Below are 63,191 nucleotides of genomic sequence, written 5' to 3' on the forward strand. Positions count from 1 at the left end.
TAAAAATAATCTTGAGCTAGTTTCTTTAATATAATAGGAAAAGCTCGTATTAGTACTTCTTATAGAAGCTTTATATATTAGTAGATATTAAGGAAAATAGTAAGTTTATAATTAAAATTACTATTAGATTTATTATATTTTTGCTTTTTAGTATAGATTTTAGTAACTTTCCTAATAAGTCTTATAATTAAAGGAAATTAGGAATTATTCGAATATAGTTATAATAATAGTAGTAATAGGAGTATATTATTTATTTCTAGAGCTTCTATACTAGTATATAAATCTGGTAAAGATATAGAATATAATAGTAAAAGAAGTAGTAAAAGAGATAATAGTAATATAGGAATATTAAAAATAATAGGTTTTAGGTATTTATTTTTTATAAGAATAATAAAGCCTAATAGGATTAGTTCCTAAATAAGATCTAATCTAGCTACTAATATATCCTTATTTAATTATATATATTATTTATTTTCCTTTATAATAATATATAGGATATTTATAATAATATTAGTATTATTATTCTATTATATAAATATACTATTATATTAAAGGATCTTATATAGGTATAGTATTTCCGGGAGTTCGAATTTATTAAAGTTCCCTTAATAAATAAAGTTCTTAAAATTATATCTAAATAGCTTCTAAAGATTATTATTAACTATTTTATAGAGAATATATTAAAATAGCTTAATCGTGCGTCGAGACTAGTACTAAAGCCCCTGCGTCCCTGCAGGTTTAGTGCGTATTAGCGATACGGTCAAAAATCAGTAATACGGTCATTTTTTTAGAATACCAATTTTCCTAATTTTAGTGAAAATCAGAGAAAAATATTTTACAGTTTATATGGAGTTCATACTATATTTAATAAATCAAATTCTCTTACTTTCACATTACATATGCATATAGTAAAAAATGGTGGAAATATTATACACTTCACCTCACCGGCGACCCCCCCCAAAATACTACTAACTTAGAAATCAATTAATTACAGAACAACCACATCCTAAATCGTATACCCAATAATAGTCTCCTCTCCACTAGCTTCCAATCTGACTATATGACCAAAGCCATCATTATAAAATGAAGGGGGAGGGGGTAGTGGTCTGACAAAACCAAGCTCCCTAGCTAGCATTTCCACCCGCATATTACCAAACTCACCAACCCATTCCTCCTGGTATCCGGGAGAAGCTAGCCTAAAATCCATCTTATTCGTATGAAAGAGCTCTATCTTGCGATCGATTTGCCTCTATTCCGCCCATTTTGCTATTAATTTTTGGTAGTAAGCCTTTAGACCAGTTTCACCATATTCAACAAATGGTGGTTTATCCCCATAGCCAAAGGGCTCCCCTAAATCGTACGGAGCTGTTTCCCCCCGAGTACGTCTCCTGTATAGAAGCTTACCAGTAATATGCTTTGTAATATAGGTATTAGTCTCCCTGATTCGGCGATTTAGGTAGGCATTGGTATCTATCTCTTCAGGAGTAAAGAGAGACTCTCTGCAATATACGATTTGATATATAGCCGAACCCTTGGATATAACTCCATACTTTTGCACATACTTCCTGCCCTCCTTATCTAGCTTATTATACTGTTCCTGGAGTACTGCCTTCTCCCTTGCAAGCTCTCTTTCCATAATTAGCCCAGCCTTAATTAGCTTAGGCTCAGTCGACTTCTGGTATACCCTCCAAGATCTCCAAAAACTTGGTATGAGAGCATATTCCTCGTCATCCTTTATAAGGATAAAATAATCGTCCAAACATTGACATATATAGGTATTATATACCGTACGATTTGCAGAGGTAGGGGGGTTTTGGAAGGGTTTTGACGATGGAGGGGTTCGCAGGAATAGAGGCTCGATTTGCTTGTCTACTATAAAATTAGCCTATATTACTATATAAATCACTAATTAACAAACCTTCTTTTGGTTCGAATTGAGCTAGCTTCTCGTATGCATGCCATATCGTATTAGGTCCTAATAGGCCCGCTTTGGTAAAGGCACTAATAATAGTCCTACGCTTGAATGTCCTCCTACGAACCGTCTGGTATGCCCCTAGAAAATCAAGCTTGGTATAAATAATATTACCATACTGAATCTTATCGTAAATACTGATTTGATGCTAGTACTTGAGAGGTTGAAAGAGGCCAATATCGAGCGGTTAAAGGAGATATATACTATGTGGTGGTAGTTAAAAGGGGACGATCTTGTGGGACTAGTAATAATATAAGAACTCGTCTGAAGTGTGGGAGCCATGCCCGTCAAAAATCAATATCCTCCATTTGCCTTACGTACGTTAATATATCTGATTATGGAAGTACTTGATATATTTCAGGCTTAGAGCATCGTTTGTATACCTAGTAGAGCTCGTGGCGAAGACTGATTCGGTATCCAGATCATTATTAAAGTATGCCTCCACCAGGATCTCCCCCTTTAAAATAAGGAATAGTGCAATTGCTTCGCCCCCAGCGGATATAGTTTCGATCGCAGTAAGTGATTCTCGATTATCGGGATCTGCCAAGTAGACAGCTTTCGTATTAAGGTATATAATAATGATCTTTCTATTCAAAACGCCAATGCGAAAGCCCGTTTCGTCCATATTCCATACGTTTTCAAAGCAGATCCCATACTTCTCCAACGCCCTATAATACTCCGTAAAATGCTCTTCCAGATCCTCCTTTCAATATACCGCCTTCCGCTCTTGTACTAGTATCTTTGCGCGAAGGGTTTTAAACCATGATTTGTTTTCCGTTTGAACCATCGTTGTGCCCAGAGGCGGTTCACTTGGTAGGTGGAAGCGCTGTCCCCAAGGATCTTATTAGCCGCCGCCCGCACTGTCTTGAGATCAGCTCTATGGCCTAAATAGATCATAAAATCGATAAATTGCTTTAGGGCCTCCTCCTGATCAGGATTAAGGACCTTGTTGAGGCCCCCTTTGGTGTTTTGTAGTATACGGCCAGCCAAACGCGCTTTCCAGAGGCGTAATTTGACCCTGAATTGATACGCAATCGTAGATTTTTTGACGTATGGGTTCCTGGTATAGAAATCGGAGGCCTGGGCCATCCTTTTCTCTTCTTCTGGGTCGAATTTGGCCATGGTATTGATATTTAATCAATTAAAATCGATATAATAGTAAAAAAAATGACCGTATCGCTGATTTTTGACCGTATCGCTAATATGCACTAAACCCGCAGGGACGCAGGGGCTTTAGTGCTAGTCTCGACGCACGATTAGTATTTAAGAATTTAGTTATCTTATTTACCTTAGTAAAGTTTAGGTTAATCTTATATCTCTACTTTCTTATTAATTTCTTAAAATTATTATTATTTATAAAGTAATTAAATTAGATAAATCTAATAAAGGAATTATTTACTATAATATATTTCGCTATTATATGTTCTATAGGCTTATACCTAGTTTGAGATATAATAATTCATAAGAAAAATAAGTTTATAAGATAAGTAATTTATAATAAATATTATATTTAAAGTAAAAATTTCGTCTATAATAAGAAATTTAGGAAATGAAATTTAAGGAGTAAAATATTAAGATTTTGAGAGAACTTAATAGTTCTAAAGCTTAAGAGCTCCAGAAGTTTAAAAGAAAGTAGTTTTTAAAAGAGTTTTATAAGAATTAAATAGAAATAAAATAGGATAATTAAATAACTAACCGTTTTAGTACTTAGTAAGATTAAATACCCTTTCTATCTATATAACCAAATTATAAGTAATAGAACTAATAGATATTTCTTCCTTTAATATAGTATAATTAGGCCTTAGTAAGATTAAGTATTTTTCCTATTTATATAACTAAATTATAAGTAATAGGATTAATAATTATTTCCTCTTTAACTAGAATAATAGTTTTACTTCTAAATAATTAAATCTTAGGTAAGTATAGCTTAATTCTTCCTAATCTATAAGTACTAATTAATTAGTATTAGTTTACTAGAAATATATAATATTATTATATAGTTATAAAATACTAATTATATAAGATTAGTAAAATTATTATTTAGAAATAGGAATTATAGTATTATAATATTAATATATGATTCCTAAATTTATTAAGCCTAAAGAAGTCTAGTTTACTAGTCAAGTTACTAATAAAATATAAGATTATATAACTATATCCCATATCTTATATCTTATTACCTATATCTTATTACTTATTACTTATATCCCATATCTCGTATCCCGTAATTATATATATAACTCTTAGAGAAATAGCTATACTAATAGTAAACTAGCTATAGGTATCTTAAATAAATAAACTCTAATTCTTATAAATTCCTAATTCCTAAAATAAGAATACTAAATACTAGCCCTATTTAGAATTTAGTAAAGAATTAGCTAATACTTTCCGGAATTTACTTATTTTTTAATAAGATATAGTTATATTATAATAATATTAGTATTAAGGATATTAAGAAAAGTAAATAAAAAACTTATAATAGCTATATATACTTTATAAAAGGCCCGAACTTCTAAAATTAGGTTCTAAATAGCTATAAGTATTATATTATTAGTATTTAAAATACTAGTAATAAACTATTTAGTAATCTCGGTAATAAGCTTAGTAATAAGGTTAATACTTTAAAGATAAATATTATAGTATTTCTTTAAAGAATTAATAAATATCTAAATATATTAGAAAAAACTTATTTTTAGGATACTAACTTAAGTAATATTATTATTTGCCTTATTAAGATAAGAAAAAGAATTCTAAAGCTTATTAGTATTTTTCTAGTTTTTAAAAACCTAATTAATAGTATTATTCTCATTAATATAATATTATTTAGAATATATTTTAAGAAATTTCTTAAAGATTATAATAGTATCTTTTTAGAACTAGTAAGCTTCTAATAAATAATAAGAAATCTGAAATTATATTAGCTTTAATAGATATTAAAGCTAAAGAATTTACTAATATATAAGACTTAGAATTCTTATTATAATAATTATAATTCTTTTTACTAGATATTATAATATATAAAATAAAAAGATTAATAAGTAAATACTTGAAATATTTTAAGTATTTACTAGTAATAGAAAAAAAGGCTATAAGATTACCTTTATATTTATTATTATATAAATAAATAATAAAGCTAGAAGAAGATATTATAAAATTAATTAAAAATAATTAAAGAAAACTTAGAGAAAAATAAAAAAAAAGGCTAAAAAGTAATAATAGAAAAAGTTATTATATATATAGTTATTAGAAAAAAAGAAAGTATATAGTAATATAAAGAGGTTCTTTTATAAAAATAAAGAATTACCTGAATTAATTACTAGTTTTTATACTAGTTCTAATTAGAAACTAGTATAACTAATTAATATATATTCCCAGAAGCCCGTAAATAATCTCTAGGACCTCAGAAATATTTATATAAGTTTCTTATATAAATATTTATTAAATTCTTTTTATATAGCTATTTAAATTATTCTAATACGAGATCTAATAAATAGTATTAATTTTATAGAATTATAAGGTATTTATTAATAAGTAATAAGATAATAGAATAAACTAGTAAGTTATAAAACTATAATATTAAATTCAGTATAGAACTAATCTCTATTTCTCTTATAAGGTCTAGGGAAGCCCCCTCTAAATAGGAGGCCCTAATAATATATATATAATTAGTAATTTATAAGCCTAATACTTATAATATAAATAGTAATTAATTATAAAGTTAAAGGGCCTCTAATCTCCCTAATTAATACCTATAATATTCGAGGTTTATTATATGCCTTTAAGTTATATATAATCCTATATATATTATAAGAATAGTACCTTAGTACTTTGAATTAAGCTAATTAGAATATTTAAATCCTAAATAAAATCGCAATTACTAGCTAGCTCCTATATCTGAAATATAATTATTTTTCTTTCTTACTTATTTAGCCCTAATCTAATTAGATGATTTTTATATCTATTATCTAGATTATATTAGTAAAACTACTTCCTAAGATACTAGAAGTTTACCTTAATTAAATAATTAATTAATTAAATATTTACTAGAATAAATTAATAGATCTTGGAAATAAGATCCTAGGAAAGGGATATAATTATAATATATATAGAGTTATATATAACTTAAGGGCATATAATAAACCTCGGATATTACGGGTATTAATTAGGGAGATTAGAGGTCTTCTGACTTTATAACTAACTATTATTTATATTATAAATATTAGGCTTATAAATTACTAATTATATATATATTATTGGGGCCTCCTATTTAGAAAGGGCTTCCCTGAATCTTATAGGAGAAATAGAGATTAGTTCTATACTAAATTTAATATTATAGTTTTATAACTCACTAATTCATTCTATTATCTTATTACCTACTAATAAATACCTTATACTTAGCTTGGAATCTAAGCTTAATATTTTCCGAGTTTAACCTTATAAACTTATATATTATAGGGCATTTCACATTTAAATAAAAATCCAAAATTTTCTAAACTAGAAGTTTTAATTTTCTAAAATATAATTTAGCCATTTTTATACCTTTTCCTATAATTATAGATTATTATAACTAATAAAGGTTATAAGCTCTTAAAGTAATAATTATAACTTCTGGGTTTTAATACCTAAAGGCGTTTTTATAAAGCCTGAAAACTCCGAAAAAAAGCCCTATATATATAGACCTATTATAATGTATATAGGGTCGCACGTGACTTAAAGGCATATAACGAACCTCGGATATCGCGGGTATTAATTAGGGAGTTTGGTAGCCCTTTAATATCCCAACTAACTACTATTTATATTATATATATTAGGCTTATAAATCACTAATTATATATATGCCATTAGGGCCTCCTATTTAGAGAGGGCTTCCCTGGACCTTATAGGAGGGACAGAGATTAGTTCTATACTAAATTTAATACTATGGTTTTATAATATACTAATTTATTCTATTATCTTATTACTTACTAATAAATACCTTATAAGCTAATCTCTCTACCCTTAAAGGAGGTAATTTAATAAGTAATCATGTCTCGAAATCTGCGAAATATACGATCTCTTGCCAAAGCTATTCCTATAGAGGAAGTTGACTAGATTAACCCTAATATGGGTAATAGTAAAGGCTCGTCTAATACTTTTAATAGGGCCTCTTAGGAGCCTCCGAGAGCCAGTAATAATAACGGAAATAATCCCGGTAATAATTAAGATACCGAGATTAATGCCCGAATTACTGCCGCCCAAGCTACGGAATAGGGCTTATGTACTAAAGTCAAAGCGCTCTAACGAAAGCAAGAATTAGTAGATATAATTAACTAGTATATCCTATAGTTAGAGTAATATAAGGGTATTCTCAGGGATACCTTATGGTTTACTATATCTCGTAGAAACTTTATTTATAAGTCTATTCCCTTTTCCTTAGTAATTCCTACTAGGGAACTTCCTGAAATGGGGTTAGAACCTATTCTCTTTCCTAATATAATAAGCTTTGAGAATAATCTCAATACTATTTATTAGGAGCTACTATATAATGTTCTAAAGATATATTTGGACCGAGAGAAGCTTCTTAAGGTCCGGATACCTGACTTATATTATGGAAAGTCCTTTAAGAAATAGAGAATATTTATATTTTCCTGGAAAGTAGTCTTTAGGACCTAGCCTTGAACTTATAATAGATATTCTTCTAAAATTAACTCTATTATAAGTGCCCTTAGGGACAAACCTTATAATACTTGAGAGGCTATAATAAAGTAAAGCCTATTATTATATAAGGTCTATTAGGAGTAATTTAAGGCCTACTTGGCTAATATATTCCAAGTACCTCAAACCTATTAATAAGATACCTTTGAGGAACTCTGAGATCTTTATTAGAAGAATAGTAAAATAGTTACCGAGTTATATACTCGGATAATTAGTCTCGAAGTTAACTAGGACCTATGCCCTAAGAGGAACCGGGTCCGGATTCTTAATACTACTTTATCTGACTATAAGACTCATTAGATACTTATATCTATTTTCTTAGAAGATAAGGCGGTATCTATTTCTAAGTAGCTTGAGAAAGCTCAGAAAGTAGAATATACTACTTATCCCAAATTAAGGAAAGTAAAGGCAGGGAAATCTAGTAAGGGTAATTCTGCCCTTAAAAACTCTGACTTAGCGAATTCTGATTCGCAAGGCTATTGAAAAAGGAAGAATAAGTTCTGAAAATTATATAAGAAATCCTTAGGTAATACTTTGGCTCCTTTAAGGCCTTAATAAAGTACTAGTTTTACTTTAGGTATGGTTTATTAGACTTATAGATAGAAAGAATACTTTTCAGGAAATATAAAATATTCCAAGTATACTAAATAGGCTCGGTAGAACCCTAATAAGGCCAAAACTATAGAAGAGTTAAGGCGTCTATAGAAGCAGGTTAATGCTATTACTATAGAGGAGTACTTTAGAGGAGACCTTCCTAAGGAATAGGGAAAAGGAAAGGCCAAATCTTAAATATTAATAATTTTGGCTATAATAAAAAAGGCATATTACTTTATATAACTATTTAAGCAAGATTAATATAGCCAGAAGTAGGTGCCTTAGAAGTATATAGTAGACTTAGTAATACCAGGTTAGATTATAACTTCCTTAATAATAATTGGGCTCAAAGCCGGGGCTTTATTGCCTTAGCTAAGTATAATTAAGAGTTTATAACCTTTTATAGGAATAGATTTAAGGTTTATTAAGCCTATAATCTTGAGGTATTTATTATAGATAATTATAGTAAGATGTATTCTTTTAAGCTCCGGTTCTATAGGTATAAGAATATTGGCTCTTATAGCCTTATCTTTAGTATAGAATTTTATAAAGTAATTCTTGCATAATATATAGACTATATTAAGAAATAATAGGCATATATACCTATATAGCCTAATAATATTGAGATCCTAATACCGAAAGAATTCGGTAAGGAGCTTAACTAGTACCTTAAGCTAGTACCTCAAGTCTTATTCTTAACTAAAGGCAAATATAACTGTCCTAGATAATAGGCTTTATATATTTATAATAGTTACTAGGTCTCTGCTTTATTATATAATTCTAGTAATACTAAATAGGAGTTTTTAATATAGTAAATTAATACTTTCCGGAAAGGGGCCTTAGAAATGCCTGTCTATCTCCGGGATAATAAATACAAAGACTTCTTAGAGGTTTTTAACCCTAATAAAGCTTTAGAACTTCCTAATCTTAGCGGTATTAAATACTCTATTAATATAGATAGTATGGTCTCATATAGGCCTTTATATAATCTGTCGGAAACCTAACTAGAAGTATTATATCTATATTTATAGGATATGCTTTATAAATATTAGATAAGGCTTAGTAAAAGCCTAGTAGGAGCGCCTATTCTTTTTATTCCTAAGAAAGATAAAGAACTATACCTTTATATTAATTATTATAGACTTAACTAAGTTATAATTAAGAATCGGCATTTGCTTTCTCTTATTAATAAGACCCTTAACTGGCTCCGAGAAGCCAAGATCTTTATAAAGCTAGATCTCAAAGATATATATTATTAGGTAAGAATTCGTAAAGAATATGAGTAGAAGACGGCTTTTAGGACCTGCTATAGCTATTTTAAATATCTTATAATATCTTTTAGGCTAGCTAATATACTAGCCACATTTCAAGTATATATTAATACTATACTTATAGGGCTCCTGGATTATTTCGTAATTATTTATTTAGATAATATCCTTATTTATTCCCGAAATAAGAATAAATATTATAATTATATTTACTAGATACTTACTAGGCTATATAAAAATAACCTGTTTTATAAACTTAGTAAATATAAGTTTAATATTAAGGAAGTTAAATTTTTGGGCTTCCTTATTAGAATAGAAGATATTTATATAGATCCTAAATAGGTCTATAGTATTATTAAATAGCCAGAACCAGAATTATTTTATAATATTCAAATATTTCTTGGATTTACTAATTTCTACTATAGGTTTATTTATTATTACTTTCAGGTAACTATAAGCTTAATAAATTTTTTAAAAGAAATAGAAAAGAGTCGGAAATCCGGTTTCTTTATATAAATAGATAAAGCGGCTAAAAGCTTTAAGACTTTAAAAAAAGCTTTTATTATAATACCTATTTTAGTCTATTTTAACTTTTCTAAGAAGATTTATATTAAAACTAATATATTAAAATTCGTAATTACTAGTACTATTTTATAATAAGTTAATTCTAGTAATAGCCCAAAAAAATACTAGTATCTAGTAGTATTCTAGTCCCGGAAACTTTCCAGAGCCAAATATAACTATAGTATCTATAATAGGAAGCTACTTGCGATTATTAAAGCCTTTAAGTATTAGTACTATTACTTTAAAAAGTTCAGGTTTATAATTAAGGTTATTATAGACTATAATAACCTCTAATACTTTATGGAAATAAAGTATCTAGAGAGCTATTAAGTATATTAGGTAATATATCTTATAATATATAATTTTAATATTATTTACTATAAAGGCGCCTTAAACCCAGTAGACGGACCTAGTAAAAGACCTAATTATAAAGAAGGTTCTATTAATATAACTTGGCTTCTAACCTTTTAGAATAAGTTAAAGAAAGCTTTTATAATTATAATTTAGAGATTCTTATAAATATCTAAAGAGTCTCCTTTTTAGAATAGGTATTATTTAATACTTGCCATATCCGTAGTAGCTAAGGAGAAATGTTTACTATAAGACAAGCAAATAGATTATCTTATAAATCCCTTAACTATAAAATTAGTTAAAAAGCAAGGTATAGGGAAATGCCTTAAAGGCTTTACTACTATAGCTAAGATAATAAGGGTATTTATAACCATATTACTTAATAGAACTAAAGACTTCTCGGTTCCCCGAGTTTTTAAATTAGATAGTTATAAATACCTAATTCCTTATATATAGATATATATAGCTACTAAAAGAGCTATAGTACTAGCCCCTTTATCTAAATTCTTTCTAGATATTATCCAGGTAGCTTAGAGAAATAATTCTTAATATTAGAATATTATAAAATAGAGGCTTAGTAAGAAAGATACTAAGAGAAAAGAAATCTGGAAAAATAATTCGGGCCTACTCAGGTACTATTCAAGAATTATTATATCTAATAATCCTGCTTTATATTAAGAAGTTATAAAGCTTTATTATAATAACCTAATAACTAGATACTATAGAGTAAAGAAGACTCTCGAGCTTCTTAGAAGGTCCTAGTATTAGGAGAATATGGAAAGAGATATTTATAATTATTATTAAGAATATAATATTTACTAGAAAGTTAAGGCAAAGAGGTATTTACTATATAATCTGCTTAGTAGTTTACTATAGCCTGAGAGATCCTGGGGTAAGATCTCTATAGATTTTATTATAGATCTACTACTATATAAGAATCCGGTAGGAGGTCCCGATTTTAATATAATTCTTATAGTTATTAACTAGTACTCTAAAATAGCAAGGTATATTATATACTATAAGACTATTAACTTTCCGGAGCTTACTAAGATTATATGGGAATATATTTTCTTAATCTTTAGCTCCCCTAATAGAATTATTTCTGACCGAGAAACGGTATTTACTAGCTAGTTCTAGTCTGCTTTTTACTTTTACTTAATATATAAATAGTATTTAAATATAGCTTACTATCCTTAAATAAATAATTAGATAGAAAGGCAGAACCAGGCCCTAGAATACTACCTGAGATATTATTATAATACCTAAAAGAATAACTAGTTTAAGAAGTTATTTTTTACGGAATTTATATATAATAACTCAAAATATTAGGTTTTATAGGATATATCTTTTTATATATATTACGGATACTATTCTTAACTTCTATAGAATCCTGAGGACAGGATTATGGGAGAGGTACTAGCTATATATAGGAGGCTAGAAACCCTTAAAGCAGAATAAAGAAAGCTTAAGAATTTATAGTATTATATATAAAATAACTAGGAAACCTACTATAATAGGTACCGGTTAGCTAAATACTACTCTAAAGAAGCCTGGGTAATACTATTAATGAGAAATATTAAACTTAAGGCAGGAAAGCTTAAGCTAAAATTTATAGATCTATTTAGGATTCTTAAATATATTAGTAATTTAGTATATAAGTTAGAACTACTAAGTATATATAATTATTTATATCTAACTTTCTATATTTTTTTCCTTAAAAAATATATAGTAAAAAAGAATTAGAAGCTATACCTATATCTCTCTAGAGAACTTCCGGAATTAGTAAATAATAATAAAGAATAAGAATAGGAAATAGAAGCTATTATTAATTACTAATAAGATAGTAGAAGTAAAAAGTAATAGTATTTAATTAAATAAAAAGCCTGGCCTAAAGATTATAATACCTGGTTATCTATTTTCCCTAACCTTAAAAATTTCAAGGAACTTCTGAAATTATATAATTAAAACTATAGCTTAGAATCCGAAACTACCTTTTAATAACTTCTTAAGGTCAAAAAGAATTCTAGACTACTAAGAAAAAGGCTACTTAAAAGAAAGAGAGAACCTAAATAGCTAAGAAAAGGCCCGGAATAATAATAGAGATATTCTTTCCCTAGGCTTTTTACCTATAAAGGTTTTCTAGGGTTTTATTAAGGCTTATAAGAATTACGTTTAAATTATTAGAAAAAGGGTTCAGGATTAAGAAAGATTTATTATAGATAGACTAGCTATAGGTATCTCAAATAAATAAACTCTAATTTCTATAAATTCCCAATTTCTAAAGCAAGAATACTAAATACTAGCCCTATTTAGGACTTAATAAAGAATTAGCTAATACTCTCCGGAATCTGCTTATTTCTTAATAAGATATAGTTATACTATAATAATATTAGTATTAAGGATATTAAGAGAAGCAAGTAAGGAACTTATAACTGCCATATATGCCTTATAGAAGGCCCGAACTTCTGAAGTCAGGTCCCGAATAGCCATAAGTATTATATTATTAGCACTTAAAGTACTAGTAATAGATTACTTAGTAATTTCGGTAATAAGCTCGGTAATAAAGTTAATGCCTTAAAGATAGATATTATGGTATTTCTTTAAGAAATTAGTAAGTACCTAAATATATTAGAAAAAACTTATTTTTGGGATACTAACCTAAATAGTATTATTATCTGCCTTATTAAAACGGGAAGAAGAATTCCGAAGCTTATTAGTATCCTTCTAGTCTTCGAAAACCCAATTAATAGTATTATTCTTATTAGTATAATACTATTTAGGATATGCTTTAAGAAATTTCTTAAAAGTTATAATAGTATTTTCCCAGAACTAGTAAGCCTCTAATAAGTAGTAAGAAATCTGAAATCGCATTAGCTTTAATAGATATTAAAGCTAAAGAACTTACTAATATATAAGACTTAGAACCCTTATTATAACGGTTATAATTCTTCTTGCCAGGTACTATGGTATATAAGGTAAAGAGATTAATAAGCAAATACTTAAAATATTTCAAGTATCTGCTAGTAACGGGAAAGGAGGCTATAAGGTTATCTTTGCGCTTATTATTACGGGAATGGATAATAAAGCCAGAAGAAGATATTATGGAATTAATTAAAAATAATTAAAGAAGACTTAGAGAAGAGTAGAAGAAAAGGCTAGAAAGTAATAATAGAAAAAGTTATATATATAGTTATTAGAAAGAAAGAAAGTATATAGTAATATAAAGAGGTCCTTTTATAGAGATAGAGAACTACCTGGATTAACTACTAGTTTTCGCACTAGTCCTAATCAGAAACTAGTATAACCGATTAATATATGCTCCCAGGAGCCCGTAAATAATCTCCAGGACCTTAGAAATATTCATATAGGTTTCTTATACGAATATTTATTAAATACTTTCTATATAGTTATTTAGATTATTCTAATACGAGATCTAATAAGTAGTATTAATTTTATAGGATAGCGCCTTAGTACTTTAGATCGAGCTAATCAGAATACTCAGATCCCAAACGAAATCGTAATTACTAGCTAGCCCCTATACCTGGAATATAATTACCCTTCCTTCTCGCTTACTTAGCCCCGATCTAATTAGACGATTTTTATGTCTATTATCCAGATTATATTAGCAAAACCATTTCCCAAGATACTAGAAGTTTATATTAATTAAATGAATAATCGATTAAATATTTACCAGGATAGATTAATGGATCTTGGGGACAAGATTCTAGGAGGGGGGCATAGTTGTAATATATACAGGGTCGCACGTGACTTAAGGGCATATAATAAACCTCGGATATTGCGGGTATTAATCAGGGAGTTTGGTAGCCCTTTAATATCCCAACTAACTACTATTTATATCATATGTATTAGGCTTATAAATTACTAATTATATATATGCCATTAGGGCCTCCTATTTAGAGGGGGCTTCCCTGGACCTTATAGGAGAAATAGAGATTAGTTCTATACTGAATTTAATACTGTGGTTTCATAATACACTAATTCATTCTATTGTCTTATTGCCTACTAACAAACACCTCACACCTATAAGGCTAGGCTCGTTAGCTAAAACCTTAGTTAAAACTTTAGTTAAAACCAAGTTTATATTAATTATATAATACTAGCTATTATAAATTATATATAAGAAATTTACGAAATTAACTCTTATATAAGCTAATATATTATATAATATATACTTATATTCTAGTTTTTCTTTTTAGCTTTAAATTATTTTTATAAGAAATCTATTATTTTATTTTTTAAGTTTAAAATATTATATTTAATAGTTTTTTTTCTAAAATTTTAAATAATATATAAGTCATAATAAAGCCCCCGGAATATAAACTTATTTATTTAATTAGTTAGAGCCTCTCTTTATATATTAGTAAAGAGTTTATAATATATAAAGGTTATTTTAAATTTAAAGAATTTTAAATTTTTAAATTTTTATATAAGTATTATTTGTTCTAATTTGGACTCCTTAGTAACCTTAGCGTAATTAGGTATTAATTGCCTATCGAACGCATCTAGCGCCTTTTATATATCTTATTTATTAATTATGTTATTAAATTTTAAAGATGGCAGGGTAATTTTCGGTGAAGCATGAATTGACTATACGAAGGCGACAGGCGAAAAAAACCGTCCAAATCCCTCAAGCGAGAATTTGCGTAATCTTAGCCTTGCGATAAAAAATTTGTCGTAATTATAACTTGAATTTAATTCCAGCAAAATTATTATAAAAGATAGATCTGCTTCTTCTCTATTACACAAATTAAAAAGTAAAGAGTTTAGACGTTATATTGAACCTTAGTGTGATTTTCCACAGGTAGCGATTTTGGTGTTCCTCGCGATTTGGCAGGTGGCCGGTTTTTTTCGCCCGTCGCCTTCGTAGGCATATATTGACCTAGGATCTCGGTTACCCCGCCAAAATCCCTCCCGAAAGTCTTCAAGATCAAGTGGCTGCGAGATGCTGGAACAGCGGTATAGAGAGCCGCAATGAAGGAGCACATTGACACGTACTTGAAGGAGAACAGTCTAGACGCTCCCCTGGACGAATCCACACCAAACACAGATCCAAGATGCTGTATAAGCGAGGGTTGTTTTTTGCTTGAGTAATTTAACATGTTGGAGCTACTTCTGGATATTGATGTTCTCTGCCTTGTTAACGATAAGAACTAAGAGAAGCGCATCTACGGGAGGAGAAAGGTCTTAAATTGGCCTGATTCCATGCATGCGTTTCTGAACGAGGGTGTATACGTCACGATGAAGCTCCGTGTGCTCCCCGAGGGAAGCGAGGAGGATAGTGAGGGGCTGGGTCTGCCACCCACTCTGGGCGACTACATCGTGAAGGGGACGGACAATCTTCTGAGGCAGGCTGTTCGGAGAGGCCTAGAGAAGGCCGAACTAGTCCAAACACAGCCGAGTGAGGAGCCCGAACGGAACGATGTCTTGCATGATATGATCGAGGAGTGCTTCGCACCCATGATATAATTCACAATTCCCTCCCAAGAACTCCAAAACCTCTCCCGCGCTCCTCCCAACCTGATCGCTCCCACCCTCCGCAAATACTACATGTAAATAAAATCAACGCTCAAATTCCACAACCTTTTGAGTATCGGTGCTCGCCTGACTGATGCTCCTTGCACGATGAGCATCGGATCCCTTGGGGCTCAATGTCCCTTGCTTGACCTCACTGACTCCGTCTAGGCTGCCTTTAATACTCCCTGCTTCAGCATCCGCACCCTCTAGTAAGTCTCGATCTTCCGACCGTACACTCCTACGTTCTGCATCGCCGCCGTATCCGCCAGCAGCTCCCTTGCCATCATAACCTTCGTCTTCATCTTCGTCGTCCTCTGGTCTCTGCACCGCGTTCTTCTCCAGTTCCTTCTGCGCTTCATCCATTCGTCGCCTGACCTCTGCCGCGACGCGCATCCCGTCAGTGACAATGTTGTCGAGAACACCGCGGAGGCCTTTGCCGGGAGGTACGAGACCAGCTGACCCTGTACCACCTATGCCGGCTTGCGATCCGGCAGTTGATCGTCCGAATCCGATGTTGGAGAAGGTAGTGAGACTGGATGAAGAAGATGCGGGCCCAGTTGAAGCAAGCTTCTCCGAGATTCGGAAGGATGCAGGGAAAGAAGATTCAAAAAATTGCTCCAGTAGCTCGTCTGCGAGAACAACCATACGGAATGTAGGCAAGGTGATATGGAGCGGTTTTGAGGGATCGAGAGCGGCGTTGGCACGCTCTGACATAGCTTTAGAGACGTTGCGTTGGTTTCCATTCGACTTCGGGCTGTCTGATGGAGGAGGTACTGATGACAAACCTGTGGATTTCTTTGCCCGTTTTGGGCTTGCATCAGTACCGAGATCTAGAAGGTCTTCCTCTGGTTCATCGTCACTATCTTCGCCAATACCAAATGCATTGCTTTCAGCGTTCCCATTCGTCTTGAAGTCTTCGCTTGTTTGATTCTGGGGATGATCCGGATCTGCATATTCAAAGCACCTTCTGATGAAGGCACTCACAGAGCTCAAGAAACGTTCTTGTGTACTCCCATGAGGGCCATCGATTACACCGCCGTTTCCGGCTTCATATTCGCTGAGTCCTGTCATCGAAGTCGAAGGGGTCAATGAACCATCCAGACCACGGCGCGAAAGGAAAAGCAGTGCCTCAGATATTCGCAAGATCCCTTCACGGTCGACCTTTCCATCCCCATCATCATCGTAGAGCTCGAAGAAATACGTGATGCTTCCCATGATATCACCTTTACCTTTAATGTGAGCTACTCCTGTAACGACGTTCTGTAATGTCAGAGCAGAGTTCATATCCACGTCCCATCGTCTGAATAATCGTCGCATAAATTCGTGATCTGCTGGTTCGGGGTTTCCATAACCCCACGGAGACAGGGAATTTTCCCTTCGTCGAACGCTGTTGCCAAAATAAGAATGCTTTTCGCGTTCGGCAGGGTTGTCTTTCTCTGGTGGTGTTGGAAAATCCGAGATCGCCCATCTCGCCATGCCAGCCAGGAATTCCCTAAATCCATCATAATCCATGAGTGTTGGGCTAGGTCCTAAGCCTACCCGACCTTTCTCGATGCTCTGTCGCTCTGCAAGTCCCGCAACAACCTCAGCAGCCCTAGCTCTGCTAGCCTTTGCCCGCCTTTCTGTCTCTTCTTGAATGATCTGGCTTCTCTGTTGGCGCTCGTATAATATCCCATAAAACCTATCGTACAATGCACCCAACTCATCGACGCTTAATCGCTTGCTATCCGGTCCAAGATTGCGAATTGACGTCCGCTTTGCAAAACTCTCGATGTTATTTAAAACAGCATCCTTGTGCTTGTTCCGCTGATCCGTAATACTGGCTTGGGTGATTCCAGAGAACTCCTTAAAGGCCACCACCATCAGTTCTTGAAAACGTGTCACAGCTCGAAGCTTGGCATTTTCTGACTTGGGATGTGCAGATTCGTCAAGCTTGGAGAAATATGACTTCAGCACCGAAATAAATGCTCCGTCGTCCGTGGCGTCCAGGAGTTCCTCTCCGTTAATCCGTAAGATGGCCAGTCCAACTTGGAATAGAACCTTCGGACCTTCCAAGAAGAATACGTCCAAAACACGAAATGCAAAAACCAAAGGCATCGAGTTGATATATAGTGAAAGGAACCAGGGGAGAGATACAACTGAGAGTTGGACGTCAGATTTGACGAGGTGATCCCAGAGAATTGGCATCGTCTTCTCCACCAAGGATTCGAAGACGCGTTGGTCCAGTAATGTGCCGTACATTGTCGTTGAGTAATATCCGGGTAGAAGTCTGTCACACAATGTCGAAAGCAGGAAGAACGCTTGAGATTCCGACATGTATATGAGTAACGCCGCAACGACAATGTTCATAGCCTGGCAGTATCCGACTTCCTCATTCGTCCAACTGTACGCCGTGAGAACTCTCCTCAGCCGCCCGATCCCTTCCTCGCTCTGGAAGCCGGGGTATTCTGGAAGACTTCGATTCAAGTCCTTTTCGATTTCGTCAATTGCAAGGGAATCTCGTCCTTCGAATTTTGCAAGAGTGTCTACGAATAGCGTGGGATTCTCCAATCGTAAGAACAAGGACCCAGAAGTCAACTCCCAAATCTCCCCGCGGAGCCGGTTGGGTAAGCCAACACGGATCAGCTTGTGAAAGGTAGGTTGTCGAATCAAAGTAACATTGCGTCCGTTTTCTCGCAGGTATTCTCCCCAAAGCCTCATCTTGCTCCTGTCTCGTAATTTCCGCACGTCGCCAGGGTATCGAAACACCATCCCGAGTCCCGCATCGGGTGGATCTCCGAATTTCTTCCCATCGCCTTGTAGTAGGTATTCTGAATAGCATTCTGATACCACTCTCTTCAGTTTTCCAACCTCTCCAACGCCTGACTTGAGACCCCTTTTTAGCCCATCACAGAAACTTTCACAAGCTTGGCGGCTGCCCGCCAGTTGTATCGTAATTTTCTGTTGGTAAACAGGGGTCTTGGAAGCATCGTTCGAAGCATTGTTGCTGATTCCGTTCCATGTCGTTATAGACAAAGCAAACTAAGTCCTAATCAGCTTTTATGTAGAAGGGCAGAACCGTAGAGCAGACCTGATAGCTTTGACTATGCAGCCGTTCAACTCGCCGGATAGCACACAAAGGAAGCGTAAACCCATTCCCTCCAGGCCCAGCTCCGTGAGTTTGTCCTGTATATCCAGATGATATGCTGGTGCTTGCAGTAGGGAGGAAGCTCGTCGGTTGCGTTGAGAAGCAGAGGTAGGACTCGCTCAAATGCAGCTTCCCGGCATAGTGGTATCCCCTCTCTCGGTCCCTATCTTTCTCTCCTTGTGTTGCATTCGGAGCGTAGGTGATCGGTGGGGATATGGTAAGCTCTGCAGTGATCTCCTGGAGAGGTGTCTGGGACTCCGGCAGTCGAAACTGATGGCGGAAGAGGAGGGATTTCGCAGGATTTCGGTCGGATGCAGATATGTTCAGCGCTTGCATAGGATCAATGAACGACTGCGCCTTTTGCACAAGGCTGGAGAGGTTGAACATGGCTCATGGTATCTGCTGCGTTGAGCAGCGTGTCGTTTGGGTGCTGAAGGGCTGAGGTTTCGATGTCATCCCGCCGCATGCCCTCTCGCGGTACTTGGCGCCTGCTGCTTTAAGGTTACGCGATGGTTGAAACACCAATCAAGAAGTTTGCCCCTGAATAGACACAATTCGAGGCTCTGGGCGGATTAGGTCCTCCGTTTATGATATTATCGAAATGGTGAGTTAGGAAAGAATTTCCGAAAAGGTTTCGATCATCAGGGACTCGAGTCCAGAAAGACCTTCTCCTCGTGCAGGAAACCCCCCCCCGGGCCAGAGACCAGGTCACGTGCAAAAAAGAGGGTTCCAGGTTTTGAAGAGGCTATTTTGATGCTCATAAATTTTAAAGGGCAAAATTGGGATCCGAGCAGCATCTTGAAAACCTATCTGAGATGATAAGAGCATATAGTTCAGTGTATCATTCAAATAAAGTAAAATAGTTCTACCGTTGCCCATCTCCCGTCGCGGACGGTTTCACTCTTTCACAGCAGACAGGATACGTGGCTCGGTGTAAAAACCCAATCACTCCCTGCTAGTTTAATGACCGATGAACTGTTAGAATTGTGGGAGGGTATGTCCCATAGCTTCTTCATGTTCTCTAACTCCCCAGCCTCGCTTGTAGAATGTTTAGTTGTCTTGAGACATATCATACTGCAGCAAATTTGCACCGCTGATAAGGATTCTTGAGACAAGAACTCCCACCTTGGTCTATGAGGCATCGGAGTCTTCCCAACCTTCTTCACTCCTCATCTCTTTCCACTCCTTCGCCGGACCAGTGTTCGTCAGCTCAGTGTTCCCTTTCAAAAGCTCCGGCTTCGACATGAAGAGCCGTGACAAAAGTAAGACGGAGTCATAGGACTTCCCGCTGGATTTGACTGCCAGCTCGTCGTTGCACGCCGCAGACTTAGATGATTTTCGCTCACATTGACCCTACGGCACGGTCTTTATTTAGCGCCCACCTCGCCCCTGAACCACCATCAGCCCTCAATCCTCACCCTCAACAAACAACAACATGAGTACAGAACCAGTTGGATGGCATTCATTTAGCAGACAAAGCAAAACTAGCTTGCCTGGACATGCCGCCGGAGAGGAAGAAGATCTCTTGCTCTGAGAGGAATCGGGCTTCGAACTGGAGTGTGGAAGTATGCAAATAGGCAGGAGATAGGAGATCGCGAACTTAGTACCCCCCCCCCCCCCCCTCCCCCCCCTTTTTTTTATAAAAAAAACCATGGCAAGAACAAGCGTTTTAGGAAGAGGATTACCACGCAAATGTTATGACTGAGGGATTTAGGAATAGGGATATACCAGAGGAACGCGAAGAGGCGCATTCGGTCTGACCTCGGTAGAAGGAGGGCGTGATATAAACCGAACGTATCTTCACCGTACTCTCAGTTGAAACTTGAATTCCGCAGCAAGTGGCTGTCTAAGACTAGGCTTTATACTCTGACTATGCGTAGCTGCAATGTCCATTGAGTCTTGAGGAGGAGACTAGGAAGAGAGAATGCTGTCAAATGCCAAGTTCTTTAGGGCCCCCGTCTACCACACTGGCCAGTTCTCAGTACTTGCACGTCGAGAAGAATAAGTGATTCGGAACCACTCAAAAGAGGGCTGGATGAACAACCCCGTGTCTTGTATTCGTATTCGGAACCTCCTCCGTCCCCCTTAATAATATCTATACACTCGTCACCTCCCGCATTCATCATTCATCCTATCTCATCCCATCCCTCATCCCCTCCCGTCTCCGCATAAAACACACATTATAATCAACAAAAAAAACAAGGCAAGCATCGTATACCCTTGCCAACGCTCCGCCAACGCCGGGAGATACCCACCCTCTAAACGCCAGCTACCGAATAGCATGTGTACGTATCGTATATAACTTTTGCTGAATGAAAAGCCATCAGGGACCCATTCCCTCATCATTCCTTCTCTCCTCTCATTACAAATCTCATCCCCCATTACGATGCCTGCCGAATGGCCGACAGCTTATACTTTTACGCAGCAATAGCACCCCCTTCCTCCCTAATGCCCGCGACATTAGCCCTGCTACTACTCGCCGGATTCGCACTCCCCAAACTCGCGCGATTCTTCTTCTTCTTCTTTTCAAGCGCCGATTTACCCTTTCCTTCTTTCTCGGAATCATGCGCGGAGTTGGTTGTCGATTGCGAGAAGTCCTTCCATTTGCGCCAGCCGTCGAAGTCGATTAGTGCTTGCATGCAGCCCCATTCCATGACCTTCCGTTCGAGCCAGACGAAGTTGACAGGCTGTTTGGTTGTTAGCTCTATCTTCTTTGAATTTTGACAAAGGGGGTGGGGGAAGATACGAACCTTGGTAAGGAAGTCATTACATCCCGCAGCCAACGCTTCATGTCTGTCCGATTGCAGCGACGAGGCAGTAAGAGCGACGATAATGACGGGCGATTTGAACATAGCCGTGCTGGGCAATCTATCATCGTCCTCCACTTCTCCATTGCCTTCCTCGCCAACCTCAGGCGCACTGCTACTGGCACTACTGCCAAAAATACCAATACAATTCACTCTCTCCAGTCTCCGGATCTCCTTCGTAGCTTCCAATCCACTCATGATAGGGAGCTGGATGTCCATGAGGACTAAATGGAAACCGCCGGCTCGCCATTTGGTTACTGCTTCCCGACCGTTCATGGCTGTTTGCCAACGCACTTTTAGACGCTTCATGAAGGCTTCGAGGAGCTTGAGGTTGATAATGTTGTCTTCAACGATGAGGACGTTGATTGGGGGGACGGCACCGTTGAGCATTCCTGCGGGCAGGGAGGGGTGCTCTGCGTTTGTTTTCTTGGCTTTCTTTGCTCGTGCTACAGGCCTGGGAGACGAGACTCGCGGAGGAGGGGTAGCGACGCGTTGGACTTGAAGATTGTCGGAAGGTTGAGGCGCTGGTGGAGTCGGTAAGGGGGGAGCGATAGGCGGGGCGTTGGAAGTTTCTGAGGCACTCGAGTGAGTGCGTGAGCGCGGGGCTCGGAGGAAGGGTAGCGTACCATTGTTCACTATCGGGGCCTGGGCGCTGTTGCCGATTACCGTGGGGGACGAGGTGTGTGTACGGCCTATTCTGGGTCTGTCTCTGTGGTGTCTCCTATTGCTTCCAGGAGAAGGGAGAGCCGGGACGTGACCTGTTGTGAGGACTGACATTGAATGGGTGGTCAGTGAAGGGTGATGAGGGTTTGCCTGGCCATTGACTACTGGTGCGGTGTTCGAAAGTTGTGGCAATGGAGCCGTAGGAACCGGCATGGGAGGAAAGTAATCTGAGCCTCCCTCTGCAGGTCGATTTTCATCATAGTAACCCCGTTGTGGTTGGGGGGAAGGCTTCGGTGTCCTTCTCAACGGGACATCGATAATCAACGCCTCATCCACAGTCTGTCCTCCCGGATAGTATGCATCCAATGTCCTGGTCATCGGCTCCTCTGGTCCCAAAGTCCTCTCCTGTCTCTGTTCTCGAGGGGCAATCCTCAACGTGACATCCGGAGCATCAAAATTCCTGCCCAGCGAATTTGCATACTTCCGCAAAATCATATCCCGCACATCATCAACCAAATCATCCTCATGAATTTGCACCAGCGTCGCCGACTGCTGCGGCCGCTTGACCCATATCTTCCTGCTCACCATATTGGGACTGATAGTCGAGGGCCCGTTTGCCGTAAAATAATCAAGATTTGCAGCTCTGGATTGCGGAGGCAATTCCGTCTCCAGTAACGTCTTGATCAACCTCGTCTGCTGATGCGGCAACAGGCTCTGTCTCCTCGAAAGGCCCGACGGTCTCTGCGTGCTAGAAGTATTGTCGCTGCCAGTGCCCGGGGCCGGAAAGTTTATCTCTATATTCCTCTCCTCGGCACGGCCCTCATTCTCCTCGTCCTCCTCTCGCACAGCAGGGATATCGGTATTCGGGGTCGGGAAGTCGGCGGTCGCGGACGAGGAATCGTGTTTCTGGTCGTCGAGATTGGCTTCGAGGGGGTTTGCGAAAGTTGTTGATGGAGATGCAGATTGCAGATGCAGATCGCTGCTCGTCTCAGCTAACTTGACGCTGGTGGCCTCGTCCCGCTCATCAACCTCATTCTTAGGTCCAATAGCCTCGTCTTCAATCACTCCACGCAGAGGGGATTCCTTCTCGTCGATTGTCGCGCCGTCGAATGTCGAAGCGGGTCGCTGGCTATGCCGGGAGCGTAGAGAGCGGGGGGTCTTGCGCGTGGGTGTAGGAGTTGTTGGCGTTTGTTCGCCGTCTGCTGAGGACTGAGAAAGCGACGAAGCAGTAGAATGCCTCCTACTGAACTTGGCTCGCAGTCTCGTCTTGAGCTCCCCAATTGCCATGGAAGGCTTATCACAGGCGATGGCCTGCCCGCACTTCGGATGCGCGGTGCAAAATTTTCGAGGAAAACGTTGGGTTCCCTCTAATTTTCGGTAGGGAGATGGAAATGCGATGCGTTGTCGTACGGGATTTGTGATTTGGCAATGCGCTTCACACCATCGAGGATAACAGAAACAAATCTGATTACGTTGAAGACGTACCGAAGACTTCCAAAGAAGTCATTGATGGCAAGGCAAGGCGTATTTCATTATCTACTACTCAGATTTAATTCCATTCTATAAAAGACATCCTGCACTTCTATCCGGGGCACATTTTGCCCTCAACCGCGCCTCGCTTTCATCCCATTCGCGAGTTGCCCCTGTCACCGCGTAGAACCGAGGATTGGAGGATGCAAGCTTCCTTGTCATCGAAGTCTTGAATCGCGCTGAAAATGGTAACCATTGGTGAGGCACACCTCCATGTATTCGCCACCACAATGCGGGAAAGCCCATATCGAGTGAGATATCGCCACAGAGAGGGGGTCATAGCCTGTAATGTATCCTGGGGAGGCAGTGGAGCTGTTATTTTCGGTGGCGGAAACGGCTTGGTGTAGCTCGGGGGGAAGAGACGTCGATACTTTGTTCATTTTGGAGCTCGGGAGAGATCGAGATATTGGAGGATATGCTGCTCTGGCCATGGTTGAGAGATGGGTGAAAGATGTTGTAGCTGGGAATAGGCAAAATAAAGTGGGTCACACTGATATGCCTCATGAAACAGATTCGGACCACGAGTTCTGGATTATGTATAATTTCATGCGCCCACTATCAGCGAAAGGGGCGCCAGTAATCTCTATGCAGCAGTATGCAGATACTTCTGAGCCTATCTTCCATCTCGACTCGACGAAGTAACGCAGACCAGGAGGTGAAATGAATACCTGCTTATGCCGTGTACACAGGCCGAAGAACCTCTCAGACACCAAGATTGCCAACTTCCAACCTATTTTGCCTATCCAAAGACATGAGGAGCCTTGCCCCTGAGGCAGGCCAAGCCTCTCGCATTAACAGGTCCAATTACTCCCGCTAAGACCAGCCATGCAGAAATGCAGAAATGCAGAAATGCAGAAATACAGAAATACAGAGGGCCCAGAACCATTCACATATCCGTACTGCCAGGAAGCCGAACGAGTCTATGTCCCAAGTGCATTTTCGGAGGGAGATGGTCGTGCGTAACCACTTTCCCCAATGGCTTCATAGAAGTCCGAGACTTCGATGCATCGATTGTTACGGCGGGGTCATCATACGTATCGACCTGACAACAGTCGACGTTCTTGAACCATCTATCTTTTGCAACCTTCGCCATTGTGATCCGCTTCGACGGATCCGGGTTCAACATAGTGAGGAGCATACGCCTCAAAGCCGGAGGGTTGATATGCATATCGAAAAACGCCACGTAGGGATAGTCATTGGTGTTAATCTCTGGCGACTCTTGACCAGCGTGCTTTGCATACCACTTCGCCCACCCCTTGACAAGATCGTCGTACAAGGGCGAACTGCCAGGAGTTGCCTCCTGCCATAGATTACCATTCGCCGTCATGCAAAGCATCACAATGGCGGCTCCCCATACATCCAAGGGACGAGGGTCGTACTCGCCTATTTGCTACATTAGATTTTCTCAGTTGAGATTTTTCTTGAGTTGCTTACCCTTCTTCGCGATGACTTCAGGGGCCACATAAGGAGGGCTACCACACATACCAGGAGCGCAAAGTCTAACCTCGCCCATCTCCTTTCCGCACTGTCCTCCAGCTGCTCTTAATCCAGGATGAATGCCAGCAAAAACTTCAGAAACCCCAAAGTCCGTTATCTTGAGTTTGCTCTCTTTCGTGATCAACAGATTCTCCAATTTGACGTCACGATGAGCAATGCCGTTGTTGTGGAGGTAGTTGAGACCTTGGACCAACTGCTTGAACAAACATAGTCGATCATTAAGGTGGTCTTCCTTGCCAAGATATTTCAGGGTGACAAGACTGAAAAGGTCGCCCTGGTCACAGAACTCCATCACGTGGTTCCACCGTCCATTGTGCTTACATAAACGGAACGTTTCGACGATATTGGGATGGTGGACGCTCTTCGCGATTGAGTATTCTGATTTGACTTTCTGTTCGTAATCTTCGGCCTTTTCGTTTGTTGACTTTCCACGGAACTCCTTAACCGCATAGACCTCTCCAGCGCAGCCCTTCCGGTGCATAAGTCTCACATTGGCTGTAGCACCCTTCCCGACATGCTTCCCTCGTCGACCAACTATCTTGCTCTGATCCGTATATTCAGAGTAGAGTTCGACAACGTCCACGGTGAAGTCATCAGGAAGGTTCAAGCTCATCCGTCGTGATTTCAGGCCGGTTCCAGCATCAGCTGCCATGCCCCATATCTGCCTAGTAGGAAGTTTCACTCGCAGGTCATCGGCAGGATCAGGTATATGACTCTCAAGGTCTACGCTTGTAGCGCGATGCCGTCGCTTGTCATTCTTAGGTTCCTTGTCGGTGGGTGCAAAGGAGATCTTGGACTTTGTATTTGAAATCTTGTCCCGAAGACTGAAGCCCGTGGACGAACGGATCTTTCTCCTGTAGGCGAAGAATTCGTCGGTCGAGGGATCTCGTTGAATCGGCTTTTGTTCGCTCTCTACAGCAGGTGACCCGGGTGAAGGCGGGGTGTTCGATCGAGTGGTGTATGCAGAATTTGTGGCTGACATCCTCCTCGTTGGCCTTCTGCGCTGCCCCTTCCCGAGTACTGGATCCGATCCATGGGCTTGGGTCAGAGGTTGGATATTGAGGTTCGCCTGTTGAGAATTTGATCTCTTGAAGAGTCCCGACAATCCTCGCTTTATGGCTCCGTCTTTTGATACGACAGTGGAAGCGGTCGGCCTTTTCTGCAGTGGGGTGATTGGAGTCTTTGGTGTCTGCTGGGGGAGAGACTTTGTGTCCTTCCCAGCTGAAGGTGGTGGTGTCGCAGGAGTATTCACAATGAGAGGAGGCCTTGGCTGGATTGGCCCGAAGGCATGGGCATTGTCCGAATTGCCCTTGCCATTCATTTGTAAGGTATGTGGATTGTGGCTGTCGGTTGGTGTGACGGGTTCCGCAGCCTCACTGCTTGTCTCCTCTTCTTCTTCCTCCTCCTCCTCCTCCTCCTCCTCCTCTTCAGCGATAGGGTTTCTGAGGTCGACGGGTCGTAATTCGGGCGAGGAAGGGTGACTCGAGCTTGACAGTTGCGGATCGGTCTGCAGTTTGAGGTTGGCTGGGTCATGGTGCGAGACCAGCGTCGACTGAGGCGTCATTGTAGAAGTCGACATTTTGTGTGAGGAATGCAATCAATTGCTGGCAATACAAAGAGCGTATTTGTAGGGGAATTGCCCTCGAACAAACCCCTCGGAGGTCGCCGAGTCTGCTGGTGTTCTGATCACCCCTTTCCTGACTGGAGTGGTGAAGCTGGAGCTGGCCTCGATTGAGTCGGTCTCAATCCTGAGATGATGAGAAAATCCGACAAAGGCACATATTGTTCGTCGAAACTAGTCAATAATAAGGATTGCCAAGGTCAATCTGGAGTTCGAGTAGTACCCACAAGCTCGCACAATAGCTTGGTAAGGCTGTAGGATCTTGGCCGCGGGAAACGAGGTGGATTATGAGGGCTCGGGCGGCGGCTCTTGCTCTTGCTTTTACTAGGAGGCTGCAGCAGGTGCAGGAAGGTTACTTATTGCAGGACAGGGCTCGAAAAGTGCGCCGTAGGCCGTGCGCCGTGCCAGGGCTCAGGTCAACGTAGTGCCGGTTCGGTGTGCCGACCGGGCTCTGCGGGATGTGCTTGATTTGTTGCGAGCGGACGGAGTGCCGTGGATATTTTCGCCGAGGGGCGAGGAGCGAAGAGCGAAACAAAAGCTCGGCTGCTGAGCTGAATCCTGATGCGTGATTGCGACGCCCCGCCCACAGTACAGTATGCAGCGGTGAGTGAGTCTGTGACTCTGTGACTCTGTGGCCGAGTGCGGCGGGAATATTCAGTCGGCGGTGGAAGTCCAAGCCAGCGATCTCAATCTTGAATGAGGCGAGAAACACTGCCAAGAGGTGCATCAAGTGAGCTCGGGGGCAAGCTTCAATTAATAGCTCTCTGTCTAACTACGTCCAAGACTGAGCGGCCCAAAGCCAAGAGAACGAGGTGCAGCGCCGCAAGGAGAATGGTGTGTGGGATGCGCAGTGGGCGTGGGTTTCGTCGGGGGAATTCCTTCCCATGGACTTTGTGTCCTGCCATCGTTCAATCCAGCAATCCAGCGGCTACAAGGATGCTTCTCGAGTGGCTCTCGTTGCCTTCTCCAGCGTACCCCGGGCACAAATGGACTTGCAGTTGCCAGGTGCCGAAGACCCTGAGCCCGTGAGTGGGTGGCGAAGAACATGCTGCTGGAGAAAGTCGACAAGATTAAATACTGGCACTTCATAGGAGGGGGTAGACGACAGGAAACCTCCAGCGGAATACTGTGCTGGTATCGTCTGCATGGCCCAGATCTACGTAGAACACGCCAGCGGTTCCGCGAGGCGGCGACGGGTTGATTCTTGCTCTGTTGAGAAGCAGGTACTGGGCGACGCGCCGACGTCCGCTGATCTCTGCTGAGGTTGAGGCTGCCAAGGCTGCCAAGAGGAGCGTAGAACAAGCCAAGAACACAGGTGGAAGCAATGGAAGGAATATCGGGCAAATCCTCGGAATTGCCTTGCCTGGCTTGGCTTGTGGTGCGACTCGGACGACGTTGCTGGAGACGAAGGAAGGACAGGAGATCTCGGCCATCCCCAGACCAAATGCGCCGCCGTCCAAAGGAGAAAAGGAGGGTACTCTGGATAAATTTCCTCTTTCTGTCGCGATAGCGGGGTCCCTCGATTCTCCAGACTCACACGGTCCATCTCAATAACACGCTTAGGAACGCCACAAGCTACTTTGCCTGCAAGAAGCACGGCTTGAGACTGCTTGAGACTGCTTGAGACTGCTTGAGGCTCCTTGAGACTGCTTGGAATGCGTGTGCGCAAGTGCAGGAAAGCCAAGAAGTCACGTCAACCATTGTTCACGTCAAGTTCCCGCTGGCTAGGGATTACCCGTCATTTGGCAGGTGTACGAAGTACGAAGTACAGTACTGGTAGCCGTCTCCCCTCGAAGATCGACCGCACTACGGCGACCCAGAACGCCTTGCCAGCCATCCGCGCTCCATGCCGTCATTTCTGGTCAGGGGTGGCTTGCACAACAGGAAACCGATCGGATGACCCAGATCTTGGGGATGCGAATGGGAATGGGGGCGGGAATAGATAGGCGTCAGCATCACCGTCTCTGAAGTCTTGGCCCATCAGGATCAGCATCCAGGCCGCTGAGAAGGGCAATCGGCACACCGTGTCTCGCTGCCCGAGCCCGAGAGGTCGTGTCTTGACAAGTATGAAACCCAAATGATCTTCAGGTGCTGAAGGGTTCTCAAATGCATCAGGCTGGGCGAAGACTGGGAAGTTCTCGCGATTGGACCAGCTCCCAAATTAGAAATGGCAGCATCGGCAACTTGACAGGATATCCAATACCTGCCTGCCATGTGGGGTCGAGAAGCTTCGGTGTTCAAAGACAACAGAACATGTCGAAGATACTTCCAATTTCTGGCTGGAAGTACAAACCCAAAGTAGGGTGCCCAGAGACCCTGTCTCTCTTCAGCGGCCTTGGCACTCGCGACCAAAAGATCCTCACACTTTTTGCACGAACAGTGCGGGAGCTCGCCAAACCCCCATCCTTCAAAATCATCGCCTCAAGATCAAGCCTCCCTCCCACGGTTATGGCGTCTTTGACGAGCAACACGTCTCCTCAGCTTTCGCCGAAAGTTCCGCGATCCTGGTATCTCACGACGAGGCACATCAGCCTTGAAGCTGGAGGCTTCCCTCGGAATGCTCAATCAGGAATGCCGCTTGTCCATGCGGAAGTTCATAGGTATCTAACACGTTCACAGCATGTACTGTACAAGTATCTCTTGGGAGTGGCTTGCCGAGCTTGGAGCTGCAGTTGCTGCACGATGCTGCAAATGTCCGAATGCAGGCGGATCGTACATTGTGCAGCGAGCCTATCGTCCACTGGGGAGAAACACTGCGTTTACAGCTGTCGTGGACGAAAGCCATTCTTCAACCTCCATGGCCCATGGTCGTCTACTGAAATCTTCTTCTTTCCCGGCATTACTCGAATCTCCCACCGAAATGGAAGCCGTAACTTGGACGAAGAAGGACTTCCCAGAAAATCCGTCGCACAATGAAGCCATAAGAACGGTAGCTCTCATTAACACTTTCGAAACATGGAGCCCCACGATGCTTGTGCCTCACCCCCACATCTTGGGGGTCACGCGCTGAGGCATTTACGCCGCGTGCAGTGCTGCAACAATCAGCCTTGCCCGCCGTTGTCTTTCTTCCAATGAGTAGCGATTTCACGATCAAGCGGTGAGTTTCAAGCCCCAGGTTCTCCCCACTCCATCTGCTCCCCCCGCGCCTTCCATTAATTATGCTCTGATTTATGAATGGCATGCATGTGTCGTGTGCGACTTCTCCGCATTCGGAAAGTCTGCATGTTCTAGTCTAATCGTATGTCTTCTGTTGGAAGATTGATTTTTCCCCACTGAATTTTCCTTCGATGACATTAACTATCTCGTCACACTTACTTCTCCCTGTTTGTCTGATCAGCAATTGCTTTTTCTGCGGTTCCATGCAAAGTCAATTGTCCCATCCTTATCCGCAATCAGGATTAGCCTCTACTTATTTCCAGAGGATACACAATTACGGTGCTTGAAAACCTTGTTAAGCTGAAAGTACAGCTTTGCAAGTGCCCACGTTTGGTGTTCTCCTTACTCGTCAAGGATATCTTCTTGATCCCCGACCCAGACCAACCATGCCTGGTCCTCCAATATCTTCCTCCCTAAGCTCTTCCTAGTTGGCAAAGTGCCATTCTTACCTAAAATCCCTATATATTTCAACTAGATCGCAATATGTTCTTCACTGCAGAGGTATCAAATAAAGAATCGAATCTTCTTTCCCTAGCTCCCAGTATAGCAAACTTACCGCAATAAGCGTTGCCACAGCTTAGATCTTTCGCTAAGTCCACTACATCATTCATATTCGAGATGCACTTGTTAAATTTCCCCGACAGTCTTTCTTGCGGTTCAATTCTGGCTGGTTTGAAGGTTTTCCCAGCAGTTTTGGAGCTGTGACGAGCAACAAGGTTGTGCAAGCCAAGAGACAGGCGGAAGGGTAGGAGTGAAAAGGATACACAGGACGAACGACTCTGCAGTTAGAGTTGGGCTTTAGCGCCAAATCGATGAGGATCTTGGCGCCTTGGCAGCGAGCCTCCAGTTCTCCTTCCGCACGTTACACAGCCTTCTCAGCGACCACGCGCAACTCGGAGCTCCCGCGTTCGAGGTTTTTGGGATCTGCTGCAACAGGAGAATGGTGTAAACGCGGGGCATATATTGTGATAAATACGAGTCGAGAAGCGTGAGGATATTTATGTGGAGGATGTTTTAGTTGGACATCCAAAGAAAGTGAATACAAGGTTGAAAGTTATGTTGTACATCGCTTAAATGTTGTGGATATTCTGGTACATTGAGATTTCTTAAAAGGTGAAAGTGAATGCCAGATGAATATTTCGCTGCGTATCACACTTTCCATCTGAAGATCCGGAGGACATTGACTTTCTCATCTGATCTGTCATCTCTTTGTTGTGCCAAGGCTCGGGAGTTTGATGGACATCGAACCTTTCATCCAAGGCGTTCGAGTACTAATGAGCTTTCACCCGATGTTCTACGATGCAGTTCTTATGTAAGTTGAAGACGTTGCACATCAACATCGCACCAATGTTCCAAAAGTTCAGATACACCGGGCTTGTATTCAAAAACGGGAGTGTATTGACATGTTACATTCTGTTGCACAACATCGAGCACGTCGACGGAACGCAATTCTCTCTATCCGCGCAAAGTTTGGGAGCAAGTGCTTATTCGTCGGACTTATGCCTCTACAAATCATGCACAGCCGCACCAGAATATTGGACAAGATCTTCATTTTGATCAAAGCTCACATTCAGTTGGAAGCGGAGTTAGAAAGATGATTTCATCATTTGAAATTCGTCTGGACGAAAAGAGATAAGAGCGGACGATATGGAGTGTCTGGTGCATCGGCTCCATTTGAAGATGCTAGAGATCAATTTCTATCGTTGTGTGGAGAGTTGGGGAACTTGGAGAATTGAATTTTGATTTGAAGAAACAAATTAGGGACGTTCAGGAAGTTTTCCTTTGTTTATAGTTTGGTGAAGGTTCACATTTCACATCGCACATGCGAAGAAGGGTAGCCCCAACAACCAGTATCAAATTCCTGCAAATCTCGATCGTAACATCAACGTATGGTGGGCTATCGCAATAAATCTGTTCTCCTATATAAAAGATGCAAAGTTTCCCAATTTGTTCGGGTTGGCTGGCGTCTTTGACCAGCAAAGTAGAACGTCCAATCTCAACCTCAGATGCAACATTCAAACGGCTCGCAAATTCCCATCACCAGCCCTTCGAATTATGTTCCCATTCTGCCCACGCTGCCCACGCTGCCCATTCGTCGTAATACTCTGTAGTGTATTCTTGTTCTCCGAACATCCATCGATCAAGGCTCGCAGGCCAAGTTTGAGGAAGGTTTCTATCGACCCTCGGTCAGCTGGATGATGAACTCAGCAAATCGGTAGAGATACCGTAGCGGTCGTATGATAAGAGAGATTCCGACGTCGTCTAAAATATTGATGATATCCAGGTTGAGAAGAAAGAAGAAAGGTCGACATATGAGGAGGATTCCCAGGTCGTCAACGAAGTTCAGGACCTTCATACGGACAATATCGGCTTCGGTGTACCGAGTACGAGCGGATCGACTCGATCGAATCGAACGAGGCATCGCGAGTATCGTATGCTTTGAGCATAGCGAACACCGAAGCACTCCATCCCCCCCTTTTATTCAAAGACCTCTTTCACATGATTTTCAAACGTGTCGAAATGCTCATCAAATTCATGATTCAGACATCGTTGCAGGATCACTTGATCGTTAAATGGTACCGTACGTGTTTCTGCTCCAACGCCAGCTTTCCACTCTTTTTGACGGAACACGTCGATGCATCCCCAGCTCCCACATCGTGCAGCTCCCGACGGATTGGGCTTAACGCGGAGGGTGGATAGCGGCAGGGATTCGAACCACGTCACATTCAGGGGATGGTTCGCGCCCTGAATATCCACCGGAAAGAAAACCATTCGCCCGGGTTGGGCAAAAAATTGCCCCTATTTGCAGAGCGTTGCAATAGGAGGGAGACGGTGAAGCATCAGCAACACGGCTGGCCTCCCCATTGATCGGTTTTTGGGGCGGTCCGGCCCGGGCGAATCATGTATCCCTGCTCTTCTACAATCAAAGGTTAGACACATCTCCCCAGGACTCACCTCTCGTCCCCTTTGAAAGTGACAGCACATCAAACAACAAACATGATCGTATTCTGAACCACCATCCTGCCCCACGAGTAGCACATACTCTGCGTGCGCACGTAGTTCCGTCACCGAATCGACCTCGAGAACCTCGGCAACCCTGTCGCGTGCTGTCCCGTCCCTTTCGTCATCGAAAGCCTCATTCTCCACTTGCGCCTACGAACATTAATCGAAGATCAAGCACTCATTCCCATCGCAACTTCGACATGTCGAAGCAACCATCCGACTCCTTCCTCCCATCGGGTGCTGTAGACTCTCCGCGCAAGGTACTAGGTGGTCGGGATTCAATGGTCTCGCCTCTGAGCCAGGTTCCCCGGAGCGTCCCGGACTACCACCCTTCTCCGCACAGCGGCAACGGCTCCCCATCTCAAAACACCTTTCTACAATCGCGGTCACCATCGCACCATCCAAACGGGCCGCCGATTTCACCTCCGAAGACGAGGAGTGCGAGTGCGGATGATAATAGTGCAGCCTTGGTCGAGGATTGGCGGGTATATACGCAGAAACTACGGAGTCAGAGCGAAGGCGAGAGAGCACATATGATGGCGGACAGAGCTAGAGTGGAGGAGGTGATGGCAGATGAGAGAGCATTATGGGATCGAGAGCGGGACATACTCAAGGCGCGGATAGCAGAGCTTGAAGCAGAATTGGGGAAGAGGAAAGCAAGCGGTACCCCGGAAGGCATCAGTCCACCGCGACAGCGCCCAAATCTGAGGCACGGCCCGATCACTTTTACAAGTCCAGGTTCGAATGCCGTATCTGTCACCGGTAGCTTCGACGGCTCCGGCCGTGGCATCCCGCAGGAGTCTGGGAGAAACGCGGACGGGTCCCCGTTCTACGCTCCAGCACCAAGGAACCCAAGCCGCAGCTTTAATCCCTCCGAAGTACGAGATTTCCGTGTTGATTCCATGACCGCGCCGCGAGAGAGTGCCATCAGAGTCACAAGGAAAGAACTAACTTCCTCGGACTTTGGTGTCAAGTCTCCCCCATCCGCTCACTCCCTTTCCCCAATCCCCGAGACATCGACTGAGAGCATCGACATCTCACACATCCAGCCGGAACTCGAAGGTGTAGCAATCAAAGCGACAGCCGTATCCCCTACTTTTGCTGCCAAAGTCCTTTCTCCTCAACGCTCACCACCGAAATTATCACCAGATGTCAAGCCCCCAGGTCGAGATGTTACAAACATGCAGCGAAGTGTGAGCAGCGGGAGTTCAAGAGAGGAGAAGGAGAAGAAGACGTTGGAAGTGGTTTTCCAGCCGGAGAACAGGAGATTGACCATGCATGCTGGTCATACACCCAACCACTCGATCACCAAATTTGCATTCTTGGGCGATATGAGCGAGAGTGGAAACGCTACGCCAACGCAGGACCACCCTGGTCAGGAACAGAATCATGATCCTCAACAGCGGAGATCTTCCTTGGCGCCTGGGCACGAAAATCTCGCGCAACCTCCAAGAGAGGGCAGCCATGAGCATGGCCAGGAACATGAACACGACCACGATCAAGGTGACAGAGAACTCTCTGGTCCGTTGGGGCTCACCAACGAAGCTACAAAAGACGACGCTTTCCTCGCCCAACTCACTGAAAAACTTGAAGAAGCACGGAAATCATCCGACCCTTCAACAAGCACCGAATCCTCTAGCAGCCAGGACAGACCTCTAAGTCCAAGGAAAAGGCTGCCAGTGGAAGAAAGCGATGGAGAAGAAGACGACAAAGATGAAGGGCCACCCCTGAGATTGAGGCCGAGCTTTAACTTTGGACGGCCGATGGGGAGCATGTGATTCCTTCCTGCTTCGAATGTGGATTGCGCGTCATTCGTTTCCTTTATTCATATGGAGTATCGCTAGACGGTGTGGGGTTGGGTGGGTGGCGTGGGTTATCGATACCTCTTCTCTACACTCCCCCCCTTTTTTTTTGTCGTTTGCTTTGACGGAAATCCGAAAATGGCTGTACAGCGGAAGATCTCTTTCGTTTCTCGCATTCTCTTCACTGCCTTAGGGAAGGCTGAGCGGTTGGATCGGACTGGCTTCGGTGTTGAATTTCAAAAGTTCTGTTCTCATCTGTTCGATGAAAATCATGGGATTGGGTGGCGGTATATCATAGGCTGTGGCTACCGGAAAATCTGACCTTGGCTTGGCTTGGCTTCATTCAAAATGGGAAAATTGGCATTAAACGGATGGAACATGGATTGGGTGGGAGGCAAAGTGAGCATTGATTGCATGGGATTGGGTATGAATAGATTACAGGACCTCTCTCTACCTTCTAAGGAGAGGAGGGTCCGCTCCACTTATAATTATTTCTTTTGTTTGTTTTCAGCGTTGGGTGGAATGGTGTTGAACGAGCGGGTGTTAAAATGGTGTTATGAGAGATGATGATGGAGAGCGGAGTATATATTTGATAGGAGCAGAGCGAGTGAGAGCGAGATAGCGAAAGAAGGACTCTGGAGGAGTACCAATAGCGAACGAAGATGATACCCCTTTTGCTCATACTTCATTTCGTGTATTTCGAGTGACGAAGTGGAGAGTGGTTCGAAGGGAATGTTACATCTTGCTTCACCTGAGATGTTCCTGACGATTTGGTACATTGAGATTTTGAGCCGGCGGGAGTGAATCCTGGAAACGGGGGTCATTGTTGCATTTCGCTCCATTTTCATTGTTCCAGGAGATTTTGGTACATTCAAGGTTGAGAGTGAACCGTGGAGCTCAGGTCGATGTTTTGTTGCACATTTCTTCGATCCTCCAGAAATCTCTGGTACAATGGGAGTATTGGGAGAGATAAATGGTGGTGAAGCGGGGTTTTATCGGACCGTCGGATGACAATCGCTTTCTCTATGGGATAAGAAAACTTCAGTTGCACGTCGCTTCGATGTTCCAAGAAATTTCGGGGACAGTAGGCTTTTAAAAGGGGAGGGAGTGAATTCTGTTCTCATCAAATCATAGGATGAAAACGAATTCATAAGCAATAGAAGATGACTTGTTACACGTCGCGAAAATGTTTAACCGGACTTTCAGGTAGTGGATGCAGCGATGTAGTTACATACAAAAATATAACGTTGTGCTTCTTTATTATATTGCGAGCTCAGTTTAAGTATCCTTGTAAATAGAAGTCTGGAGCCCGAGATACTGGAAGGCTCTTCTCCTGGACTTTGTGGCATCGACCAACTTCAGATTACGCATGCAAATAGAACTCCCCAAGATATTATTCGTACTGGATTAAACAATTAGGAGGTAATAGTTGGGTTTTAGAGCAGTTATCAATGAACAAGAATGGTTGAAGTGTAGCACGTGACCAGCGTAACTTCCGCTTCTGGTTTGCTTCGTCCGACTTCCACCTTCAGCACCACTTCCCACAAACCAGTGCATCTGCTAACAACTTCTGTGATGTTTAAGACTTCCACACTTTCGGTATCTCTTATGTCCTGGTGCAATCGGCCCGAGATGGGCTCAGATTGACATCGCGGACGTCCTGTGAAGACGGACGATTCTGGGGTTCCAGCAAGCTTGAAGGGACGATACATGTAAAGCCTTGGGAAAGGGACAGAGATCCTATCGACGACACGATGAACTCACGGCCAGATCATGCCATGGAACGCCGAGCTTTCCAAGTATCGTAAGCTCCACTTGCTTCACCGGTCATCTGGACGGCTTGCTGACCTAGCCCAGCTGTGAGAGATGCAGAAAAAGGAAGGTTGGTTATCACCGCTTCTGCTCTTAGATGGTTCAACATTACTAAGGACCACCCCACCCAGATCAAATGCGATCGTCTTCAGCCCTGTACCAAATGTGAGAAAGCAGGAGTTGAATGCACCTTTATGGGCTCGGGTGAGAAGCAAAGGTACTCTCATCTGCAAATTAAGCTCTACCCTGTCAAAGAGCTCTACAGCTAATCTATCTCTAAGACCCGTCTCTCGAGGCTATGTCCAAGCTCTAGAAGGGCAAATAGCGTCACTCGAAAAGTTCATCACCAAGCTCATCGCCGTCGATGGCCCCCAACGCGATGAAATGCTGGCCAATTTTGGCAAATCGTCTGGTCATTTCCATCCCCCGTCACAAGACTTCAACACATCCAGCACATCTCCTGGCGCTGCCTCGAAAGCGATTTCAATAAGATCAACGACGGGACATCTCAGGAGAGTGAGAGATGGCAAGGCAGCGGAATTCTATGGTCCTACCAGCTTCTTTCAGATCAGTCCCTCAGACACTCTAGATCATGCGACTTCAGCTACGGAAAACCTCTCACTCGATCCTTCTTCAAGTCTCGGAGAGCAAAAAATTGTGATTACGAATTCTCTTGAAGAATCCAGCATCTATTCCGATTCTCAGCTAGCTTTCTCTCCACAAAGCCACATCTGCCGAACACTGATGGCATCATTCTTCAAGAATCAATATCAGTATCATATGTGTCTATATCGAGAGTATTTTCTGAGAGACTTCAATACCGGGAAAGGGCCATATTACTCGGATCTACTCATGTACGCCATCTGCGCCATGGGAGCTCTGGCTAGCGAAGAGATTGCTCTGCGCGAGCTATCAGATGTGTTTTTCAACCGCGCTCAGCAACTGCTCTACGGATCCGCGTTAGAGTCGCCCAATCTAACGACTTTGCAAGCGCTTATTCTCTTGGGACATCGCGAGATAGGGCATGGGAAGATGTCAAAAGGGTGGCTCTTCTCTGGCATGGCGTTCAGACTTGCTCACGAGATGGGCTTACATCTTGACCCAAGTAACTGGAAAGGTTCCGACGACTCTCGTGTGGAAAGAGAGATTCTACGACGGACTTACTGGGCGGCTTTTGTGGCCGACAAGCATTTGTCTCTGTACTTCGGACGACCACCCGCGCTGTATCCTAGGCAATCGGACGTCAACGACACAATCCGGATTCCGTATCCCCCGGAATGGGAGTCTCTTCTCAACACGTATATCATGAAAGGTACTTCCGAGACTGCTTATGAAGATGGACTGTCACTCGTTGCGTCATTTGTTCAGCAAGCTGAGTTGTGCAAGATCCTGCATCGTATGATTATTGAAGTTTTTGAGAATCGAAGCGCGAACACGGATGAGACTGTGTTGGCGACTTCGGTCAAGGATATCGATGTTGCGTTGAAGAAGTGGTCTGCGAATCTTCCGGCAAAGCTTCATTGGAATCAGTGGTGAGTAGTTTTCTGGGAATGCTTTTCTTAGAATAATTTCAGGGCCTCATTTTTCGCAACGGAGAGTTCAGCTTCAGCTGACAGTGTCCAGGTCGGTGGGTCCGATTCCAGCCCTTGTGCTTCATTTGCAGTAAGTCTTTCCGTGCATTGAGAATTCGACTTGATGTATATCGCTGAATCTGAGCAGCATGATGTATCATACAGCATTAATCATTCTGCATCGACCTCCACGGAACCTCCTCCGCGACCCTGCTGTTGCCACCAGCGAAGATGTCAAAACGTGCTACGAATCTCAGGACGCCATCGTCAAATTAATTGGAATTTATTCCAGACAACATCAGTATAGCCACTTACCCTTGACTTTTGTGCACATTCTTGCGTCTGCGGCGAGCATTGTGCTCATGAGACGACACATTGACGGGGCTTCATGGGCTCAGCCCGAAGTATCCAAGTCGCTCGGAGTGATCTTAGACGCTCTCGATGGTATATCTCATACTTGGCCATGTGCAAAGCAAGTTCGGGCAGTAATAAATTCTGCAATGAAGGAGGGCACGCCAGAAGCTGGAGCTGGAGGTTTTGCTCTTAGTAAGTCTCCTGAAGGTTTCGATCTCATGACAGGCTTGGCAGGACTGCCAGAGGTCGGGAATGACGACTTCTTGAATGGAGAGTTTGGTTTCAATATGGACGATGCTGATATCGGGTTTTATCTGAATGAGGATTACTTGAATGACCCTTTTCAGGGTGAAGAATGGTCGTTCACGTGACGAGACAGAGAGGGCATCCGGCAGATCAGAAATTATCGCTCCATTAGCAACAAAAGATGGGGGCTTGCACTGCCCAAAAAATTAAATGTTCTCAGCTTCGGCCATTCTCTCAGGATCTGAAGAAAGAAAACAGATATCACAAGTCGATGTGGTGGCTTGAGCCGCCAAGCCACACGAAATGATCTGCAACGGACTTCCACCTGCGTCAGATGCGCTTCCCCACTTTCAGGAGCAACCAAAACCATACGATAAAAGGCTGGCTATTAAGCCTGTTATCGTCTGAAGATCTATCCATGCCCTGTTGAACAGGGTGCGTCACTCGACCTGTCGGGGTAAATTTCGGACGATCTTCCAAAATGGCAGGTCGAGTGAAGGATTCTTGTACGACTCTTATCAACTCTCCTCAAGGCTCTACGCGGAGGAGGAAGACCGCCAATACTGTGCGCAAGGCTGCAGCAATATTCTCGGTAGACATGGCCATTAAAGGGGAGCTGGTTGCCTTCTGCTTTATTCGATAAGACAGCAATCATCCGCTCAGAAATTCGAGGTTCGTCAGGAGAATACCAACAAGAAGTTATCGAAAACCCACAAATCGAGATGGCAGCCACCAAAACCGACAGTCTTGACAATGCCGAGAAATCTACATCTGGACTTGAAAATAACTTATCAAGCGAGACAGATGAGGAGTTCTACGTCGACCCTGTCAAAGAGGTCAAGTTATTGGCGAAACTCGACCTGGCCTTCACCCCAGTTATCATGCTGGTCTACCTCTCCTGCTTCCTCGATCGCTCTAACATCGGTTTGTGTGCTCCACCACTCCACTTAACTCCTTTTTTGACCTCAATCTAGGCAATGTGAAAGTCGCTGGTATCCTAACCGATATCCACGCAACAAACTCGCAGTTCTCGACCGCTGTATCGATCTTCTATGCCACTTACGTTGTCTTCGAATCGCCTGCAGCGATCCTAATGAAGAAAGTCACGCCACGAGTAATTTTGACGACGCTTTGTGCTGTCTGGTCACTCACCACGATTTTCACTGGATTTATCACTAATGTCGGCGGTCTTTACACCACCAGATTGATCCTGGGAGCTTGTGAGGCTGGATTGTTTCCGTGCTTGAATCTGTATTTGACGATGGTGTATCGCCGAGAGGAACAGGCGAAGAGAGTGGCTTATTTGTTCAGCTGTGCTGCTCTTTCAGGGGCCTTTGGTGGACTTCTGGCTTATGCTCTCCTGCAAATGGACGGTGTCTCGGGGAAGGCTGGGTGGAGGTGAGTCTTAGACCTTGTCTTTGTGTGCTTTGACTAATATGAATAGATGGGTCTACATCATTGAAGGATGCTTCAGTATCCTGGTAGCTGTAATCGTGTTTTTTGGTCTCCCAAATGACCCCACGAATGCATGGTTTCTCAACACCGAGGAACGAGAGATGATGAGGTGTCGCAATGGCCAGAGACAGAAATACCTTGGTAAACAACCCCGCTTCTGAATTTTGAAACTATGCTTACAGGTGAAATCCAGGTTCCGAGAAGTTCTCTTGGGAAGAAATAAGGATCGAGCTTCGAGATCCAAAACTCTACCTCAGCGGCCTCATCCAGTTCATGCAAGATATCCTCCTTTACGGCTTCAGCACCTTCCTGCCTTCGATCTTGAAGGCAATGAATTATAATACCTTGCAAAGCAACTAGTAACCAACCTATTTCTTTGCTCCATACCCTGAACTCCCTATTTTACTGGTCGGGAACATGAGACATGCTCCCGGCTCTCTCCCGGCTCTCTTCCCCCCAAAGAAACATCTTGCTAATTTTTTGAAGCCTAACAATACCCGTGTATCTCTGGGGAGCAATAATCTTCCTAATCTTAGCCTGGATCTCAGACCGATACGAGATCCGCGGACCAGTAAGTCCAACCTGCATTTTCCTCCACATCCCTATCCCAAAACTTAGGAAAATCACAGATCGTAATGTTCGCCAATATATTCGGCATAATCGGCTACGTCCTACTCCTGACCGTCAAGCAGAACGGTTCGCCCACCCCCACACTTCCTTCCCCATCTCTCTCCCTCTAATCTTCTCTCAGGAGTCAAATATTTCGCAACCTACCTTTGTGCCGTAGCCGTCTATGTTGGGCCCGGCATAAACCTCACCTGGCTCAATGTGAACGTCGCGCCGCATTACCGTCGCGCGACTGCCATCGGGCTCCAGCAGACGATGGGCAACACTGCCGGCGCTGTAGCGGGCCAGATTTATAGAGCGGCGCCGTATAAGTTGGGAAATAGCTTTAGTCTTGGGGCGCTGTGTCTGAGCCAGTGCTTGATAGTAGGCAAGATTTGGTATGTGAGGAGGGAGAATGCGGTGAAGGAGAGGATTATGAGGGGGGAGGTGGAGGACAAGAGGAGGGTGAGGACGGGTGATGGAGAGGTGGATTTTAGATATCATATTTAAGGGGGAAGTGTTTGTTGAGTGGCAGGTAAGAAGGGATTTTTACTTGCGGGTTGTTATTTGCTTCCGTGGTGAGGTGTCTGGTAGTTCACATGGGTGAAGTGCTATATAGGATGATAGTGCAGGCGAGTTCAGGGGAAAAGAGTCAACTGCATGGGACTGAAGTATAGATATGTCTAGGTCACGAAGCCAGGAAATTATGCTCAATTGTTGGAGGCCGAAGCCCAATACGTGTATGTACTAGACCGTATTATTACAAAGCCCCTCCCTTCTAACACCATACACCTGGATCTTATATCTCACTTGCCCTAATGCCTGCCATTGCTGCTGTGAAAGTTTGAACACGAAGAGGAAATGGTTGAAGTAAGAACTGCGATGAGGATTAAAGCTATGTTTGGCGTTTTATACTTGAGAAGGTGACGTACAACGAATATGAAGCGAAGGGCGGACGCAAATTAGTATGTGCAAGGCGGCTCAAGTTCGAAGAGAAGGATAGCCGTGGAACACGGCACGACGCCAAAATGTCATCCGGGTTCCGATTCGGGATTTGTGAAACTCTTCGTTTTTTCGCAAAGCTGACTCTCACTCTTTTCTGAACCTGCTGCAAACTTTTCGGGGACATTGCTGAATCAAGGAATAGGTAATGGCGTCTTCGAGTAGCGCCCAGACCTCAGAAAATCTCAGTATGGAGTCGGGACTAGAGGGCTGCTGGCTCACAGGTAATCCCGCTCAAACTCAGCGTCAAGATGAACCGGCACTCTTTCCTCCTCTACATTTCGATCTCTGTCCTTGCTCTGGTTCGCAACCAGTTGTAGCAGAAGCTTGTTGTTCTGCGAAACGATCAACTCAATCTTCTCAACTTTCGTCTCTAATGTCCGTAGTCGTGCATCGTTGCCCATAATCTCACGCCAGTCTTCTTTCGTCAGTTGTCCTTCAACTACAACTCGCCTTGGAGGCTCTGGTGGGTGTTCTAGTGCGTATTGTTGTGCGGCCCATTGTTGTTGCTCAATCTGCTGTTGTAACTCCCGCGTGAGCGCTCTCTCATTATGACGTCTCCTCTTGTTTGGTCGATAACCATTCATATCCTGTTCTTCTTGGGCAACAACCATTTCGCCCCCTGGGGATTGCTGATATGGGTGCTGCAGTTGCTGGGGTGCTGTTGGTGCCTGTCCTTGCTGAACTTCCTGCGGTGGCGGGGGTTGCGGACCAGGGTATAGTCTTTGCTGTGGAGGAGGATTTTGAGCGGCCATCTGAGTTTCTGCAGCAATTGCTTGTCTCCTAGCTTCTTTCCTAGCCTCCTCGACCTTTCTCCTGGCCTCAACTTGTCGCATCCTCTCAGCCTCTGCTTCTCCATCCTCGGTCCGCAAGAACTCGATCCATTCATCGATCCTCTCATTCAGCTCGCCACCTGGCTTTTGAGGAATGACTCCATTCTCCCAATCTGCTATTTGTCTTCGCCTTGTCTCTACTAACCGTCCAACCGTGGCGCTCATCTGCGCTAAGATCTTGCCCGTGTCTGCCTGGAAAGCAGCATTCACGCCTGACCAGAACTGCGCTTTGGTGCCCTCTTTGAAATTGTCCCGTTGCTCGTAGCAGTGCTTGACCATGAGGATATGATCGCGTTCATCGAGGTTCTGGCGCGGTTTGCGCGCGCTGTTGCCCGCAGACGAAAGCACTGAGCTTTCACGCATCTCGCGCGCCGGTGTCATGAGAGACCGGGGAACAGGTGGAGGATTCATACGCGCTTCGGTGGTCGGTGTGGAGTTGGCGGTATCGTGCTGTTGACTGCTTGGTGTCTGCTGAGCCAGAGTTCGTGCGCTGTTCGAGGGAGTTGAAGGGGGAAGGATGGGTGCCGGCTGTCGAGTAATCGTGGGTGCCATTGGAACCAATTTGAAGGTATGGAACGCTGATGGCATAGGTAAGATTACATACGCGGCAGCGGCTGGAGGGAGATGTGCTTTCGAGGGAATTTTTATCCTGTAAACCTGAGTCTGACCGAATCTCGAGTCGTTAGACTTGCGGGTTTGGTAAATTGGGGAGCTAAAGCACGAGCTAGGCCAATTATGTGCGCTTGCCTGCTCGACCCTAGCCAGCAGGGCAGAGTAAGGGGCTTTTAGGGGCTCCAGCTGTAATCTGGCAATGCGACCACAGATGAAGTGCTTCCATGCAGCTTCCGCACTTGCTTTACTGTAGATTTCCGAGAAATTTATTAATACTGTACGCCCAAGTTCAGACGACGCTGATAAATATGTTCGGTATCCGTTCGATTTGGGTGTGCTTGCGTGCATGTGCTTCTTCGCTGCCGCAACCTCTGCATCCATGAACCAGTGTCCTGGATGATGGGCAAATTCCGGTTTGCGTTATCCCGCAACGTTCCGCATGCCCAACCCCATCCCCTTCCCTAGGCTAAGATGTGTTGAATCCGGTTTCGTCGTGTGTGTGGTTACGTGGACACTTTGTTGGAGACGCAGGGACAGGCAGCGTGACGTTCAAACGCAAAAAGCGACATCGAGAGAAACATGTTTGTCGGCGCTTCCTTCCAAGGTGAAGATACCCGCCACTTCTATTCTTCTGGAAGGGGCAAGGGAGGAGCAGTCCCCTCCGTGCTTTAGCCAAACAAACGTCACAGAAAGCTAAAGATCATCCCCACTGATCGGAGGTGCAAGTCCGTGTAACTAAGACTGCCCCCGAGGCTGAGTTATCAGAGTGGCTCAAGTCGAACTCTGCACGAAGTTTCTTTTACTCTCTATTTCAACCTCTTTATCTCGTTTCCCAACAAAACGAATGTTTTAGTAAACAATATAGCTGTCCAGATGATTTCAGAAGTCTGCACCGTTACCTCTGCCCAGGCCGAGGCATCACATCGACTTCTCAGCCTCAAGACCGGAGCCGCCGTTCGTAAGGCTGCCCGCAATGGCACCCATACCACAACTACTTCAGGCCTCGCTCCAACCTATCTCCAAGCCAATCTCATCATCCTCCCGTCGCGCTATGCAGCCGACTTCCGTATCCTCTGCGCCCGAAATCCAGTTCCTTGCCCTCTGATAGCAGAATCAGCAGCGGTTGGAAAGTTCGATGAAGTCAGGTCGTGGATTGATGGACTTTCAGGGGAGGGGCTTATCTCAGGGGTCGACATTCGACAAGACGCTCCAAAATACATGGTTTATAAAGACAGTAAGCTGGCAGAGTCTGAGTGTGCGGATATTGTTGCAGAGTGGACGGAAGATCATGTTGCGTTCCTCATTGGCTGCTCATTCAGCTTCGAGTCGGCTCTTGCTAAAGCGGGGCTGGAACCACGACACTCGCGACTGGATCGGACAGTTCCAATGTACAGAACCAATATTCCTCTCTGTCCAGCAGGCGTGTTCACTTCGAGCAGTTATGTCGTTTCGATGAGACCGTATAAGAGCACCGAAATCGAAGCCGTTCGGGATATAACCAGACCATATATAGCTACCCACGGGGAGCCGATTGCTTGGGGATGGGATGCTGCAGAGAGGCTGGGGATCAAAGACATCGATATTCCAGATTGGGGCTCTCCACCTTTGACTCTGAGCGGACAGCCACTTGGCGCGCACGCAGGAAGTGATTCTGAAGTACCTGTCTTCTGGGGCTGCGGCGTAACACCACAGGAAGCTGTCATGAAAGCTGATTTGCAGGGCACAATCATGTCACATGCGCCGGGATATATGCTTGTCTTGGACTGCCGTGACTGGGACATTATAAAGGAGAAACGAAGATGAAGAGATTGTCGGTGAGCGCAGCGAGTTCTTCGTCGTCGGGTATATATCTAATCAAAGATGGCTTTGGCTTTTCGCTTGGTCTCGATTCTCTTGAGCTTTCCTCAAGAGCGCATATAACGTTTGTAGCCTCGGCATTTCCAGTCCCTTTTCTCTCGCAATGCGAATTGGGTTGCCCAGTATAACCTCAAGCTCCATCCGCTTTCCATTTTCCCAGTCAAGTAGCATACTGGGCTTACTACCACTCGTATTCTTCTGCGTGCTGGCTAGGATCGCTTCACTGGTTGCGAACTCCTTCGGCAAGGGCGTGCCCAGAACCTTTGGTGCCGTACTCAAAACTTCATCCATTACCGCCTTCAAATGTATATATAACTCCGGATCCAGAACCATGGCATTATTTGTAGTCCCATTAGACAAGACAGCAGATGGATTCATCGAGGCGTTGATAGCAATCTTATGCCACCGCACCATCTGTAGCTTCGAATGCGAGTACTCCTCTGCATCCTCGATCTCTCCTGCCTGTAGAAGTTGCACGAACCTCTTGTTGCTCTCAATGGCTGCCCAGCTCGTGGATCCGGGGAGGTATGGTCCAACACTAATGCGTGTCCAACGATTGTGCTTAATAATACCAGGCTCCGTCTGCGCCGCGGAGACGATTGTGACAGCACTCAGTATTATAGCTGAGGGGAAGCGCTTCAAGTACGGCTCTTCAACACCAAGGCCATTCTGTACCAGGACGATCGAGGTCCCGTCCCCAACCAAGCCCTCCAAGATCTCCGAATCATCACTCACATCCGGCAGCGCCTTCGTGCTCACAACAATATAGTCCCATTTTATCTTCGAGTCGATAGCTTGCCGCGGGTTTGCGAACGTATGGTGAGGTGTGAAGGTGTAGGATCCGTATTTTGGGGAGGAGATGGAGAATCCGTTTGCGTGGACGACGGTGTAGTTTGATCGGCAGATTACAGAGACTTGGGTTGAGGGGACGAGGGCCAGGCGCGAGGCGTAGAAGGCTCCTACTGCGCCGGCGCCGACGATGAGAATTTTTATTGGCATGGTGAGGTCGGATGGTGTGAGGAAGGATGTTGCGAGATGTCGCGTTTTGGAGATGAGGTGAGCCGAGGTTGCTTGATGTGGGGCTTGGACATCGCCTCAACTCTTCACATCAACTCTCCTTGGAAAGAAAATTATCACAACGTATAATTGCTGTATATGTTCTATATTGCACAGAAGTGTCTGTATCTTGTTGCATAAACTCTTTTGTGTGTTCTTAGAAGTCACCTCGAGATCATATCTTTTCTGTCAGGTCCCGTTCCAATCCACGCAATCTTAACACCCACTGCACTTTCAAAGAATTCCACATAGTTCTTGCGCTCAAGCAGCAATTCGTGGTAGTTATTGACTCCTTTGATTGATTTCTGCCAATCTGGCAGTGTCATGTATCTGACGGTGACTTTTGAGAGCTTCCCAGACTGGCAGGAAAAGATTCCAGTTCACGGCCGTCTATCTCGTAGCTAGTAGCAGCTTTGATTGTTTCAAATGTGTCGAGGACATCGAGCTTGGTGAGGTGGAAGGCAATGGGTTGAGCATTCTCAGTTTCAGTGATGGAGTAGCTTTCAAGTCGATGCCTCCTGCACAAGACCACAAGCGGATTTCCGATGGCGGTTTGGGACCGAATACTGGTGAGATAGGCTGCTACGCTCCGACGAAGATTGCAACTTCTGGAGTGATTCGGGAGATCGAGGAGACGATTCTCAGGCCGACCTTTGAGGGGATGCGGAAAGAAGGTGAAGCTAGCTGTGGTACTTGAACTCTTTGGTAATTGCTGAAATGTGAATAAGCATCCCGTTTGTTGGCAAGATCTTCACGGGCATCATGCTCACAGAAACTAGTTCGAAGGCGTTGGGGTATAATGCCCGTTTCGGTGATCCAGGAGCCCAAACCTTACTTCCTCTCTTGAAGAGTGATCTTGCCGAGATCGTGGTAGCTTGTGTAGAAAGGCGCCTGCACGAAACAAAAGTCGAGATGCACGACAAGTTCTTTGCTGTTGTGATTACTTCAGCATGAGGGTACCCTCGAGCTTCCCCAAAGGGCGATGTAATCGAACTAGGCTCCCCTACACCAAGTACAAGCATGCCCTCAAACTATTTATTGGCATCCATGCTTACAATCTACGCAGAAGCACCATCTACCCCCAACTTCTTCCATGCTGGAACGGAACTGCTGCAGGACGGCTCGATCGTTACTGCTGGAGGAAGGGCGATGGCCGTCTCAGCGATGAGGCTACTGAGGCCCACAGCTAGCTAGCGGACAAATCCGAGAAGCGAAAAGTGATTTTCTGATTTTCTGATTTTCGCACTGGCGCCCCGCACACCCCCCCCCCCCCCCCCCCCCCCCCCCCCCCTCCTCCCCAAGGCAGAATTCCTAATTAGGGGTATAGCACCCACACGTGACTTTCGGCTTGGATAACGCAATAATAGTAAGGCTGCTTGCTTGTCTAATTAACGAAGTAAGAGCCCATACTACCGCGTGAAATCGTGCCAAAATTAGGCCGGGTAGTATAATATAAAATTGAGTATTTATTACAAATTACTATAGTCAGGTAACCACAGGCTATAAGCCCTTCTAGGATAACGCTATTAACAGGGTCTAATGACTTCCTTAATATTCCCGAGGTTAGAAATAAGAAAATTAAACTATTAAAATAACTGAGAAGCCGGCTAATTACTTTTTTTTGGTAATTAATTAACAAAATCACGTGGGGGTAACGTTACTCGAGTTTTTTAGCGCTCACGTTACTAGAAAGTACGTCGCGATAGTAAAGCGTGCCCTGAACTTAACCCCTATTAAAATAACTTGGTGGATTTTATTAAAATAATGCCACGACTTTTAATAAATCTATTACCATATCGCGAAGCTATTACTAAATAGGCTTATACGAATATTAATTAAGAAGAAATTGCGAATAGATTAAAAGATTTATATGGAATCTTAGTCAATCCGCGTATGGTCCGACGGCGACTATAAGAATAGAATATCCAAACACGTACTTAAATAGTAAATACGCCTTTCCTTCGCGCGCAAATTATAATCCTGTATTATCTGGGAAATATAGATAAGGAAATACTTGAGAATCTTGAGGATTACGGTTATATAGCTTTAATTACTAGAGTTATCCGCATACGCAAGAAGCTTGGTCTTATTTGCCATATGACTATAATAGACAGGCAAGTGGCGGACGAGTAACTATTTATAATACTATAGAGTAAGCTAAATAATAGGCGGGTTACAGGTTATGAACGGCGGCATTTGCACGCGTACTTCCGTTAATAAGGTTTACTAGTAACCCGGTTAGTCTTTCTATACTTTACTATTTTGCCCTAGCTTGGAAGGTTAGGGCCTTATTTACTAACGTATTTTATTATCTATAGGGAGAGCTTATATGTGATATTATAATTCCTAGATCCCGAGGCAATTATACTATAAATATAACGGATATAGTCCAAGAAAGGAGAATATATTATGCCTGGGCCGGACTAGATTTAGTTAATTAATAGACACGATAAGCTATTACTATTTGGGATTAAGATATACGCTTATATTAATACTTATTTACGTAATATTATCTGGGTATATATTAGAATCTCTAATTAGACTACCTATTCGGTTATATAGTAGTATCTTCAGATTTGTGCTTAAATGAGCTACTGCCCTTATTTCTTTAGGGCTAATCGAGGCTCTAAACTCCCCCTTATTACTAAAGCATACTTTGCATTCTCGCGAATAGCTGATTTATTAATTGTGCGCGTGAAGAACTGCTTTATTTCTGGGAAAAGCACCGAGAATTAGCGGGTTAAATCCTGGTAGCAGGAGCTTTAGAAGAGCTAGCTATACTAGTAGCGCGTGAGCAATTCCGTTTCCTTATATCTGCCCCTTATTCTTTCTATTATTAGGAGGGAGTATTAGGTACTAATAATTACACCGCTTTTTATTAAGGCTATTAGGTCTAGTATTATAGTGCCGGATTATATAACTAATTCTGATTAGTATATATAGAATTACTTTTAGGAACTAGCCCATACCGAGGATTATAATTACTAATACCTATGGGACCGGATTACTTTACTAGTACTTTATATATAGCGGATCCAAAACGAGATATATAGGTTCGCGGACTTGTGAAATATTTATAGGATTAGAAAAGATAGATCTAGGCCTAATATGGTAGCCGGCAAGCTATTTAGACTATATACGAGGCCCCCAGGCAAGGCATAGTACTGGGATTGCCCTATAGATATAGAGCTTTATAATATAATCCTTAATAATTACTTAGTTTAGGGTAAGTAATATGACCTCGCATAGCTTTACACGGATAGTTTACTCACATACTAATATAGATATTAATAAGTTTCTGCCGAGAGAAATACTAGAGTAGTACTATTAGAAGCTCATGTCTTATAATATAAATATAGCTAATATTTATATGGGAGATACTAATAGAAACGGTAACTAATTACATGTTTAAGCTTACTACTAGCTCTAATATATAGTCCGGGCACATATAGCCTTAGGGCAGCTACTAATATTAGGAGAGTCCGAGAAGCTAACTAGTAGATATAATATCGCTATTACGCGGAATGGGATCCTCAAGCAAGTTGTCCTAATAAATACAGAGTATATAAATAATATATAGGCCAGAAGGATACCCGTATAGTTCCTAATAGTCCAGGACTTTACCCAGAAATAGCCCTTTATTAGTAATACTCCTAATAATATGGGGTAATTAAACGAGCCGGTTATAAAGTAACTAGGTATATTAAGATAGGTATTATTTATTATTAAATATATTATTTTTGAAACCCCCTTCTTACTTTTAAGAGTAGTATTAATAGAATTATTAAGTTTATCTATTATATGAATATTCTATATCCTTAAATTCTTATCTTTCAAAATAGCACTACTATTTCTTAAAACCTGCCCTAATACTATATGCCCCGTAGCCGAATACTGGCATGGTAATATCTAATATTACGAGTTCTATTAATCTACTAATAATAAATATAATATAGAGGCCGCCGCTTTACTTGTCTAGAGTAATAATACTAGTAGACTTGAACCTCATGGCTCTGGAATTCCGTCCGCATCTGCCTCCCTCTTTATACCTGGAATACTTTAGATCCCTAGCTCTTCTTAGTATTCTTATCCCGTATCTTTTCTTCTAGGAATATCTATTATACTTATTTCTCTAGTTACTATTACTATATAGCTACTAGGTACTAGTTCTGCTCCATCCCAGGCTCCTCCTGCTCTAATGGCCCCATAACTACTCCCTTCCGTATTCCCTTTTACTACGAGCCATATTACTTGACCTAACTACTTTTCTAGTAATACTTATACTACTACACAAGCTTAACGGGCTATAAATACGAGAGTTACTTAGGCCACTGCCTAGGCCATAGCTTCTCATACTAGTAATAGGCTACCTGGAGCCCTTTAAGGTCTCATGAATCAAAATGTGGCCGGATCTAGTCTTATGGAATTACAGACCGTGGTTTTATAGCTAGTTCTCCGTAAGTAGGCATTTAATAATATAAAGAATTAGAGAGCTAAGTAAAGAACTATCTAATTTTCTAAAGAAGTCAGTAATAAGTTTTCTCCTATTTCTTTTACTAGATTCTCTATACGAATTCTAATAGATATTTTTTAATAGGTAGCTTTTAATTTAAAATAAATAATTAAGTCTTTTCTACTCTTTCTAATATAGTTTCTTAGTAGCTATTCCCTTACTTCTCTCTCTATATTAGCGGACTTACCCGCTATTATTAATTTATTAATAATGCGAATAAACTAGTATTTTATACTAGTTCTAATAGTAAAAGAGCCCAGGAACTTATAATCTTGCCAGGTTCTATTTAAACTATCTTTAATCTTTCCCGCTATGGCATATATCTAGGCCCTAAGAGTATCTGGATAATTTTCCTTGTTTTATACCAGGATAAGACTCTATATAAAGATATTTGTCTTGAAATTACTTGTAAAAAGCTAGAAAATACTCAGAAGGAGACTTTATATAAAGATCTCTATCTTAAAGTTACTCGTAAAGAACTAGAAAATGCTCAGAAAGCATAGTAACTTGAGGAAATTAAATAATAGACTAAGGAGGCCCAGAGAGCCCAGGAAAGTATTACCCGCTAGTATAGGCATGAGACTTTAAGAGTAAGGAGGGATCTAATAAACTAGTAGGCAAATAAAGGCATATATATAATCCTCTCCTTTAATTCTGGCTCTTATTCTTTATTTCTTCTATAGACCCTTTTTTATTTTTAGGTTTAATTAACTTATACGTGCCAGGATTCTTCTTTACTTACCGACCTCTGGGAGCCGCAAGATAATATAGAAAGTATTACTAAAAGTATTACCAAAGCTAATCCTAATAATAATAATAATAATAATAGTAATAGGCTATTAGATCCTCCTTTAATTTTACTATTCTCTTTTCTAGTAAAGGAAACTATAGTTAATCTCATGAACCATATAAGTATTACTCCATAGTAATAGGCACGTTAGAGATATGAATATACTACCCCTCTTCCTTATTAGATATAGAGAATTAACGGGTATAATGTCTTTAGCTTTACGGGTAAAACCCAAGGTATCCGGGCTACTACTAGCACTTTGCCTATTACCCCGGACAGAAGTCTAACTATTATTATTAAACTCCCTAGGCTAATTAACCTTACTTCTCCTAAGCAAACCCATTATATAAGGTCTAATAAATTACGCATAAATATCCGCCGAGGTTAAGGTAGTTAAGAAAAAATAGGCCTAATATCTAATATGCTTTTTCCTATATCTTATAATTAGCTTAGTACTATTTTAGGTCTTATTTCCTTATAAATATATATATACTTGGAATTTATAATTAATACTTTAAAGTAATGCTCTTTAATTAGTTCTTATGTAATTTAAAAGTTAGGCTACTAAATTTAATACTTTTATAATACTTAAATTCACCCAAGTTTATAAAGTCTTGTAATTATTAGGGCCTTTATAATTCTTTGCCTTTTAAGTTTAATACCTAAATAGTATTATATACTTTGTTTTTAGTATAGAGAAGGCTCCTAAAAGTCTAGGGTTATAAAGGGATTTTTATATTAAGGATATATTATATTATAATAATGAAATTATAGGCATTTATATATAGATATATAATATATTAGACTAGCTATACTAAAAACTATACTATATCTATATATAAAGTTACTAATTACTTTATATTAATACCGGACCCGCGTGGTCACGTGACTCTATATAATTAGCTAGCTATAGAAAAGCCCTAAAGCCCGAAACTCACGAAGAGTCTTAAGGGCTTTAGGGCTTCCGGACTATTACTAGTACCCGGCACTCTTTAGGAAAAGAGTATAATACGTTCCATAATAAGTAACCTATTATGAACTACTTAACCTTTAAATTAAGCGGGAAATCTGAGGGCCGGGCTCGTAATTCAAGTCTTATTAAGGTTATTAAAGTCTTTGCTAGCTAGTGCCATAGATTTAATAAAAATATTACGGGAATCCTATAGGTTCTATCCTAATCTATCCAGAAAACGCATATAATATGTCTCCTTATTTATTCCGACATTTATATATGATTCCTGAGAGCCGAACTATTACCTAAAGAGGAAGTGAGAAGGCTAGACTAATACCTTTAAAAACTAAGGCCTTAATAAGTCTATCTAGAAAAGCTTACTAATTCTTCTAAAAATAATCCAAGAAAAGTTTGAGTTTATTATACGTCACGACTTGTATAACCAGGGACAGGAACTACTCCGATAAGCCAGAAAGAGTTTCTTATATGGCTCACTTATATAACCAGGGATAGGGACTTAAGTTTATTATATGGAATTACTCATATATAGAGACTCTTGCTATAAACTCCTCGTTTAGATTAATTAGTTAAACCTATTTTTAATACTAAGTCTTTATTAAGGTAACTTCCCGCTCCCAGAGGCTTTAGATAAAGTAGCTAATAAGTTTCTTAGCTATTAGCCAAGACTTATTAGCTAGAAAATCTATAAGTAGTAGACAAGATTATAAAGCAGAACTTCCCTAACTATAATACTAAGATATTTTACTATAGCGCAAAGTAATTAAATATAGAAGCCCTATTAAATATAATATGTCTCGAACTATAAGTTTGCGAGATAGGTATAAAAAGTCTTAGTACTTAACTAGCACTATAGTCTAGCCTAAAGGCGCCTACTATCCTTTATACCTAATTTAATAGGAATAAGGAATACCTATACTTTAACTCAAGGGATAATTAGGACTTTTATATAGACTTAGGGTAGCGGTTTACTTTATAGAGAGAGAATAAACCAGAAATACCCATACTATATTAATCTTTGGGAGGGGTCACGGTAAATACTATAATTCCTGAAATACTCTCGAGGAAGCTTCCCCGAACCAAAGTAGGCTAGTTTATAATCCTAAAAGATCTATAAGAGTCTTATATGCCCGAGAGTGCAAGCGCTTAAGATAAATACTATTTGAGTCCTAACCCATAATAAAAGGAAAGTAAAACACATAAAATAAAATATATAAAGCAAAAGTAAAACAAAATACCCAGGTATTTAATAAATAGAAAGCCTAACTATAGGCTATAAGAACTAGTACTAACTAGGCACATACACGGTAATATTAAAGGAGAGATAAGGTAAGGGAAACTAAAAAGTAAGTTAGTATATATTTTATAAAAGCAAACGGGAAGACATCTAAATAGCCCGAAGGCAAGAAATATATATTAAAGAAGTCGAGATCAGAGAGAGAAAGGCTATTTCCTATAAGAATAAGTTAGTATATATTTCAAGATAAAGAATAGGGGTATTTAGTAGTGGCCCGAAGGCTTTTGTGAGTATTAAAGGAGGGGAGAAGGTATTAAAGTTCGGAGAGATCTAAATAGGAGTTAGCCTCTTTTTTGGAAGTTTAAGAGAGGGTACTCCTAAAGGGCCCAAAGGCATAAGAGGTATCGGAAAAGGGAAGAAGGAAATATTAGAGAAAGGAAAGAGGAATCTAAAATTTAGCTTTCTAAGGAGCAAGTGGGTTAAAGACTTATGGTATGGGAGTTCTGGATAAAAGTAACCCGGAAGTAGTAGTCAGGTACTAGCTTTTAGTATTATTAGTAGAAGTATTAAAGGAGGAGGGGTTCGGAGGAGGGGTTTGGAGGAGTTCGGAGGAAGAGAGAAAGGTTATAAGGTAATTAGATACTAGCTCTTGGTATTAATAAAAGAAGTATTAAAGGAGGAAGGGTTCGGAAGAGGGGTAAGAAAGAGGAGTAAGGAGAAGGAGTGAGGAGAAGTGAGAAAAAGGAGAGGAAGATTATAAGGTAGTTAGATACTAGCTCTTGGTATTAATAAAGGTATTAATAAAGGTATTAATAAAGGTATTAATAGAGAAGGTATTAGTAGAGGGCAGAAGCTCTTGGTATTAATAGTAAAGTCGAAAAAATATGGAAGAAGGATAGAGGTTTTAGAGCAAAGATAGAATAGAGTTATAGTTTTATAGAAAATAAAGTTACTAGTACGGAATAATTATATTATTATATAATTCCATATTTACTTTTACTATTTATTAAGGATATATATTTCTCAGGAGAAAGTATTACTTAGAATTCTTGAGCCTCTCTAATTTAATAATTATATATTCGAAAAATAAGAAATAAATATGATTATATATGCTAGAATAAGGGGATTCTTCTTATTCAAAAATTATAATTATGGTATTACTAAATATAAAGATATAGAAGTTTATATAATAAGCTATATATAGAGATTTGAGGAGATTTAAATTACCTCGAATTATTTATAATTAGTAAAGTAAATTAGCTAACCATGCGAGTCGAGTATAGTTTAATTATTATTAGTATGCCTTAGCTTTTGTGAGTTAGTAAGAGAAAGAATATTTATATCTTTATCTTTATAACTATAATACCTAAAATTATAATTTTTTTAATATTTAAATATACTTAATCTAGGGCTATTAAGTACTAATATTTCCATTTTCAGGCATTATTTATTATAAATTTATTCGGATTTAAATAATTATATTAAATATATATCTTTATGCCCCAAAAGTAAATAATAAAGACATAGCCACGCTAGCTTTAACCTTAGCCTTAACCTTAACCTTAACCTCTTTCCGAAAATAACTTTGATTCTAATATATAATGCCATTATTAAAGCTCTCCTTTATTAAAGACATATTAAATATGGCTTTAGGCAATGGCTCTAGTAAAGGCAAAAGCGGTAGAAAAGGTAATAAAGCTATAAATAAGCGAAAAGATAATATTTATGATATGCCCTCTAATAATCCAGACTTAGTTTATAATATCCTCTCCCGTTAATATATTTAACTAATAAACCCCTTTGCTTCTCGACCTCCTCCTCGTATATGACCTCCTTTTCCTCCTCCGCAATAATACTTTAATCTCCTTATACTACCCGATAATGCTACTAAAGTAGTAAAGCGAATTAATAATAAGGCTAAAGTTAGAGAGATAGAGCTACGCTAGGGCAGGGAGCTAAAGGAATTAGAGAAAGGCAAGGCAAATCTGGAGGCAAGCTTAGCATATACTCGCGGAACCAAATCCTCTCAAGCTTGTGCTACTTATAGTAATAAGAAAAGACTAAGGGGCCCTTTTAAACGCTATATAGTTATGGAAGGCGAATTTGATAGCGCTTATATAAATTATAGATATAATAATAATGGTAAAGTCTATACTTTCCATTAACTTAACGCTAATCCTACCAAGTCTGGAAAGCCTCGCTTCGTATCTGCAAAACCCTTTATACCAAAGCCTCGACCGCCTATAAGATATAGAAAGCGAGCACAAAGACAGATATAAGGTCAGAAGGCAATGGGGAAGGAGGTTATAGCAGAGGAGGGTGAGGATACTAGAGGAGAAGGGGACGAAGGAGATATAGATAATTCGAGTAATATAGGTAGTACGGAGGATACAGAGAGTGAGGGAGATGGAGATGTGCCTCGTAATCCATGGGATTTGCCTTACGGACCCTTACGGACCACGCAAGCTAAGGGGGGGTTAGGAGTAGTCGAGAATAAGGCGTGTATGCTGTACTTTTTTTTTTTAGTGAGGTGTGGGGGGGGTGGGCGCGAAAATCAGAAAATCAGAAAATCAGAAAATCACTTTTCGCTTCTCGGATTTGTCCGCTAGCCCGCTAATGGCCTCAGTAGAGGCAACTGTCAAATTGGTCTACACCGGAGTACATGTTGTCCACTTTGGCCGCATGTTTTATCAAAAAGACATCACACATCGGTATGTATTTCTCCCAATAAACTCGCTTAAACATACTAGCTGGAGGTGACGAAGTCTGTTGAAGTGACGTCCTAAGAGTTAGCCCGGGAAGAATTATGGTACCAAAAATAGTCAGAGAGATGTTTATGCACAGTGAGAGTCCCATATAAAGGGAAAACGAATCTTTTTTGCAACAGCTGAAGAGAAGCGGTACCTCCATCTGACAAGCTTTTTGCCGAGGACTTTCAGGTACTGCGAGAGGACCCAAATCTATGGAACAAATGCTCCAATGTTCTGAAATCCCATTTGGAACGATTCAAATTATGCACAGTTAAATATTCTGGTGGCCTCGTTCGGTTAGTATTCCGTATAGCCTTGAGGGTATCTGGGTACATAGCAGAAGGGAAAGGCGTGCACGACTGAGATAAGCGAGATTGAGTTCAATACTTTTTTATATTGGGGATGGAATAGCCCATTGAATATGCGGCCCGTATTCTATTTATAATGTCTTTGTATGCCAAACTCAAGTAAATTCCTATGGCCAGGCCCGTGGAGCCGAGATTAGCAGCATGGATATCCAGATCTTCACTATGTCAGGACAACGGGCCATGGAGAGAAATCTACAATCCGCTCTACTCTTCCGGTCCTTCCGCAGCAGGCATCTTCTACATAACTGCGATATGGCTTACCCATTTTCTCATACCTTCCATCTTGCATATTTTTGAAGATGATTTCTTTCGTGATGTTCTTTCGAGTTGTATTTTTTCTTGCTTGCATCTTTTCTACTTCTCATGGCGTCACGAATTGCCCCTTGGAGGGCCCAATCTTCCCAAAACCTCAGAACCTTTCCACAAGCGCAACAATAAAAGCTGCTATGAAAGATCTTACTGCTGTTTTGGTGGCAAGAGATGCGGATAACTCGACAGGCGTCTACACAAACTCGTATTCCGTTCAAGCATTTTCAACAAGTGATACCGGAAGCACGCCTCTCTTTCATCACTACTACACTGCACCGAACCTTGCAACTTTCAATTCGACGGGGGTCACCCAGGTGGACGCGGATACGGTCTACCGGATGGGAAACTTAACTAAGATCTTCACGGTATACACTTTTTTAGTCGAAGCGGGAGATATTCATTTCAACTCTCCCATAACCGACTATGTTCCAGAACTTGCTGCTTTACTCAACAATCGCAGTGCGAATGCAATTAAAAGGGTAGCATAGGAAGATATTACCATTGGAGACCTGGCAAGTCACATGGCTGGGATTGCATCAGACAGTAAGAAAGAAAAGAAGATGACAGATTATGTTCTGACATAAAATCCAGATTCGCTGATGGGGAATTGACTCAAACTATCGCGCCAAATGTCTCTGTCGAGATTGGATTTCCTCCCTTAGCCCAGACAGAGGTTCCAAAGTGTGGTGCTTATCCACTGTGCAATCGGACAGGTAACATTTTCTAATTTTCATCGCCTCTTTTACTAGCAATGAACACTGAATTCGGACGAAAAGATTGGGAAAGTGGCTGATGTGATTCCATGAAGAGTTTTTTGCTGGCTTCTCCCATCTCTACCCAGCTTTCGCCCCTGGAGAGACCCTGGCTTACTCAAATGTCGCCTTTCAAATATTGTCATATGCACTTGAGACGATGGCGGGGAGGAACTACCAGACGTCCCTTCAAGACAAGCTGCTCAAACCACTGAATTTGGCTCACACATTTTATACGATGCCGAACGAATCAATTGGTGTGATACCCGGAAATGCTTCAAGTACTAGATGGACCAATAATCTAGGAGAAGAGTCCCCGTGAGTACCTCGGTTGTTTGATTCTAGTGCAATAGCTGACAATCTTAGTGCTGGAATGATGTACTCAACCATTGCTGACATCTCATCGCTTGGACGCTCCATCCTGCGGTCATCACTTCTCAGCCCAGCCCAAACCCGACGATGGTTTAAGCCTACCGCATTAACGTCTGATCTCTGAGAGACTGTCGGATATCCCTGGGGCATTCGAAGAATAATCATGGACCCAGACAGACCATATGAGCTAATCACCGCATACAACAAAGCAAGCAGTATTGGTTCATACAGCTCCCTCCTCGCGCTCTTGCCCGAGTTCGGTATTGGATTTTCCGTGCTCATAGCAGGTGACCATGCCTTGAACAATTGGGTGTTAGCAGACACGCTTGGAAATTCTATTACAACAAGCAGTTAGGGAAGAAGCGCAGGCGAACTACGCTGGAAACTATTTAAGCTCTGAACTCAACTCTTCTGTTACCTTCATTACAGACACCTCTAAACCTGGTCTTGGTATAACGTCTTGGATCAGCAATGGAACGGACATGATGGCCGTATCGACTTATCTCCTGACAAGCTCTATAAGCGCAAACTTCAGCGCTAGACTGTACCCTACGGACTTGCAAGTGACTGCGGCCGATGGAAGCAAGCAGGTGGTTTTGAAGGCCATTTTCGAGGATTTGGCGACTCAGGCAAAAGACAGCAAGTTTACGGCAGTATGTGGAACTTGGATTGAACCGACTGCATTCGTTTATGGGGCAATGGCACTGGATGGATTCGTATTCACTCTTGATCCTTCTGGAATGCGGTAAGCGTTGAGGTGTCAGCTCTGAGGCTGTCTATGAGCCGGACTAGAACTTGAAAGTCTTAACCAAAACATTAGAATGTAAGATTATGAAGTATGTGCAATAGAATCAAGTTACAAGACTCATTGAATCACATCGCAGGGTCTTCCCCAAAGTGGTGATACCGACAGCAGTACAGAGTGCTTAAGAAGAATGACAGTTGGTTGTTTAACCTGAATCCTAACTCGAATGAAATCTGTTTCTTTTGGAAAGGTGAGCAGGGCTGCTTTATCAGTAATCCTGGGTGAGCTAAGGTGAGTAAGGGTGAGAAATAGTGGACTGTAGTAGAGCCACCCTAAGTGTGCATGAAGAGGCCATTTTAGCGTCCAAAGGGGCTTGTTTTGGCTCCCTTAAGGCCCGATTGCACTTTCCTTGTTTCGAAGCGAAGATTCTATTTTGGTTCCCTTACTATATGATCGAGATCCCCCGGGAGGAACGCGACTCGGAGGATTTAGCCCATATACGTTACCCCATTAATAAGACCTTTGTATAAGTTCTCAACGTGTCCCACGTGATGCCAGGGCTCGGTCAGTAGATCGCGCAAATCTGGTGGGTCTGAGTTATGTGGAGTAAATTAAGGTAAGTTGGCCAATTAAAGCGATAGAGAGCTAAGGACAATACGAAAGCGCGCGGCATTGAAATCCGTCCAACTCGATAAGCGAGGACGGGCACAATTTTAACGCTCGCATTACAAAAATTCTCATAATTCCGCATTATGTTCTATTATTATAAAATTTTCGCCAGAGTTAGATCTGCTTCTTTTCTATTATATAAAGCACTTTTGAAGAGTTTCGGGCGTTCCATTGAGATTTGGTGTGATTTTCTGAACGTAGCGATTTTGGTGTTCCTCGCATTTTGGCAAATGGACGGTTTTCAACGCCGCGCGCTTTTGTACAGCGTTTCAGAGCAAGTTAAACGGTTTTATAGAAAATCGCAGCACTTTTATATAAGGAATTAACCTTTAAATTTAACACAGCACTTTATACATTTAATAACGTTTAATTGTCTTAAAAATAAATCTATGTATATCACTGTAGGCCCAAATCCAAGCTCCTTAGGTCCAGCCAACTATCTACGACGAAGCCGCTCAAACAATTCCATTCGTGTCTTCGATACCCCTATATTCCCCGCTGATTTCCCTCCATCGCTTTTTTTAAGGAACGCACAAATCGTCCTCTAATCTAATTGCGCCTGAACATCATCCGATAATCTATAGCCTAACATCCTCTCCAGCCCCCTCAAAGCCTCAGGCCTCGGGCATCGACATCCCTCTCTATATCTCATCCTCCCCGATTGAAATAGGCCCAGTTTCGTAAGCTCCCTCTTTCCCCTATCTCCAGTTCTCACAAGCGGCATTACGCTCGGTTCACCACCACTTTCGAGGAACTTCTTAAAAGGTATGAGAAAAGCATGTACTCTAGGTTCGATATCCCGATTCCCTAATACAGCTTCCCGAATCATCTCAGGGTATTGATCTAGCAATATCAAGCGTACGTTTTCCAGACATTGAGAAACCGGTTCCACGATAGGGGAGAATTCAGAAGTATATGGATCGCTACCGTATAGTTCGTGGGTGAATAGGTAATGGAGATGAATGATGATGCATCAACATACTGTTTCGAGAAGGCTGAGTTTAAACCATGGAGCGAGAACTTGGCTTAATTTTCGCTCAACGAAAATTAAATACTCGTGTTCCTCAGGTCCAGGGGGCCGTTTGAGCATTATTTGTACTTGGTTGAAGTGGTGCTTTAGGATTTTGTATATTGTGTGGTCGAAGTCATGTTCTGTTGCTGTTCTTAAATTTATGTGTGCTCGTTTTATGAGAACTTTTCCGAGGATGACCTCGAGGTACTCCAGTACAGAAGAGTTTTTGTACTGCTGATTTAAAGTACCCTCAAGCAGGCGATAGAAACATCCCTCAACAAGGATATCATCGGCACAAGTTGCTAAGATCTTATCGTATTTCGGTGCATCAGCGGGAAGAAAGTCCTGAATCCCCTCCCTTAGATATCGTTTATATAGTGAAACGGGCGCAGATAGTCTCAGACTTGTCTGATCATTCGGAATCAAACCAACAAGCTGAGGGATCAGTCCCTCTTCAGCAATTCGCTCTAACACAAAATCCTTGATTCTAGTTAGCATTACTTTCTTATCTAGTAAAACACTTCACGCTCACCGGTGGCCCAAAGAAGAACGCATGTTTCGGCCACCCAAACCTCTTAGCATTCGAATCCTTCATCACCGTATGCAAAATATTGTAATTCATCCCATGCTCATCATTATCGTAACGCGGAAAAATCCGACCCTGCCACTCCGCAAAATTCTCAAACGACGCGTCGACTAGCATTGCCACAATCACGCAATCATTATCATACTGCCCGATACTCGCCGGAGGCAAAAACCGCCATTTCTCAATCGGTTTCGTATGCCCAATAATCTCAGATGATTCTCAAGAAGCCATTCAGCGTGCCCCCTCGCTAATGCTGCCCTCCGCCAGTAACGACGAAAATGCTCGCATTTCCAGATATCCTTTCTTTGGGAGGCCCATTCTGCGGCTTTGCTCCAGAGCTGAGAGATGGAGCCGTATTTATGGAGGATCATTTGTATCTGGGCGTATTCGTCAAGGTTGACACCTTTTTCTTCTTTCGGATCTGGGTCGCGGCAAAGAAAGCCGAGTTCGGATGGTGTTTCTGAGAAGGATGGGTAGCTTGGGTTGTTGAAGATTGGGCTAAAGTTTGAGCTGGATAGTTCAGTTTCTAGTTTCCATTCGAGATAGAGAAATAAGGCTTCTCGGATGTAGGAGAATGCGGCGGCTTTGTACTGCGAAGCTATAGAAACTCTTATTATTATATAATTCTTAAAAGAAAAAGAAGAAGAATATATAAATTATAAATATAAATATAAATATAAATATAAATATAAATATAAATATAAATATAAATATAAATATAAATATAAATATAAATATAAATATAAATATAAATATAAATAATAAAATATAATATAAAAATAAATATAAATATAAATATAATATAAATATAAATATAAATATAAAATAATATAAATATAAATATAAATATAAATATAAATATAAATATAAATATAAATATAATATAAATATAATATAAATATAAATATAATACTAATATAAATATAAATTATAAATATAAATATTAAATATAATATAAATATAATAAATAATATATAAAAAAGTAAAGTTTTATTTATTAGTTATCAATTAATAAAATACTAAAATATAAAACTAAAGTAATAAAAGTAATAAAAGAAATTTTAAATATTAGTTAAGTTATTTAATATAAATAAGAAATAAAATTTAAGAAAATAAAATAAATAAGAGAAATAATTAAAGAAAATTTATTAATAAAGAAAACTCTAAAGGAAATAATTACTAAAATAAGAATATATAATAGTACTAGCCAGGGTTATATAGAAAATAGCTATCTAATAACTAAGTATATAATAATAGTATATAGGCAGATATTAAGATATTATAGTTTGTTTCTTATTTTAAAATAAGTTTATAATTGGAATTATACGATATATATAAGAGATTGCATTTCCGAATTAAATAAAAGGGGCTTTATATACTTGGCTAAATACTAGACGAATATATAAAGAGATATTTCTAGCTTCTAAAAGAGGTATTATTAGTTTTTTATTAGAATTAATTCCTTGAAAATTGTTACTATTATAAGTATTATTCTATAGCTTATTTATTTTAATTACTTATATATCTACT

General features: G+C 41.5%; 14 protein-coding genes across 14 annotated transcripts; 8 read left to right on the forward strand and 6 right to left on the reverse strand.

Moving 5' to 3' along the window:
- Nucleotides 1–15,595: 15,595 nt before the first annotated feature.
- On the reverse strand, nucleotides 15,596–19,556 carry K444DRAFT_555920 (TBC-domain-containing protein). The gene is made up of 2 exons (XM_024876723.1): nucleotides 19,049–19,556; nucleotides 15,596–18,999 (listed from the first exon to the last, which is right to left on the reverse strand). The coding sequence occupies exons 1-2, from the start codon at nucleotides 19,490–19,492 to the stop codon at nucleotides 16,024–16,026; spliced, it is 3,420 nt and encodes a 1,139-aa protein (XP_024740643.1). The 5' UTR covers nucleotides 19,493–19,556; the 3' UTR covers nucleotides 15,596–16,023.
- A 1,966-nt stretch (nucleotides 19,557–21,522) lies between these two features.
- K444DRAFT_522305 (uncharacterized protein) lies at nucleotides 21,523–23,862 on the reverse strand (the record flags this gene model as incomplete). Its single annotated transcript, XM_024874199.1, has 2 exons — nucleotides 21,523–21,792; nucleotides 21,856–23,862. 2 exons carry the CDS (start codon nucleotides 23,860–23,862, stop codon nucleotides 21,523–21,525), a joined length of 2,277 nt encoding a protein of 758 aa, XP_024740644.1.
- Nucleotides 23,863–24,991: 1,129 nt separating this feature from the next.
- Nucleotides 24,992–27,004, reverse strand: K444DRAFT_474653 (kinase-like protein; the record flags this gene model as incomplete). Its single annotated transcript, XM_024872924.1, has 2 exons — nucleotides 24,992–25,488; nucleotides 25,540–27,004. Coding segments are annotated over 2 exons (1,962 nt in total), but the record flags the coding sequence as incomplete, so codon positions are not given.
- Nucleotides 27,005–28,107: 1,103 nt separating this feature from the next.
- Nucleotides 28,108–29,169, forward strand: K444DRAFT_626436 (uncharacterized protein; the record flags this gene model as incomplete). The annotated part of the gene is made up of 3 exons (XM_024882648.1): nucleotides 28,108–28,248; nucleotides 28,388–28,697; nucleotides 28,859–29,169. 3 exons carry the CDS (start codon nucleotides 28,108–28,110, stop codon nucleotides 29,167–29,169), a joined length of 762 nt encoding a protein of 253 aa, XP_024740646.1.
- A 53-nt stretch (nucleotides 29,170–29,222) lies between these two features.
- On the forward strand, nucleotides 29,223–30,192 carry K444DRAFT_317172 (uncharacterized protein). The gene has a single exon (XM_024871859.1). The coding sequence runs from the start codon at nucleotides 29,330–29,332 to the stop codon at nucleotides 30,137–30,139; it is 810 nt and encodes a 269-aa protein (XP_024740647.1). The 5' UTR covers nucleotides 29,223–29,329; the 3' UTR covers nucleotides 30,140–30,192.
- Nucleotides 30,193–33,663: 3,471 nt separating this feature from the next.
- Nucleotides 33,664–35,160, forward strand: K444DRAFT_522278 (uncharacterized protein; the record flags this gene model as incomplete). Its single annotated transcript, XM_024874197.1, has 2 exons — nucleotides 33,664–34,573; nucleotides 34,625–35,160. 2 exons carry the CDS (start codon nucleotides 33,664–33,666, stop codon nucleotides 35,158–35,160), a joined length of 1,446 nt encoding a protein of 481 aa, XP_024740648.1.
- Nucleotides 35,161–35,622: 462 nt separating this feature from the next.
- Nucleotides 35,623–36,190, reverse strand: K444DRAFT_317203 (uncharacterized protein). Its single transcript, XM_024871860.1, has one exon. It carries the CDS (start codon nucleotides 36,030–36,032, stop codon nucleotides 35,739–35,741), a length of 294 nt encoding a protein of 97 aa, XP_024740649.1. The 5' UTR covers nucleotides 36,033–36,190; the 3' UTR covers nucleotides 35,623–35,738.
- A 748-nt stretch (nucleotides 36,191–36,938) lies between these two features.
- On the forward strand, nucleotides 36,939–39,292 carry K444DRAFT_641245 (uncharacterized protein; the record flags this gene model as incomplete). Its single annotated transcript, XM_024884602.1, has 6 exons — nucleotides 36,939–36,988; nucleotides 37,042–37,066; nucleotides 37,128–37,213; nucleotides 37,278–38,528; nucleotides 38,620–38,658; nucleotides 38,716–39,292. The coding sequence occupies 6 exons, from the start codon at nucleotides 36,939–36,941 to the stop codon at nucleotides 39,290–39,292; spliced, it is 2,028 nt and encodes a 675-aa protein (XP_024740650.1).
- Nucleotides 39,293–39,889: 597 nt separating this feature from the next.
- K444DRAFT_522180 (high-affinity nicotinic acid transporter-like protein) lies at nucleotides 39,890–41,738 on the forward strand (the record flags this gene model as incomplete). Its single annotated transcript, XM_024874186.1, has 7 exons — nucleotides 39,890–40,091; nucleotides 40,142–40,565; nucleotides 40,612–40,763; nucleotides 40,816–40,981; nucleotides 41,109–41,193; nucleotides 41,252–41,318; nucleotides 41,374–41,738. The coding sequence occupies 7 exons, from the start codon at nucleotides 39,890–39,892 to the stop codon at nucleotides 41,736–41,738; spliced, it is 1,461 nt and encodes a 486-aa protein (XP_024740651.1).
- Nucleotides 41,739–42,160: 422 nt separating this feature from the next.
- K444DRAFT_609551 (uncharacterized protein) lies at nucleotides 42,161–43,718 on the reverse strand. The gene is made up of 2 exons (XM_024879596.1): nucleotides 42,453–43,718; nucleotides 42,161–42,404 (listed from the first exon to the last, which is right to left on the reverse strand). The coding sequence occupies exons 1-2, from the start codon at nucleotides 43,613–43,615 to the stop codon at nucleotides 42,365–42,367; spliced, it is 1,203 nt and encodes a 400-aa protein (XP_024740652.1). The 5' UTR covers nucleotides 43,616–43,718; the 3' UTR covers nucleotides 42,161–42,364.
- A 396-nt stretch (nucleotides 43,719–44,114) lies between these two features.
- Nucleotides 44,115–45,478, forward strand: K444DRAFT_641248 (DUF1445-domain-containing protein; the record flags this gene model as incomplete). Its single annotated transcript, XM_024884603.1, has 2 exons — nucleotides 44,115–44,256; nucleotides 44,625–45,478. 2 exons carry the CDS (start codon nucleotides 44,115–44,117, stop codon nucleotides 45,476–45,478), a joined length of 996 nt encoding a protein of 331 aa, XP_024740653.1.
- A 51-nt stretch (nucleotides 45,479–45,529) lies between these two features.
- On the reverse strand, nucleotides 45,530–46,531 carry K444DRAFT_641249 (2-dehydropantoate 2-reductase; the record flags this gene model as incomplete). The annotated part of the gene is made up of 1 exon (XM_024884604.1): nucleotides 45,530–46,531. The coding sequence occupies one exon, from the start codon at nucleotides 46,529–46,531 to the stop codon at nucleotides 45,530–45,532; it is 1,002 nt and encodes a 333-aa protein (XP_024740654.1).
- A 158-nt stretch (nucleotides 46,532–46,689) lies between these two features.
- Nucleotides 46,690–47,712, forward strand: K444DRAFT_609554 (phosphoribosylglycinamide synthetase). Its single transcript, XM_024879597.1, has 2 exons — nucleotides 46,690–47,300; nucleotides 47,359–47,712. Exon 1 carries the CDS (start codon nucleotides 47,100–47,102, stop codon nucleotides 47,283–47,285), a length of 186 nt encoding a protein of 61 aa, XP_024740655.1. The 5' UTR covers nucleotides 46,690–47,099; the 3' UTR covers nucleotides 47,286–47,300; nucleotides 47,359–47,712.
- A 9,818-nt stretch (nucleotides 47,713–57,530) lies between these two features.
- Nucleotides 57,531–59,398, forward strand: K444DRAFT_641250 (beta-lactamase/transpeptidase-like protein; the record flags this gene model as incomplete). The annotated part of the gene is made up of 7 exons (XM_024884605.1): nucleotides 57,531–57,984; nucleotides 58,018–58,068; nucleotides 58,188–58,238; nucleotides 58,367–58,558; nucleotides 58,631–58,760; nucleotides 58,806–58,961; nucleotides 59,005–59,398. The coding sequence occupies 7 exons, from the start codon at nucleotides 57,531–57,533 to the stop codon at nucleotides 59,396–59,398; spliced, it is 1,428 nt and encodes a 475-aa protein (XP_024740656.1).
- Between the last annotated feature and the right edge of the window lie 3,793 nt (nucleotides 59,399–63,191).

Source organism: Hyaloscypha bicolor, assembly GCF_002865645.1.
Source record: "Hyaloscypha bicolor E unplaced genomic scaffold K444scaffold_49, whole genome shotgun sequence".
Classification (NCBI taxonomy): domain Eukaryota; kingdom Fungi; phylum Ascomycota; class Leotiomycetes; order Helotiales; family Hyaloscyphaceae; genus Hyaloscypha; species Hyaloscypha bicolor.

Excerpts from the sequence above, each read along its gene's own strand:
- K444DRAFT_555920 (XM_024876723.1), bottom strand. The coding sequence starts at position 19,492 with ATGTTCAACCTCTCCAGCCTTGTGCAAAAGGCGCAGTCGTTCATTGAT. Across the intron at positions 19,000-19,048 it reads TGCATAGTCAAAGCTATCAG|TTTGCTTTGTCTATAACGAC; the intron begins GTCTGCTCTACG and ends ATTAGGACTTAG.
- K444DRAFT_317172 (XM_024871859.1), top strand. The coding sequence starts at position 29,330 with ATGCATCAGGCTGGGCGAAGACTGGGAAGTTCTCGCGATTGGACCAGC.
- K444DRAFT_317203 (XM_024871860.1), bottom strand. The coding sequence starts at position 36,032 with ATGAAAATGGAGCGAAATGCAACAATGACCCCCGTTTCCAGGATTCAC.
- K444DRAFT_609551 (XM_024879596.1), bottom strand. The coding sequence starts at position 43,615 with ATGGCACCCACGATTACTCGACAGCCGGCACCCATCCTTCCCCCTTCA. Across the intron at positions 42,405-42,452 it reads GAGTTTGAGCGGGATTACCT|GTCTGGGCGCTACTCGAAGA; the intron begins GTGAGCCAGCAG and ends AGATTTTCTGAG.
- K444DRAFT_609554 (XM_024879597.1), top strand. The coding sequence starts at position 47,100 with ATGCCTCCTGCACAAGACCACAAGCGGATTTCCGATGGCGGTTTGGGA.